Source organism: Staurois parvus, unplaced genomic scaffold (genome assembly GCF_062004578.1).
Source record: "Staurois parvus isolate SC_StPar_1 unplaced genomic scaffold, SC_StPar_1.0 ptg001100l, whole genome shotgun sequence".
Lineage (NCBI taxonomy): Eukaryota > Metazoa > Chordata > Amphibia > Anura > Ranidae > Staurois > Staurois parvus.
The window spans coordinates 1-59,530 of NW_028318896.1; the positions used below are offsets into that span (position 1 = coordinate 1).

At 42.2% G+C, this 59,530-nt stretch overlaps 1 protein-coding gene across 1 annotated transcript; it reads left to right on the forward strand.

Annotated features, from left to right (window-relative positions):
- Nucleotides 1–10,545: 10,545 nt before the first annotated feature.
- Nucleotides 10,546–51,573, forward strand: LOC149440260 (endosome/lysosome-associated apoptosis and autophagy regulator 1-like; the record flags this gene model as incomplete). The annotated part of the gene is made up of 6 exons (XM_089658847.1): nt 10,546–10,674; nt 31,413–31,503; nt 31,586–31,679; nt 32,178–32,318; nt 51,200–51,454; nt 51,538–51,573. Coding segments are annotated over 6 exons (746 nt in total), but the record flags the coding sequence as incomplete, so codon positions are not given.
- Nucleotides 51,574–59,530: the final 7,957 nt, after the last annotated feature.

A 59,530-nucleotide genomic window follows, 5' to 3' on the forward strand; every position in this document is an offset into this window, starting at 1 on the left:
AGCACTGTTGGAGGTGCTCCGATGGACTTAGAGGAGGTGCTTGCAGAATTCCAACTAAAATATTTCTGGTGGGCCAGAGTCCCATTTGTATTGGTCTGGGTAGGCACCACAGGACCCCAAACTTCACTGCCAAAGGATTGGGGTAATGACACTATCAGCAATTCTTAGCCAGACTTTTACTGGTGGTTTTAGGTGTGTAATGCAATGCTGGACACAATAACCAAAAGCAAGTCATATACACAGGTACGTTTAGCCAGCAATTACTCCATTATTCTAAGCATGTGAGAGACCCTCTACCAAATGAACACCTGCCCTAGCACATCATAGCATTCACTCAGCACTTCAAGAAATAACAAAATCCAACTACAGTATTCTTGCACTGTCAAAACCTCCACTTTTATTATCATACAACACACAGGAGGATATACCTTATAGTCATCACAATCTGCATAGTAACACACACCTATAATAATGTGAGCATTCCAGTATGAAATAAACACATCTTTTGACAGGATAGAATTAATACATTACCAAAGCTGTGGGAAGGCAGGAAGGAGACCCCATCGGAACCATAATGCAGAGAAGCCTTAAACATGATCAATCGATGAGCCCATATAGCCTTAGCAAAAGTCCCTGCATCACAGCATCCCCTTTCACATAGGAAGGTTTCTCCTTGACTACTTCCCGTTATATAGCCTGTTTCTGGCATCTTTCCTGAAATGGGCGGGCACCATGCACACTCCAGGAGGAGCCAGCAGAAAAGTCCCTTGAGGATAACAGACTCACGCCCAGCCACATTACTGAACAACAACGTTGTATCTCGTTATATCACACTTTTGCCACAAATTGGCTTCTTATCTACCCTTAACTTAAAGACTTCTAACTTCTCAAACAAGTAAGCATTCCTTAAATTAGATAAGAACTTGTTTGTGACATCTAGAAATGTTACAGTAGACTTTTTAAATGCACAAACACGTTCAATTCCACAAACACTTCTTATCTGCTTTAAGCAGTCTGTCTCGTGATTCTGTCCCTTTAGCCTAGAGAAATGACATCAATGTCATTTCTCATGCTTCTGGCATATGGGCAATGATGCTATGTTGTAAAAATTCCCCAAGAAACAAAGGGTGCAAGGCCAACACATTTCATAGGCATTACAAGATGGTACAGCTGTCTCCTGATGGCATAGAAGGCTCTGCATGCCTTGTCTTTCAGGGCCTCTCTGGCTGGTTTGAAACTTCCTGATTGGTTAATTCCTAGGCCAAGGTATGTGTAGCTGTGGGATTCATCAAGAGTGCATTTGTTTAATGTAAAGGAAGGGCTCTTAGTTTGTTTTGTGTTCTTCCTTTTTAATACTATGATTTTTGTTTTCTTTGATTGATAGGTAGTGCCCATGTTGCACTGTATTTCTCCTGCTCTTCCAGGCTTTCTTGTAGGCCATTCTCTGTTGGTGACAGTAGTAGGAGTACATCTGCATACAGCAGGAACTTCACCTCAGTGTTGTGTAGAGTCAGTCCAGGTGCTGGGGAGGATTCCAGAGCTGCAGCCAGTTAATTGATGTAAATGTTGAAAAGGCTGCAGCCCTGTCAAATTCCATGGGCCTGCCGGAAGTTCTCTGTTCTTTTCTTTCTTTCTCTCTCTCGATCTCTCGAAAAATAGTAAAGAGAAATTCTGCCAATAAGGACACCTACTGCAGTGACAACTGTCAGGGGTGAGATTTCCCTCATTTTTGGGGTGATTTCTGTTTACTTCCTGTTGTCTTGGAAATTCGCTTTAACGAATTTCTCCTTACCGTGAGTACTTGCAGTTGGATGCGCAGAAATCCCCCATAAAGCTGTGTGAATCTCGCTTACCACGACTGTAGCTAAACTACACGATTCCTGCCCATCCAACTACTTTTAGCTTCTGTTGAAGTGTGGGGATGATGGAGCTCCGTTACCCTAGAATGATCAAACGACACTCTCAGGATGATGGTTGAATTCACATAAGGGCTGGTTTCAGACTCAGCCCCTGGTTTTATTAAAAATACACACATGCCCCCCACATGAATAAAGTCAATCCCCTCCCACCGAACAATGCAATGGGGAGTGCCTATACACAGGATGTACATTCCGATTGGAGCATAGCCTTTCCTATTATCTATCACTGGTCCTCTCCCATGAGCCTTCTGAGGTCAGCAGACTTCCTCCCCTTCCTCCCATGAGCCTTCTGAGGTCATATTTCCTGTCCTACTAGCTCCCATTGGCATGCAAATCCTTTGTACAAGTATTCCCTAAGCTAAACACCAGTCTGTACCTGGATGGGCCCGGTACGATCTTTATTAAAACACATCCATCCAAGATACAGTTTCAAGTTGGTAATGGGTTGTAAGATATGCATAAGCCTACACGTGGAGTTCACACCGCTTGGCGCCTTGCGTTATGAAGCCCATGTGGTACTATGCTGCTGATATGTGGATACAGGCCCACGGTCTACTGCCAGCGGCATTCGCATCGAATGCCGTGGTGGCATACACGCCGGTCTATAAGCGCAGATCTGCCATCTCATCCATTACCAAGCTGAGTACTGTAATACATACATTGTACATGCGCATGGCCCAATTGCAGCCTTCAGAGCTTTAATTAAGCCACACGAGAGACATGAATAACACTCATATATGACACATTTAAAGTTCGACCAACAATACAAAATTTCCATGACATTCCCTCCTGTTTTATCATATTCTCCTCGTGTCCCTTCTTGATCTTCTTCAGCTTGATGGGTGTAGTCTCAAAACCTCAAAGAGTTCCTGTAGTTGTCCCTGAGAATAAAGCTCCACGGGGTACCTGAAACAACAAGACTCGACGCAAACAGGCTTGATGAAGCAATGATCCTCAAGAGCGTTGGAACCTTCACTACAGGAAGGCTCTTGCAAAAACCACAAACAGACTTGTGGTATGAATAAGGCTTGTGATCCCACGGTGGTCTGGGGAGATCCAGCAACAGATTCTCAAATTGCCCCTGCAGACGGGGCCACACAAGGCTGGTCTCGACCCAGACAGTTTTCCAAATCGCAGACACAAACCATGATGAGGCTTGAAGCTTGCTTGAAGGTCTTGGAGAATGTGGTCTTCAGAGAGATAAATTAGAGGGAAGCCAGGACGTAATCTGTAGAGAAGGTGGTTGGTTGGTGAGGTCTTCCTCCGATCAGTGGTTGGAGTGGGATCCCAGGAGCGGGCATGGAGATGTGGTCGTCTGCCCGAGCTTGGCTTACACGGTCGATGAGGCAACAGGAACATCTCACCGCGGCATATAAGAGGCAGAGGAAAAAGAGAAGCATCAGGACATACACTCCCACTTCCTTCAACCAAGATCCGATGGAGAACAGGAAATCTCCCAATCCTCCCAAACCCTTGAACGGATTCCAACCCTCTCTAGCTATAGCTCTAGCTTTTCCCTGTAGTTCACTAACTTTGTCCATATGGGCCTGGACCTTGTCATCGGTGTCTTCTATCCAAATACAACAATCCTCTCCGATGAACTCACAGAACCCCCCTTTGGCGGCTAAAAGGTAATCCAGGGCCATCTTCTCCTGAAGCACTAAAATTCCCATCTGCCGTTGTTCTTGGGCAATTTCTCTGACAGCCTCTACGGTCTCGTTAAACATACTATCCACGATGACAGAAAAATTGTTCAGGCGCTTCATAAGTTCTATTCCCCATCCTGTCCATGAGGGGAACCAAGCCCATGCCTGGTCGCCCTCAGAGAACAGCTCTCTGCGAACTCTCCCTGCCATCCTTACCTTCTTGTGGACCATCAACTCTTCATGATCCATCACTACATAGGATGCGGGGACTAGCTTTATGAGGGCACACGAACCTTTTGCGTTCTGGGGAAATGTTCTATAGGCTGCCGAACCACACAGAAAATAGTATGGACCTGTCATAGCAGAGCAGGAGGAGTTCCTCGTTCGGCCTCTGGCACTGAGCAACAGTTGCACAGACTGGGGGATTGCTCCCTCAGTCTGCACATCACATCCGTCCTTCCAACACACGTGGTCTGGTCGGTCAGTGTGGTTACTCAGAAGGGAAGTCTGGTTAGTCAGATTGACAGTTATACCTCCCTTGCAGGTGGTAGTCCCAACAAACTTGTTACCTGTGCCAAAGCTGATGTTAAAGCACACCTGAGGGCTGCCTAGCTGTCCAGTTACCCATAATGGACTGACGAGGGTCCTACAGGAGCTAGAGCTAATATTGGTGCTAAAACTGATGTTACCTGCTAAAAATGTGTCATTAAGTTCTACCGACAAATGTCTACGTGGGGACTGACCAGGGGTCCCTTGCTTTTTCATGCCGACGCGGATGTCATATAGGGCATGAACAGCGGCCATTGCGGACATGTGATGACTGGGTGGGGGCTTAGAGCATACCCAACAGTTGGTTTTGTTGGCGGTTCTGGCTAAACGCAGGTGCATTTTAAATAAAAGGTTGGGGTATCTGCCGTCTTTTCCTCCGTTCACACACATGTAAGACATACAAACAAAAAGAAAAAGGAAAATGACACCCCTCATTCTCTGGTGTAGCTGAAAAGCTTCTTGCAGTGGCTTGCTTGCACCCAGTTGTCTCGTCCCTCGAGCTTGAGTGAGGTAGGTGTCGTCAGCTGGACTTGGTATGGTCCGGTGAACCGTGGCTCGAGTCGGGTTCTTTGATGTTTCTTTAGGACGACCCAATCACCTGGCTCAATAGAAAGAACACCTGTTATTGCATTTGGATCGGGGAGCGATTCGCGAACCCGATTGTGTATCTTCTGCAGCTCCCGTTGCAGAGATTGCACATAACCTGTAAGCTGTGAATGCAAAGACGACAACTGTTGAGGAAAGTACAACCCTGTTTTGGGAGGTCCCCCAAACAACACCTCGTAGGGTGACAGCCCATGTGGTTGCCGAGGGGCATTCCGGATGGAATAGGGGGCAATGGGGAGACACTCAGGCCAAGGTTTTTGGGTATCAGCCATGATGTTGGAGATCCTGTTTTTAAGGATTCCGTTAAGACGTTCAACCTTACCGCTACTCTCGGGGTGATATAGGGTGTGTCGTCGCTGACTCCAGTTCCACCAAAGAAATGCAGTTGTGTCCTTTGGAAGAGAGGTTAGTAGTGGACAAAGAAGACATGTTAGCAGAAGAGGTGTTAGTATTGTTAGTCGTGTTGCAAAATTCAGCACTGTCATTGCTGTCCTCCCCCCCCCCCCCCCCCTTCTCATCTTCCAACACAGGAAGAAGAGAAGCTGGGTTAAGAATAGTGCATCGTTTGATAGTGAGGTTAGTAGGGGTTAGGAGGGCTTTCCCCTGAGAGGGGTACCTTGCCTTGGATGTCCTGTTTTCGCAAGACCATTCTTGCTGCACTGGTGTCGGTGAGGCAAGGGAGGGGATATTTTAATTCCTCTAGAAAAAGATGGATCTGGGCCGACACCGATTTGTCAACTTCCTATGAGAATTCATAGGAGTTACTTACCATGGTGGTCATAGGGGTGGAGGATTCATCAGGAATGAACTGCCACCGACCTTTAGGTAATTGGGGACAGCTCCTCCTCATGTGCCCCGTTTGGTGGCACTGGAAGCACCTGGGTGGGGGCCTATCCTTCCTGTGACCCAGATCCCTTGGTTTTTCGTGTGGGGTCTGGGACATAAGAACTTTGGACTTGTCCTGTTTTCTTCTATCCATTTCCCTCTCTATTGCCGCAAGAGTGGAAAGGATAGCAGGGATAGACATCTCATTATATTCGGGTCGGGCCAGAACCAGCCTTTCCCGAATTTTAGTATCGATGCCTTCCAAAAATTTGGCCCGCAACAGAATGTGCGTCGCGGTCACCTTTACCCCTTCAGTTGGAGCATCAGGTCCAACTTCCAGATCCGCATCCAGTGCCGTCTGCTTTAGACGGCGCCAGAAGCAGGCGCTTTCCTCATTAGGACCCTGGGTGAGCTTCATCATGTCCGTAGTAGAGGTAGCGCCATACATTTCTGGAAGCTTTGCCTTTAGCTGTGCACAAAACTCTTTGCCCCCTGAAGTCATCTCCTCATGAGTGGTTATAGAGCACCCTGCAATCACTGCACTGGCCACTTCCATGCCCACCTTTGCCCGCAGGATCTGCGCACAATCTGACCCGCTCATACCATAGCTGAACTGGTTTTGTCCAAACATTCGAGCAAATCCTCTCGGATTGACTCGATAGTCCGGGAGCTCAGCCAGAATAGTGCGGATCTCTGCCGGGGTGAAGGGGACATGCCAAACTACCCGTTCCCCTAAAGTCCGTTCCCCCTGTGCATTGGGAGGACCTTCAAATTGCTGCACTCTGACTGGATAGGCCTCGGTCCGGGAAGAGTACAAGGGCTGACCCAGCTTCATCGGTGGGCTTAGATTAACCACCTCGCTTACTGCACCTTCAGGTTTGAGGTCCCTCAGATCAGGGTATAGCTGGGGGGCAGGGGTCTGATCAGTGGTTCGTAGCGCTTTGATGCAATCCGCCCTGTTTCTTAACCGGGTGTCTATTCCCCTTGATTCACAGATAGTCTGCAAATCGGTTGTTGAGTAGGCTTCATAGTTGGAAACAGAAGGAGCTGGGGTGAAGCAGGGAGAAGGGAGAGGTAGAGGTAGAGGCTGAGGCATAGATACAGAAGACACAGAAGGTACATCAAGAGTGACGTCACTAACAGAAGAGACAGGTGCAGTTATACTTCTCTCAGCCACTGTTGGTTGTTCGGGAACCCCAGCAGACCCTGATCCTGCCTGCCTTAGTAGAGTCAGCCCTGAAAGAGCTTCCTCCACCTCTGACACTGGATCCTCCTGTTTTATTCCCTCTGGAGGCCAGGTATACATCACCTGGTTCTTCCGGACAGACACCAGTTTATGTATGCCCTGCTTCCCTAATCGGATTGACCTGTGAAGCCATAGCTGTGCGATCTCTAGTTCTGACGCCTGCATTCGTGGTCCAAATTCAGAGATGAATTTTTCCCACCTCCATGCGTCAAATGTACCTTCCCGGGGAATTTCCCATCTGGTACCCTTCGACCATTTATTCCACCTTTTGAGGGGTTCTGTAGACCTCCCCCTCAAACTCACCTTCATCAGTTGTGCAGCTGTCCTTACCCTGAAGAGGGCTGGCTCCCCCTCTCTCTTCATGGACTGACTACTGCCCATCGTGACTAGTCACTGGTATATATCCCGCGTCCGGGTACCTGTTTACCCCCTCGAGCACTCGGTGGGATCCTACCGAGAGGCCTGATTCCACCACTTTCCCAGCACAGCGTAATTTATGTGATACTGATCGATCACCCGAAGCGCATCAAGTGGCGGTCAGACTGAGAGCACACCTCCCACTCCCACAGCGCAATTTATGTGATCCTGACCACCCGAAGTGTTTGTGGTAACCAGGCTAAGTGTTATACTTCCCTGGACAGCCCACTCGCACAGCGCAATTTATGTGGTTCTCATCACCCACTGTGTTTGGCAGGCCACACCGCACAATGATGAAAGTGGCTTTTCTCTCCCTGCACACAGTAGCTAACACAAGTCAAAACAAAAAGAGGGGTTTTCGGATGTTACTTAGGGGTCACTGGTTGCCCGGAAAGCTGCTAACTGACCTTTAGGAAATTTGTGTAAAAAAAAACTTTCCTAATACACACAGAAAAACCCTTTTTCAACCTGAAAAACTGTTAAAAAGGACAAAGTGGATCCTTATGAAAAACACGGACGTGTCACAGTAAAACAATTACACAGAGATGAACCAAAAAACTGCGCCAAGAATAACCCGTTGCTGACGCGAAAATCAATCCTATCAGCGCCGCTAAACGATCTGCGCTACACACGCGATCTTCACTGCAACCACCTAAAACCGTTTACACAAAAAGTCTGCTGGACGCGAAACACGCAACGCAGCAGCTTTAAAACAAACCCGCTTTACAATAAGGAACTACTTTTAACAAGAAAAACACAAGAAAAACATAATCACTATACAAGAAATCTATGTGCAAAAACCCAGACTTCACTGCGCTCACTAAATGTGGAACACGTGAGGGAAAAACTCGCTTAACACACTTTAAATTGGCCGGCAATACGCAAATTTAAAGCTAAAAGCAAACAAATGAAACTGTAAAAAATTTGGATTAAAAACACAATATGGGTCAAATGCATATAGGAAACTTCATGCACATTGCATAGAGATTACTGCACATGTGGTAGTCAACAAAATGGCCACCAACAGGGAAAGCACATGGTCATTAACAAAATGGCCACCAAACAAAAGGAGTACATGTGGTTAGTCAAGAAAAATGACCCCCCACAGGGAAGCACATGGTAACACTAGAATGGCCCCCCACAGAGGAGCACACGGCAGACTCTAGCCTCAAAATTGCCTCTAACCTCTTACATAAAACAGACTTTTGGACAGAACATATACCAGACAATTGCACAACAATATGAAGTACACATACAACACAATTTGGCACAATCACAGAACAGATATAAAACACCAACATGTCACACTAACATGCACATGTAACAGAAAGGACCCCCTGCTGCATGCTTACTGGGAGCAGTAGTACCACAAAACATTGCACAGACTACATACACACAGAGATCTTACAGCAGTTAACAATTAACCTAAACCTTTCAGCACTGTAATAATTACCTCACGTGGAGGGGGGTAAAGCAATCACCACAGTACCTACAACCCGCAAATACTTACCTAAACATGCAACAACTTTTACCCACTAAAACATATACCCGTTTAATTTTTGGTTGGAAGATTTTTAAACTTGACCAAATCCAGCCAACCAAACCCACCCCTCTGCTGCTCTCAGCAGAGAAAACCCTCGTCTTTCACCCACAGATCAAGAGTTTAGGACAAAAAACTAGGTCCTTGCTAAGCGGTAATTCTTGTTCGCTAACAGAGAGCGAAATCAGCCACACGAACGCGCAAAAAGTGATCCTCTTAATGGCAGAGAGACCTGAAATGTGCCGGCATACTTTTTGCTAGTTCATGATGGCCCATTCCCCCCTCGTGCTTGGTTAGCTATGCAAGAATACGCGTTAGTATCCACCAGGCTCGCCAAACTGTCTTGGAAATTTGCTTTAACAAATTTCTCCTTACCGTGAGTACTCGCAGTTGGATGCGCAGAAATCCCCCATAAAGCTGTGTGAATCTCGCTTACCACGACTGTAGCTAAACTACACGATTCCTGCCCATCCAACTACTTTTAGCTTCTGTTGAAATGTGGGGATGATGGAGCTCCGTTACCCTAGAATGATCAAACGACACTCTCAGGATGATGGTTGAATTCACATAAGGGCTGGTTTCAGACTCAGCCCCTGGTTTTATTAAAAATACACACATGCCCCCCACATGAATAAAGTCAATCCCCTCCCACCGAACAATGCAATGGGGAGTGCCTATACACAGGATGTACATTCCGATTGGAGCATAGCCTTTCCTATTATCTATCACTGGTCCTCCCCCATGAGCCTTCTGAGGTCAGCAGACTTCCTCCCCTTCCTCCCATGAGCCTTCTGAGGTCATATTTCCTGTCCTACTAGCTCCCATTGGCATGCAAATCCTTTGTACAAGTATTCCCTAAGCTAAACACCAGTCTGTACCTGGATGGGCCCGGTACGATCTTTATTAAAACACATCCATCCAAGATACAGTTTCAAGTTGGTAATGGGTTGTAAGATATGCATAAGCCTACACGTGGAGTTCACACCGCTTGGCGCCTTGCGTTATGAAGCCCATGTGGTACTATGCTGCTGATATGTGGATACAGGCCCACGGTCTACTGCCAGCGGCATTCGCATCGAATGCCGTGGTGGCATACACGCCGGTCTATAAGCGCAGATCTGCCATCTCATCCATTACCAAGCTGAGTACTGTAATACATACATTGTACATGCGCATGGCCCAATTGCAGCCTTCAGAGCTTTAATTAAGCCACACGAGAGACATATGAATAACACTCATATATGACACATTTAAAGTTCGACCAACAATACAAAATTTCCATGACACTGTTGTGTCCTAAAGTGCAACTAAAGGTTAAAAAAACAATTGATAACAGGGAGGCAATGTCTCTTCTGCAATTAAATTCTTACCTGCCTGTTTGCAATCCTCTGCAAAATGCACAGCTCTATTTTCAACACAGTGCCAGTGCACCAGGATGAATGACTCCTGCACCTGTGCAGGAGTGACACCATCCTACACTGGCCAATCAAGATGGCTGAAGACCAGCACCGGTGAGAAGATGCAGGCACTGGCAAAGGACCTCACAGGCATTGGGCTGTTGGAGAATAGGTGAGTATTCCTGACTTTTTTTAGTTTTGCTTTAAGGGAAAAAAAGGAGGGGAAGTAATTTTTATTTACATTGGATAAGATGATTTCTCTGAAGAACTGTTTAAAATTTCATTAATGTATGATATATATTTTGATCGATAAATAGCAATATAACGTTGCTATCTTACTGTAACTTGAATGTTTGCCATTCCATTTTTCTTCCTCTAATTTTGTGGATCTTTCCCATAGCTTGCAGTCCCTGTCCAGCTGGTACAGAAGCAGTGCTTGGATATGAATATAAATGGTGGAATACACTACCTGACAACATGCAAAGTTTGGTCATGAGTGGGCTTACCTTTGAGTATCAGAATATGTCAGGTGAGTGAGGCTTCAATTACCAAAAAGGTTTGGTGTCTTTTTTTTTTTTTTTTTTTTTTTTTTAATGGAATATGTTTTATACATGCAGTAAAATAAAGTGCAAAGCCTTTTAATAATTTTTAGGTATATACAGTTGTGTTCAAAATAATAGCAGTCAGACATCACTAACCTGATCAATCACTGTTTTTGGTAGAAATGATATTTCTACATGGCAAATAATTTACTAGCAGGTGTAGTAGAGTAATAGAAATCCAACAGACATGCATGCTGCTGATTCTGTGTAATTGAATCACTAATTGAAAGGGGCATGTTTAAAATAATAGCAGTGTGGAGTTCTATTAGTGAGGTCATTCATTCTTTGAAAAACAGGTGGCAATTATTGCCCTTATTTAAGGAAGGAAGGCAGCAAATGTTGTTCATGCTGGTTACAGTGCATTTCTCTCTGAAATTCTGAGGAAAATGGGTTGTTCCATACATTGTTCAGAAGAACAGCGTACCTTGATTAAAAAGTTGATTGGAGAGGGGAAAACATATAAAGAAGTGCAGAAAATGATAGGCTGCTCAGCTAAAATAATCGCAAATGCTTTAAAATGGCAACCAAAACCTGAAAGACGTGGAAGAAAGCAAAAGCTTACCATTCGAATGGATAGAAGAATAGCCAAAATTGCAAGGACTCAGTTAACAATCAGCTACAGGAAGATCAAAAAAGGTCTAAAGTTACCTGTGAGTACTGTTACAATTAGAAGACGCCTATGTGAAGCCAAGCTATCTGCAAGAAGCCCCCGCAAAGTCCCACTGTTGAAAAAAAGACGTGCTGAAGAGGTTACAATTTGCCAAAGAGCACATTGACTGGCCTAAAGAGAAATGACGCAACATTTTGTGGACTGATGAAAGTAAGATTGTTCTTTTTGGGTCTAGTGGCCAGAGACAGTTTGTCAGATGACCCCCAAACACTGAATTCAAGCCACAGTACACTGTGAAGACAGTGAAGCATGATTGCGTTTCTCATACTACGGTGTTGGGCCTATTTATCGCATACCAGGGATCATGGATCAGTTTGAATACATCAGAATACTTGAAGAGGTCATGCTGCCTTATGCTAAAGAGGAAATGCCCTTGAAATGGGTATTCCAACAAGACAACGACCCCAAACACACCAGTAAACGTGCAACATCTTGGTTCCAGACCAACAAGATTGACGTTATGGAGTGGTCAGCTCAATCCCCGGATCTTAATCCAATAGAAAACTTGTGGGGTGACATAAAAAATGCAGTTTCTGAGGCAAAACCAAGAAATAGAGAAGAACTGTGGAATGTAGTCCAATCATCCAGGGCTGGAATACCTGTTCACAGGTGCCAGAAGTTGGTTGACTCCATGCAACACATATGTACAGCAGTTCTCAGAAACAGTGGTTATACAACTAAATATTAATTAAGTGATTCAAAGGAAAGCAAAATCTTCAAACATTTTTCAGTTTATATAGTGAATGTTTGAGTTTGTAAAGAAGAATGCAAACACTGCTATTTTTTTGAACAGTCTAATCACTTTTCTTCAATTTTTTTTTTTTTTGAGGAACACAAATTTGATATATTTTTCTTCGTGTTTTGATTTGGAATAGAATGTGTAGTGTTCCCAATGCATTTGTGTGTATATAGCGGACGTAGAGATCCGCACACGGCTGCCTCCCAAGGCCCAGGAACAGGTCCGCCAACTGCTCCAAGAGCGCCGAGGGCTGTTCTCATCCCTGCCTGGATACACCACCACAACTGCCCAGCAGGTACACACTCAGGGTCAGGCCCCCCTGAAGCAGGCAACCTACCCAGTGTCCGAGTCCGTCAGAGAAAGGATGAGGAGAGAGATTAAGAAAATGTTGGATTTAGGTGTGATAGAACCCTCTTACAGTCCCTGGGCCTCCCCGGTAGTCCTGGTACCCAAGAAGGACGGAACCGTCTGGTTCTGTGTGGACTATCGGAGGCTCAATGACCGAACTGTGACTGATGCATACCCCATGCCCTGGATAGACAAGCTTCAGGACCGGATGGGTTGTCCTGGCAAACCGAGTTGGTGAAGTAACCCTCTGAACTGACCAGCCCCAAGCGGACCCGTTTGAAGGTCTCGCCGGGTCTCGGGTGTTACGCAATGGGGGAGCCTTGTGACAAACCGTCCCTTTTGTGATAACATTTTTCTATTCCAGTTTTATCCCCTTGTTAAGTGGTCTTCCCGTTCTACCATTTTTAAAGCTGTACATGTTTAGCAGCTGTTATGTAGACAGACATTCTACACTGTTTGTTTAGGGTAATGTGAACTTGTATTCTTTCACTTCTCTAGATTTCATACTGTGCTGTAGAGTTTTGTTGTGGGTGGGGAAAACCAGGTGCCAGACTGTCTGGGGGTGAAGGGGGCAGGGATTACTGCCAGGAAGTGCTGTATAAACTGAGCTGTGTTCAATAAAGCATTCATTCATTCACCCTACATGAAGTTCCGACTCTGGAAGATTTGCCGGAAAGGGGACCATTGGCTGAGACGCATCGCTCCGCACGAGGAAGCCCAGGCAGAACGGTTCCGCTACACTTGCCACATTGCCACCCAACCAGGTTATGAACAGGACAGTCCTATAATAAGCTGGAATGAGTAAATAATTTTGTTCAAAAGCCTGAGGTTGAGCCAGAATTGAGGCATTTTTTTTTTTTTTGTCTTATGCTTGCAGTTTATTCCTGGAAGCTAGAACTAGGTGACAGCTGTAACTGTGTGCTCTCAACAAATCTGATTGCATGTCTGTGTGCAGGCTCTTGCTTTCCTAAGTTTACTATGACATAGCCTTCTTAGGGAAGAAGTAATCACCAACCATTAGAAATAAATAAATAATAATTAAAAAAAAAAAAATATATATATATATATATAGTGGGGCAAAAAAGTATTTAGTCAGCCACCACTTGTGCAAGTTCTCCCACTTAAAAAGGTGAGAGAGGCCTGTAATTGGCATCATAGGTGGACCTTAACTATGAGAAACAAAATGAGAAAAAAAATCCAGACAATCACATTGGCTGATTTGGAAAGAATTTATTTGCAAATTATGGTGGAAAATAAGTATTTGGTCAATATCAAAAGTTCATCTCAATACTTTGTTATATATCCTTTGCTGGCAATGACAGAGGTCAAATGTTTCCTGTAAGTCTTCACAAGGTTGGCACACACTGTTGCTGGTATGTTGGCCCAATCCTGCATGCAGATCTCCTCTAGAGCAGTGATGTTTTGGGGCTGTCGCTGGGCAACACGGACTTTCAATTCCCTCCAAAGGTTTTCTATGGGGTTGAGATCTGGAGACTGGGTAGGCCACTCCAGGACCTTGAAATGCTTATTACGAAGCCACTCCTTTGTTGCCCAGGTGGTATGTTTGGGATCATTGTGATGTTGGAAGACCCAGCCACGTTTCATCTTCAATGCCCTTGCTGATGGAAGGAGGTTTGCACTCAAAATCTCATGATACATGGCCCCATTCATTCTGTCCTGTACATGGATCAGTCGTCCTGGTCCCTTTGCGGAGAAACAGCCCCAAAGCATGATGTTGCCACCCCCATGCTTCACAGTAGGTATGTGGTCACAGCATTCTCTCTCCTCCAAGCACGATGAGTTGTGTTTCTACCAAACAGTTCTATTTTTGGTTTCATCTGACCATATGACATTCTCCCAATCCTCTTCTGGATCATCCAAATGCTCTCTAGCAAACATCAGACGGGCCCGGACATGTACTGGCTTAAGCAGGGGGACACGTCTGGCACTGCTGGATCTGAGTCCCTGGTGGCGTAGTGTGTTACTGATGGTAGCCTTTGTTACGTTTGTCCCAGCTCTCTGCAGGTCATTCACTAGGTCCCCCTGTGTGGTCCTGGGATTTTTGCTCACTGTTCTTGTGATCATTTTGACCCCACGGGGTGAGATCTTGCGCGGAGCCCCAGATCGAGGGAATTTACCAGTGGTCTTGTATGTCTTCCATTTTCTAATTATTGCTCCCACAGTTGATTTGTTCACACCAAGCTGCTTTTCTATTGCAGATTCAGTCTTCCCAGCCTGGTGCAGGTCTACAATTTTGTTTCTGGTGTCCTTCGACAGCTCTTTTGTCTTCACCATAGTGGAGTTTGGAGTGTGACTGTTTGAGGTTGTGGACAGGTGTCTTTTATACTGATAACAAGTTCAAACAGGTGCCATTGATACAGGTAATGAGTGCAGGACAGAGGAGCCTCCTAAAGAAGAAGGTACAGGTCTGTGAGAGCAAGAAATCTTGCTTGTTTGTAGGTGACCAAATACTTATTTTCCACCATAATTTGCAAATAAATTCTTTCCAAATCAGCCAATGTGATTGTCTGGATTTTTTTTCTCATTCCGTCTCTCATAGTTGAGGTCTACCCATGATGCCAATTACAGGCCTCTCTCATCTTTTTAAGTGGGAGAACTTGCACAATTGGTGGCTGACTAAATACTTTTTTGCCCCACTGTGTGTATATATATATATATATATATATATACGCACATACAGTGAAGGAAGTAGGCATTTGATCCTCTGCTGATTTTGTATGTTTGCCCACTCACAAAGAAATGATCAGTCTAAAAATCGAATGGTAGGTGTATTGTAACACTGAGAGACAGAATAGCAACAAAACAATTCTAAAGAGATGCATGTCTAACAAATTATGCACTAATTTGCATGTTCATGAGGGAAATTAATTATTTGATCCCCTTCACAAAACATGACTTAGTACGTGGTGGCAAATCCCTTGTTGGCAAAGGTCAGACGTTTCCTGTAGTTGGCCACCAGGTTTGCACACATCTCAGAAGAGATTTTGGCCCACTTCTCTTGGCAGATCCTCTCCAAGTCATTAAGGTTTGGTGGCTGACGTTTAGCAAGTCTCAGCTCCCTTCACAGATTTTCAATTGGATTAAGGTCTGGCTAGGCCACTCCAGGACGTTAATGTGCTTCTTCTTGAGTCACTCCTTTGTTGCCTTGGCCATGTGTTTTGGGTCATTGTCATGCTGGAACACCCATCCACGACCCATTTTCAATGCCCTGGCTGAGGGAAGAAGGTTCTCGCCCAAGATTCGACGATACGTTGCCCTGTCCATCGTCCCTTTGATGTGGTGCAGTTGTCCTGTCCCCTTAGCAGAAAAACATCCCCAAAGCAGAATGTTTCCACCACAAAGTTTGACAGTTGGGATGGTGTTCTTGGGGTCATAGGCAGCATTCCTCCTCCTCTAAACACAGCGAGTTGAGTTGATGCCAAAGCGCTCGATTTTGGTCTCATCTGACCACACTTTCAACCAGTCCTCCTCTGCATCATTCAGATGTTCAATGGCAAACTTCAGACGGGCCTGGACATGTGATTTCATGAGCAGAGGGACCTTGCGGACACTGCAGGATTTCAATCCTTGTCGGCGTAGTGTGTTACCAATTGTTTTCTTGGTGACTGTGGTCCCAGCTGCATGGAGATCATTGACAAGATCCTCACATGTAGTTCTTGGATGGTTCCTCACTGTTCTCATGATCATTGACACTACACGAGGTGAGATCTTGCATGGTGCACATGACCTAGGGAGACTGACAGTTGTTTTGTGTTTCTTCCATTTGCGAATGATTGCACCAACTGTTGTCACCTTCTCACCAAGCTGCTTGGCGATAGTTAGGTAGCCCAGTCCAGCCTTGTGTAGGTCTACAGTCTTGTCCCTGACATCCTTGGACAGCTCTTTGGTCTTTGCCATGGTGGAGAATTTGGAATCTGATTGTGTGATTGCTCCTGTGGACAGGTGTCTTTTTATACAGATAGCAAAATGAGATTAGCAGCACTCCCTTTAAGAGACTGCTTCTAATCTCAGCTTGTTACCTGTATGACAGACACCTGGTATCCAGAAATCCTGCTGAATGATAAGGGGAATCAAATACTTGTTTCCCTCATGAACATGCAAATCAGTGCATAATTTGTTAGACATGCATTTCTTTTAAATTTTTTGTTGCTATTCTGTCTCTGTGTTACAATACACCTACCATTCGATTTTAAGACTGATCACTTTTTTGTGAATATTCAAAATCAACAGGGGATCAAATACTTAATTCTTTCACTGTGTGTGTGTGTGTGTGTGTGTGTGTGTGTATGACCGATTAAAAATCTGTGTACAGGTGAGGGTATAAAATTCAACTGCCTCAGTCTGGCATGACCAAAAAAGTTTTAGAAGCTTTGAGACACACATTGCAACAATTACTCAAAATATTTGCTTACTGAAAAAATATTCGCCTGCGGTGACCGTATTGGACAGACGACTTTTCAACCATTACAGTGTATATGTGATAAAGAGAGTTTCCCCTTTCTCTGTACAAAAAGGGGTGGTGGCAGTTAAGGGTTAGTTGCGTAATTAACCCGACCCAGTAACAATTGCTCAGGCTGACGGCACATCGATCGGTTGACCATTAGCTGGAAAATCGCTGTGTAGGGTGCAGCTGGGTGTGGCATTGTTACACAGGTCACATTGCGGTTTTAGATCGGCCGGTCCTTCGGTCATGAGTTTGGTGAGAAGGTCTGGGGTCTGATGCCGCGATCGTGACACCTTCCCTTTGAATGTCTCGTTCACAAAGGCATACTTAAAGTGTTACTAAGCTCGGATCCCCAGTCGGCAACCTTGGCTCCTCCTCTTCCCGTGTCCCCATAGCAAGCTGTTTGCAATGGAGGCACATGGTGTCTGCGTGCTCCCAAGCTGTGTGTCTATGGAGAGGTGCTCCATAGACTTAAAAGAGAAATTAGGTTTGGCTGTACTTTTGTAGATCACAGGAGTAAAGTTCATTCTGCACTCCTGTGACCTGTTTTCAGCTGACAGCAGGCTGAAGCCCGTCGTCGTCTGACATCACTCATACAGTCCAGGGGAGCAGCACCTGGCCTGAGCCTCTCGGCGAGCTGCTGAGAGACTGAGCCAGCTGCTCCCCCACAGCCCAGCACTCCAGTGAGTGTAGGGGACAGAGCAGACAGTGGTGACTGACAGTCTCTGCTCATGCAGTGGTGAGAACTCAGTGTCATGTGATCGCTGAGTCGGCGAGGGACAGATGCAGCATCTACCACCTATGTAAGTATGGTTTTGGAAACAAATTCTCTTTAACCACTTGCCTACCGGGCACTTATACCGCCTTCCTGCCCAGGCAAATTTTCAGCTTTTAGTGCTGTCACATTTTGAATGACAATTACGCGGTAATGCAACACTGTACCAATATGACATTTTTATAATTTTTTTCATAGAAATAGAGCTTCCTTTTGGCGGTGTTTAATTGCCGCTGGGGTTTTTCTTTTTTGCGCTATAAACAAAAAAATAAAAGCAAAATAAAAGTTTTTTTCTTTGTTTCTATTATAAAATTTTGCAAACAGGTAATTTTTCTCCTTCACTGATGTGCGTTGATGAGGCTGCACTGACAGGCAGCACTGATGGGCACTGATGAGGTGGCACTGATGATGCTGCACTGATATCCAACACTGATGGGCAGCACTGGGCACTGACTGGCAGCACTGCTGGGCAAAGGTGGGTGGCACTACTAGGCACAGGTGGGTGACACTGCTTGGGCACAGGTGGGTGGCACTGCTGGGCACTGATCATCAGGGCACTGATCATCAGTGCTGATCCGTCCTCTGATAATTGACAGCGTGAGGAAAGTGCAGCTGATAACCGGCAACTACATTTACCAGAGATCTACTGTGTCATTGGACACAGCTGATCACGTGGTAAAAGGCTACTGTGATTGGCCTTATACCACATCACGTGATCGCCGAGGGCACGTTCTGGGAGGAAGTCATGGGACGCCCTTCCAGAACTTGACAACGGTGCTGTAGCCATCATTCGGCTATAGAGTGGTTGGCAAGTGGTTAAAAAGCGGGACTTGGCCCCTCCCCCTCCTTCCTCCTCACTGCACTTGATTGACAACAGCAAGAAACAATGGCTCCTCCTGCTGTTTGAGTCCTGTGTAAAGAAGAAGAGACGGAAGAATAAATGCAGCCATGCAAAAACCTGGAGGGGGGAACACACAGGGAAGGGGGGCAGAGAAATATAAAACATTTTTTACCTTAATGCAAGAAATGCATTAGGGTAAAAAAAATGTTTAGCTTCAGTATCACTTTAAGCATACAATCATGCAAAGGGCTGGGTTTTGCCTGCGTGGGATGCACAGGTGTTCTCTGCATCTGCGTGCAGGCAAACCCATTGATGTCAATTGGAATACAGAGGCTGCAGGGACAAAGCCTCTACTCCCAATTTTACATCCGTGTGGGTGCAGCTGCATGTCCCTTAATCCACATTCTGGAACATGCACCCACATCCATGTCTGGTCATAATGGCCTTTTTTTTTTTATAATACATGGTCATCAAGACTGAACATCACTTGTACTGTAAGACCATTTATACTAAAGTTGGCCATACACTAGTAAAGTTTTCATTTTGAAAATGTTTGTTTTAAGAATGTTTGTTTGATTTTCTAATCATTAGTGGGGTCAACTCAATGTGTTTTTTTTTTTTTTTTTACTTTAGTGACAGGAGCAGGATGGCAATGTTTCTCAAAGTTCTAACAGTGAATGTAGTTTTTGTTTGGGAAAGTTCATTCACTTCAAAACTGAATGTTGTAAGCAAACAATTTTAACAGTTTTACTGCTACAGGATTGACTCTCTGCACAAAATCACATACATACATGATCCGTGCTCCAGCTGTTTCCTCTAGCTGTGGGCGAGCGAACGCGCCCAGCGGTGCTGTGATTCGGTACAGCACTGATCACTCACCACCTCCAGGCCAATGATGTTCGCACTGGACCTGCTGATCAGTTTATAGAACACAGGCACAGGATATGATGCAATCTTCTCTCTCTGGAGCACATTCCATTACAGAGCGAAAATAAAGCAGATCCATATGAGTCAAAGCAGTACACTGACAAAGTAAAAGCACAGTTAGGTCACATTTAACTCCCTGATCACCCCCAGTTAAGCCTTTCACTGCCCTGTCACCAGTGACATTTAGTACAGTGTACATATTTTTTTTACTGATCAGTGTATTATTGTCACAGGTGACTTCAGATAGTCCAAAGACTTCAAAATGTCCAAAGAAAGGTACACTAGTGAAGATGCCTATGGGATTCTGAGTATGTCAGATGAAAGCGAAGGGGAAGCCTCACTGACATGGTCAGACTCAGGATACAAACCTGCAGCAGCACCCTGACAGCTCAGATGATGGAGTAGAGGTCCCTGCTAAGGTCAGGCGTACCCAACCCCATGCCCAGGTTGCTGAGATTTTAGAACTGCATGATGATTCTCATATTCAGCAGAGTGCCAGTACTAGTACTACACTACCTTTTGATGAAATGGCGAGCACCAGTGGCCTAGTACACCCTGGTCTTTTACATACCAGCACTGCAGTATCACTTGGTGATGTGGCGAGTCCCCTAAGTACAGTGCAAGCTGGTGCGGTGGCTAGCACAAGTAGTGTCTCACAGCCACCAAACATTCGACCATAGAGCTCATAGTGTCCTTCAGGATATGTGCTTGGAAATCCTGACAGGGAGCTGACATTCTGCAGCACCTTTACTTCCCCCATTCACTGCCAAACTCTGAATTCAGGTGCAAACAGCAACTTTAAATACTCCCCTTGATTTTTTGGGGCTGTTTTTCAAGAAAGATCTATATGGATAGATTGTGGATCAAATCAATTTATACACACAACAATGTATCGCTGCCAACCCAAATTCAAACCTTGCCTGACCATTTGCTTTGAAAACCTAATACGGTTTCCAAATTTAAAGGTTTTTTTGGGCCTAACCCTTGGTCATTATTAAAAAGAATGATTTGAGGTCATAGTGGTCCACAGACCCAATTCACCATATGCCCATGTTCTCTGCTGCCATGGCCAGTCATAGATATGAAAATATAATGCGACGTATGCATTTCAATGACAATACACTCTGTCATCCTTGAAGTGACCCTGAATATGATAGGCTCCGCAAAATTGGCCCCTCGTAAATCACCATAAAGTTCCAGTCATTTATGTGTTTATTAGAAGTTAGCAGCTACAAAAACTGTAGCTGCTGACTTCTAAAAAAACATACACTCTACATAATCATTTATATGTATGTGTGTATATATAGGTTTGTTTATTTTTTTATTGACAAATTGATGTATTAATAATTCATAAATATATATCATTTATTATCATGACAAGCACTTTGGATAAATTGCCCCCCCCCCCTCCCCCCCTTTTTAAAACATTTTTTAATTGATCATCTAATAATTAATATCTCATAACAATTTGTACCATCATCATCATGATTGCTGTCATTCTGTAGCTGATGTACTGTATCTATATTGAGTGGTTTTTTGTTCATGTTTATTTCTTTCTGTTGGCATTACAAATGGCTATTGTATTTTGATGACACCTTGGCCCCTCCTCCCAACCTGAGACTGCCCAACCCAGTGGGGAGGGCTTATTTCCAGTTCTTGGGTATATATGGGAGTGAGCACTCTCAGTTCAGTCAGCTCTGATGAAGAAGGGATGCCCTTCGAAACGCGTCAGCTGTACGGAGTATCTACCCCCATGATGGGATCCGCGCTGGCTTTCTACTTTTCAGGTCCCTTTGAGGACCTATATGCCTGATTATATTCGCTGTTTGTGAGTATTATTTTACAATTAAAAAACTTTGGTTACTGAGGTAATGCGCAAGGTTGGTGCGCTTCTCGTTTTTGTTTCGATTTGCAGTATTGGTCCGGTTTCCCCAGCCTTATTTGGAGCTGCACAACTCTACATGCATTGGTGGTCGATCTTTCCAGGTCTGGTTCCATCTATTCGCCACCCGCCTGAGTCCTTGAGCGCAGGAGATTTTGCTTATGATATACACTCGCCTATCCCAGGATCCAGCGATGTGCTCACTCATGCCATCCCTTCTCTCCCTCTTCTCTCCCCAGCATCTCAACTGTGGGCACCAGGCCGTGACAGTTTGCGGCTTCACAGCCGGGTGCCCACTGAGTATGTGCAAGTCACTCTGCACATCCTGATTGGTGCGGCAGTCTTTAAACTGAACTTTAGATTCTATGACCCAGACTTGTAAACCACTGGTAGTTTTGTTGTGTTGGGGACACTATGTTCGTTAATGCCACCCTCTATAAGACGGCGTCATTGCCTCTCATGCAGTGAGCTGGCTGTATGAGAGGCATTTTCCTGATGCCATTCCTGGTACCCCATCCCAAAAGACACTCTCAAAAAATGTTGTGTTTGTAGCAGACACGGAATTAGATGCGACACCCGCTTTTTTTTGTTACTCCTGTCCTGGCAAAGCTTGTCTCTGCCTCAAGGACTGCTTCTGTCGCTACCACACACTAGTGGAGTATTAGTATCAGATGCAGCATAGCACAATCTAGGGTATACATTTACACAGGGTCTTGAAAGATTTTAGGTAGTCAGGAAATGGCTATTGCATTTTGAGAGACCATACAATCAGTCTGGAAAGGTTACAGTTTAAGTTACAAAAAAAAGTTCCTATGGACACAGCTGATCACATGATGAGGTAAAAGGCCAATCACAATTTTTTTTCTTGGCAGAGATTTCTTCATCCACATCGATCGATGCGAATGGAGGAATCTGTTAGGTTCTTTTTGTTTTTTATTTTTTTTCTTCAGCCCACAGGCTGAGTGAAAAAGAACACTTCATGTATGTCCACGTTAGAAGTGGGTGGATGCAGGGTGCGATATTCTAATGGTGGGCATTGAAAGGATCGATTTTCTTTATCCCCTCAGAGACCACCGATCTGTGGAGAGATTCTTGGTTATCAGCAGAATTCTGGGAATACCCTATGAACACGGAATAACAGCAGACAGCTTATGTTCAAAGATGTTCAAAGTTTATTAAACATTACTTAGATTAGACAGAAGTAAAAAAGGAGAGGGGAGCGAGTTCCAAAACTGCAATTTGTAACTTTCCATCATGAGCTGACTACATGAAACATGGCATATACATTTCCTAGTCTAAACTGTTTCTGCAAGCTTTCTGAGAATCGGCTGAACACAGAAAGCTCAGGGACACCTTATCTTTGTTTATACATCCTTGAGCAAGCTGAAACAGTTTCATTAAATTTCTAATATATCTGCAAAAACCTAACTTAATACTTAAAATGGTGTACATCAACAAAATGGAGGTTATCTAGATCTTTTCAATTCCTTCTTAGATCATGAACATGATCTCAATTCTTTACCTCATTCATCTTTTTGTACGTAGCCAAATAACCTTCATTTATATTTTGCGGCTTAGTAGCTCTAGCAATGCAAGATAATAAACATTTAAAACATAGGTATAAAAATAAAACAAAAAGCAATATCATGACTATGCTTACAGTGATACCTTTTATCCATGAAAAGACGGAACCAAATCCTGATCCCAACCAACCAAAAGGGCTCCATCCATCTTTTCCTATAGCTCTAGCTTTTTCCATTAAACCGTTTTACCTGTTCCCTGTGTTGCTTTATTATTTCATAATAATCTGGAACAGTCATTGTGGTATTGTATATCCAAGTACAGCATTCATAATCCTCTGTCATCTCGCACAAACCTGTCAGAGCAGCACTCATGCTTTCAATAGCTAATTCTTGCATCTCCAGCTGTTTTTGTAATAGCTCTGGTCTCCAGTATTTAGCAACCCTATGTCCTTAGAGTTCCTTTCCAATATATCATCGATAATGTTTGTGTAATTATTTATTTTGTTCATGAGTGTTATTCCACATCCTGTATAGGTAGGGAACCATGACCAAACCTTATCACCTGTAGAGAATAGATCTACCTTTTCTTGTTTGGTTTCCCTTCTCTGTCTCAGAGTTAGTTGGTGTTTTGGGTATATACTGGTTTTTACCTGGTGTTCCTTCTGGTCTATAGCTGCCATAATTGGCACTAATTGGGCTACATAGCACCAGCCGTGGACATTACTCGGTATCCAAGGGTAACAGATCTTACCACAACAAATATAGGTATTGTTTCCCAAGGAGACCGGCAATTTTTCTATTGCAGAGCGAAATTCAGAGGTGACAACAAGTGTGAGGTGCCAAAAAAGTTTTCCAAACATAGTTTTTCCCACATTATCCCACTTTTTTCTCCTCTAAACTTTCTTTCAGGGCTCTATCATTTACTTGCAAGAGTTTCACAGAAGAAGTTCCATCCCGCCTTCTAGGATCAGATATGTTTAATTTGGACTGAGAGCACATTCCCTTTCCCTTGTGGGAATTCTTCCCCAGTCTAAAACCTCAATCAGGGAGTTGAATGACTCCCAAAGTTGGAAAAAATATGGTGGCATTACAAGTAATATTGGTCAAACTAGTACTTACATTCCCTTTTATTACCAAAAATATCTTGACTGGGGCGGCCAAAAGAGGAATTTTATATGTGCTAGGACAGAGGTCTGCAACCTTTAAGACATAAAGAGCCACTTGGACCCGTTTCCGAAGGCAAAAAAAAAAGACTGGGAGCCGCAAAACCATTGCAACATTTAAAACAAATCCGACACTGCATATATTGTTTCTTACCTTAATGCAGTGGTGGGCAACCTTTTTTTTCAACTGAGCCAAATCTCGCCAAAACCACGATTGAAATTTATTTTGAGAGACACATTTTTAAAACTGAAAATACATCCCCCATATAGTAATTCATCCCCCATATAGTAATTCATCCCCCATATAGTAATTCATCCCCCCTATAGTAATCCTGACAGCCAATGTTTGCCACGCTCCGCGGGCCGGATTAAAAGGTCCGCCGGGCCGTAGTTTGCCCATTGCTGGGCTAGCTGCAGAGTCCTGACTTTTGGGGCGGCCGCCCGAGAGGAGGGAGGGGAGCGGGCGCCCGGCACACAGAAGAGCCGCATTGAAGTGTGTAAAGAGGCCGCATGTGGCTCGCGAGCCACGGCGGCCTGTCACCTGGTGGGCAGTGTGCTCCGGAGCCGCAGCAAAGGTGAAAAAGAGCCGCATGCGGCTCTGGAGCCGCAGGTTGCCGACACCCATGCTAGGATATAACTTACTACATATCCAACATTTATTATAACCTGACTGTTGAGAATAAGCATATTTAAACTGTATCAACATTTTTCCTGTGAAAGGCTTGTTTTCTTCAAAACTTCATTTTGACTTTCTTTCACCTCCGGTTATCTGGGTCTCATTTTAAATCTAGTCCTTGACCACAGATACCTTTTTATTAGGCCCAAGTCCTCAGGGTGATAAATACAGTTGTTATTATTATTATACAGTATTTATAAAGTGCCAACAGTTCGCTCAGCGCTGTACATTACAATGTGAGACAATACATGAGACAGTACAATAACAATACAATGCGATACACGAGGGGTTCGAGGGCCCTGCTCCTTGGAGCTTACAATCTAGGAGGGAGGGGATAGTGGTACAGGAGGAAATGGCTGTGGGAGATGGAGTGGTAGGAAGAGTGGAGGAGGTCGGCAATTAGCAGGGGGTGGGGTAGGCTTCCCTGAAGAGGTGGGTTTTCAGGGTGCGCCTAAAGGAGAGGAGAGTAGATGATAGTCTGATGGATTGGGGTAGGGAGTTCCAGAGGATGGGTGATGCCCTGGAGAAGTCCTGGAGGCGGGCATGGGAGGAGGAGACCAGGGAACTAGAGAGTAGGAGGTCTTGTGAGGAGCGGAGAGTGCGTGTTGGGTGGTACTTGGATATTAGGTCGGTGATGTAGTTTGGGGCAGTATGATGGACAGCTTTGTACGTCAGTGTTAGGATTTTGAATTTGATCCATTGGGCAATCGGAAGCCAGTGGAGGGATTGGCAGAGGGGGGTGGCGGAAACAGAGTGGTTGGTAAGGTGGATGAGTCTGGCTGCCGTATTCAGGATCAACTGAAGCGGGGATAGCCTGTGGCGGGGCAGGCCAGTGAGGAGGGAGTTGCAGTTAGTTATGATCCATACTGGCAGGAAAAAGAGCTTCTTCACCTGACTTGCATGGATCCAGGACTGGGAATTCTCCTTCAGAACAGCCGTTCTGGTAACCGCTATCACCGTAGTGAGTGGTCCAAAGAGGTAGCCTTGCTTCTTGTCTTTAGCGAGTTGGCAGACCAGTGCGACAACTCCCACTTGGAAAGGGTGTGTTGGTTCCTGAAAAATTAAAGGAGAGGTGCGAGCAACATTTCTTTCAACCTGATCTAAAGTTTGAATCCATTTTCTCACATACTCATGTTGGAAAGAAGGGGACCTTGACCTGGTACAACAAAAGTGGTTGTCTAGCCCAAGGAGTGGGGAACGGTCTTCCCATTAATATCTCAAAAGGGGATAACCATGTAGTTAGGTGTCATTCTTACCTCTGCTAGAATTGCAGGTAACATCATCTTCCAGTGGGTATAGGTTCATCCAATGGCCTTCCTCAACTTATCCTTAATGGTCTTATTTTTGGCATGTGGGTAAAATCTATTTGTAAATGGGTGAAAGGTGTAGTTTGGTACACTAGATGCTGGTGTTGTGGTTTTTTTGGGTTTTGTGGATTGTTCCTTATACATGTAATGCACCTGGAAACACATTCTTTCACCAACCTAGGTAAACCTGTAATGTAAAAATCTTGCAATAATGTTTCACATGTCGTTTTCCATCTTCTATGTCCTAGACTGTGGTACTGTGAAATGAACAGTGCGGCACTTGACAAGGGAATGCATGGTTTCCCCTCTAAGCACACTAGACCAGAAGCTGGATCTAGTTGTGCTCCAGACCCAGTCCGCTAGATCGACTGTTGTAGCAAACTTTTGTAAATCTGCATACATCTCGTCATGTGGTGTGGTGGTGACGCCTGAAGTGAGCATAGGCATTTGTTCACTGGCCACTTGTTGTAATGCAGCTTCCTTTGCTACCTTATCTGCTAATGCATTTCCTTTGGCAATATGATCTCTGTGCTTTGTATGTGCCCTGCAATGAAGAATGGCTAATTTTTTCTGTAACTGTATGGCTTTGAGTAGGCCAGATATCAAGGAAGAGTGGGATATGGTTTTGCCATCAGCAGCAATGAATCCTCTTCTCTCCCAAATGACCCCAAAATCATGTACAGCACCATGAGCGTACTTGGAGTCTGTGTAAATGTTGACATCCTGCCCTGCAAATAATTGACATGCTCTTGTAAGGGAAATTCGTTCAGCAGCCTGGGCTGACTGATATGGGATTGGCCTAGCCTCAGGTATTTTGTCAGGAAGTTGCACAATGGCATATCCTGCATAGTAAGTATTGTCATTTGGTCTAGAGCATGAGCCATCTACAAACACATCTGAGGCTCCATCAAGAGCCACAGCTGACATGTCGGGCCTAGGGGAAGTGTCTTGCTGTATGTGGGCTATACAATTGTGTTCTGGTGCCACTTCATCCTGTTCTCCCTTGAGCTCCAACAGGGCATTCCGAATTGGAGCAGCGCCTGAATGTGCTGAAGAATATTTAATAATAAGTTGTGATCAGATAGAAGAATAACCTCATATCCACTTATCCTTTGTGCCGACGTGTTGTTTTTCAGTAGTAAGAACACTTGATGTGTGGTGTGTAGGGTAGTTTCATGTCCCAATGTGAAAGAAGTAGCCATTTCCACCACCATTGCATAGGATGAAAGAGCTCTCCGACAAGCAGGCATGCCCTGAACCTGAGTTGGCACTACTTTGGAAAAAAAAGCTACAGGGCGGAGCTTGCCTCCATGTTCCTGAGTCAGGATCCCCACCATGGTTGTACAATTTTCCCTAACATACAGATGAAACATTTTCTTATAGCCAGGTAGTCAAAGACCAGGGGCCGTTACCATAGCATTCTTCAGGTACACAAAGGCATCAACCATTTAATTTGACCATGTGAGAATATCAGGTGATTCTGAAAGTGTTCATTCTATGATCACACACTGAGGTCTGCCACAATCAGGTATCCATTTTGTTTGTGGGTGGGGCAGACCCACGAGAGCCGCAGCTCTTTTGTGACTGACATTCCTCTCACCGTGACTCCAAGTGAAACCTAGGTATTCAACCTGTTTTTGACACCCTTGAAATTTCTTTTTAGATGCTTTGTGACCATTCCCTGACAACCATTCTAACAGAGACCAACTATCTTCCTGACTGGCCGCCTGACTTGGACTACAAATCAATAGGTCCCAGTGGTGCCTACACATATTGTAGGAGGACCGAACCATTGGGAGGGGTCCAGGACCTCAGTGTGGTCTGGAGGGCAAGCCAGTCTGCAGACAAATCTACATAACCCTGGGGCATTCTACACCAGGTCATCTGGCGATTTCGGAATATAAATACAAATAGCGCCCTCGTCTGGTGATCCACAGGAACCGAAAAAAATGCATTTGTTAAATCAATCACTGTAAAATATTCTGCAACGAATGGAATGGAGGTGAGGAGTGATGGCACATCAGACACTATTGGGGCTATTGGAACTACCAAATTATTTATGGCCTTCAAATCTTGTACAAACCTGTAAGAGCCATCTGGTTTCTTGACAGGATTGATAGGTGTGTTGTAAGGAGAAACAGTCTCTTCTAAAATACCTGTTTCTAAAAATCTTTCTACTAGAGGAGCAATACCTTCCTCCTTTTCTGGCGTTAATTTGTATTGCCTCTGTTTGTAGGGCAATGCCCCTTCCTTGAGTGTGACTCTGTATGGTGTACATGAAATTAGTCCTACATCTATGGAGTTTGTGGCCCAGACTAGATGTGTATCAGGAGGGGGTGTAATGTGTGAGGGATGGCTCTCATCATTGAAATAGGCGGGTATAATGGGTACTTTGAAGGATCTGGCAACAATTCCTCCTTCTGTTGTTACTCTCAGAAAAATCCCTAAGATTCCCATAAGATCTCTCCCTCTCTCTCGAGAATGGGTCTGTACTTCCCATGGCCTCTGTCCAACCAGCCATACAATCCACCCACCCAGGGATTTATTAAGTAATAATCTGTCCCACATACTCTGGCCACATAATCCTTACAATTTTATCTCTTTTCCGTGGGACCTGGTGGGTAACTACCTCCTTGACCCATATTGATACAGTGGATAAGATTATCTTACCTTATAATCTTATTTTGTTCCACACAACAAATTATCTTCAATGTGACAGAAAAGCAAAAAATAGATAAACCAGAATCTGCTCCACAAACTTATTAACCTTTTGATAACTTCCCAAAAGTTATCTCTTCACTGTTCTCCCTAAGAACAGTTTCTTTTATGTTCTACCCACCCTCTGCCCTCCACAGCTTTTTTGGGCTGTCCTGTACAATCAGCATTTTCACCAGCTGACCATGTTGCTGATCAGAGACCGCTTTGGCTCTAATCAATTCTATAGTTTAAGAAACCGGAAGTTATGAGCATTTCATCACTTGCATCCGGTGAAATCACTTGGTTTCACCGGATATAAACCACGCCATTTTTAAATTGGGAAAGCATCTGATCACACTGATCTTGGTGAAAAAAAAATTAAAGCACCTCTGTCCCCCCATGTTTGTGCACAAAGGTGAACACAAGTATCGGTCCCGTGTTGGTATGTAAACGGTGCCATGCATATGAGGTATTGGCACAAATGTCAGATCGAGGGCATTCATTCTAGCACTAGACCTCCTGTGTAAAACTAAAGTGGTAACCTGTAAAGGCTTTTAAACATCACCTATGGATATTAAAAATGTATGTAGCAGTCATATCTTGTAAAAATGTATGTCGCCCTTGCACGGGACATGCGCAGTTTTAAAGCATGTCATACTTGGTATCTATTTACTCACCGTAACATCATCTTTTATATTTTACCAAACAATTACCCAACATATTGCGTTTTTTGTGCATTAAAATTCCAAAAAGTGTATTATCTCCAAAAATATTTGTGTTAGAAAAATCGCTGCAAAAAGTACTGTGTTGCATAAAAAATTGCAACACCCACCATTTTATTCTCTAGGGCTTCTGCTTTAAAAAAATGTATAATGTCTGGGGGTTTAAAGTAATTTTCTAGCAAAAAATAATTTTTTTTTTTTATGTGAACAAAAAGTGTCAGAAAAGGCTTGGTCTTCAAGTGGTTAGAAGAGTGGGTGATGCGTGGCAGAAGCTTTTAATGTTAGGCATAAAATGCCTGGATAGCACAACCCTCCCCCTCCGAATGACCCTTTTTAAAAAGTAGACACAAAAAGAAAACTTTACTTTTTTCTTTTTTTTTTTTTTTTTTTTTTTATACACAAAGTTGTTGCCTAAATAATATTTTGCTCACATGCCATGGGTATTTGTGGAATTACTTCCCAAATTACTTTCTACCTCTACTGAGTATATGTGAGACTTTTTAGCAGTCTAGCCACGTACAGGACCTCAAAATCCAATCAGCACCTGCAGGCTTTTAAAGGGCTTTATTTCTGCATTACACTTCCCGACTACCTATCACAGAAATGCCAGAATAGTAGAACACCCCCCCTTCCCCCAAATGCCTGCTTTTTGGAAGGTAGACACTCCACAGTATTTCCTGAGAGGCATGATGTTTATTTTGAAATGTCATTTGTTGCCACAAGTGTTTGGAAAATGAAGAAAGAAAACGAAAATTTCTTTTTTCTTTTTTTTTTTTCTTTTTTTCTTTTTCAAAACCTTGTGACAAAAAATTAGCTCTGAAAAATACTTTGGGGTGTCTACTTTTCCAAAAAGGGGTTTGGGGGGGGTTGCTATCCTGGCATTTCAGAGCCTCTGAAACTGTGACAAGCGGTGAGGAAGTGAAATGAGGAAAATGGCGCACCTCAAAAGGTCATTGGATTTTGGGCTCTTGTATGTAAGTTCCCAAAAAGTCTCCATGTGGTATCCTCATACTTAGGAGAAGTAGCAGAATGTGTTTTGGGGTGTAATTCCACATATACCCATGGCCTGTGTGGATAGTATATATTTTTGTGACAACTTTGTGTAAAATACAAAATACTTTTTTTTTTTTAATTGTAATTTTCAAAAACATTCAATCTCCCATTTATTTAACATGCCTCTCAGCATACAGTTTAAGGTGTATAGTTTCTGAAAATTGGTTATTTGAGGGTTGTTTGTACTGCCCTGGCATTTTGGCACCTCAAGAAATGTGATGGGCAATCAAAGTAAAAGCTGCGTAAATTCCAGTATTCCAGTTATAGACGCTATAACTTTCACACAAACCAGTTAATATACACTTATTGGGATTTTTTTTTTTTTTACTAATGACATGTAGCAGAATACATTTTGGCCAACATTCATGGCAAAATTTTAGTTTATTGGATATTTTTGATAAAGTAGAATATATTGGGTTTTTTTTTTTTCAAACTTTTTGGAATTTTTTCATATATATTGCAAAAAAAATTAAAAAACCCAGTGGTGATCAAATACCACCAAAAGAAATCTGTTTCTGTGAAAATTATATACATTTTGTTTGGGTGCAGTGTTGCATGACCATGCAATTACCAGTTAAGGAAGCTCCGTGCCGAATAGCAAAAATATGCCCTGGTCAGGAACTGGGTAAAACCTTCCAGAGTGGTTAAAGTACTTTCAAACAACATTCCTCATATCATCGAATGTACTGATGAAAATATTTGTATGAATGTTCTAGGGTATGGCCAGCCTTTACCCTTTTTTGTAACCACTTATTGCTGAGGCTTTTTCTAATTTTAATTTAAACTTCTCATAAAATAAGAGTGCCTTTCTACAAGATTATTGTGCTAAAAAAACACTTTAAAAGTCTGTTTTCTATTTTCATTAACTGTTTTGCAGGGTGGGAAGTTGCTGGAGATTATATTTACACTTCTGCTGCATCTTCAGATAATGATTACATGGTACTTAGATTGAACATACCTGGCTTCAGGTAATAATCCAAGCAATTTGTGAACATAGCAGCTTAATATTTAATTGTCTAAATGTCTAATTGCTTTCCCTTTTTGTCCCAGCAGTGTAACAGATGACGGCAATAACAAAGTGGCTCATATTACATTTGTGTTTGATCTTAAATGTGCTGTCAGATGCCAGCTCTTTTTCATGGTGGTAAGTAGGAGTGTATTTAGTCACAAGCTAAGAATACATTATTGCTTTCTTTTTCATCTGTATATAAACTTTGGTCTGGTTTTTTCCTAATTTTAAAAAAATCTTTGATTCATTAATTAAGCATGTAATACACCCATGACACAGAATACACTGAGCATTATGCATTTACAGTCAGACTGCAGCTAAAGCTGTTTACTTTCAGACTGTTTCTCTTTGGAGGTGGCTATCTGAGTTAGACTTCAAAATCTAGCAGCTCATGTTGAGCTGGGGTGACTTCCTTCAGTCTCCTCCTCATTCAATACAAAACAGCCAAAGGAAAGTCTGGGAGGGCTTGTGAATAAAGAAGGTTATGTTTTACGCAAGATAAACCTCAATAAAATCTGAAATAATTCAGTCCTGATTACGTGCATGTTCAAATTGGTCATTTACTAAATGTTAAATTTCTAATATTTACCTATACAGTTGTCTTAATTGAACTTTTTGTGTGATTATTTTCAGGCTGTAAATTCAGACATGAGCTCATTGGTAGAAAGCTGGACAGGTTCTAGAGAAAAACAGTCCTATTCATATCGTGTAGAGAGGAATGTTAATACCACTTTTACGTGGGCATTCCAAAGGACAAGTGATCAGTCAGATGGGGTAAGTAATAATAAACAGTAATTCATCTGCATGTCTTTTTTTGTATATTATGCTGTCTTGCATTGTTACCACATTATATTTTATAATGCTGTCAGATTTGTTTAACTTGGTATACATTTAATTAGCCTTACGTATGCAATGGTGGGCACCTCCAGGGGTCTGCATGACAGCGCTGATCTGCTCTGGGCACCCAAAACACTGTATACTCTGCAATAAACGGGTTTCTTGGTTGCTACTGTGTTCCTGACATCCACCAGCTCATATACAGTTAGGTCCATATATTCCTGAACACAGGCACAATTTTCATACTTTTGGATCTGTATGCCACCAGAATAAAGTAAAATGAATAGGCATACCCCTGAAGACGTGCATGTGCACGAAACACGTTGGTGGAGCCTACGTGCTGATGTCACGCCGCCGTGTCTGCAATCTGGAATGGTGGCCATTTTGATAAGTGATTATATGCATGTTTACATTTCTTCCACGTGGAATGTTTTTATTTGCCTTTTAATAAATACTACACTATGAATCGCTTTCTGGGCTCTGTGTGGTGAGCTTCTTCTCTAGGAAGTCTTTCGGGCTAAGGTCTCTGAATAGTGAATTTGATTGACTGTCGATTACTGCTACTATACCAGTAGTGTTCTGGTGAGTATGTAGTGGTGGCGGAGTGTTTACTGGATCCTCAAGCACTGTGTGGAATTGGACACTTTGCTGTTGTGTCTTGCAGTATCACTGATACAGTTTTCACACTGGACGGACTACATTTATTCGTCATTTCACCGGATTATATGTTTGCATTTGTTTTGCACTAATTTGTAATATAATTTTTTAGCACTGCACTTTATGCACATATGTCATTTTGCGATTTATTGTCACTATCTCTTGTGCTAGCTGCTTCTTGATACATATAGCACTTGCCATTTACTATTTAGACATTTATATAATTGCATTGTTTTAAAAACCCATATTTTATTCATTTTCATGAACTTACAAAAATGCATTCTACATTTACCTCCACTGCAAATCCACCCAATTAAAATCCAGTGTTAGAAGTTAGGTGCCAATGACTAAAACTTCCTTATGGAATATGCAGGTGGAACCCTTCTTATTTAAAACTCCGATTATATAGAGTCTGGTGTTCCCTGTGCTCTTTACATATGTGAGATGTACATGTGTGTGGTATCATACTACTAAGATACAGAGCTCTCTTAGGCCCTCAGAAAGAAAGTTGTGGGTGCCTATGAGCTTGGCAAGGGATTTAAAAAGATTAATTTGAAATCAATTGTTCCACTGTATGGGAAATAGTCTACAAATGGTGTAGATTTTAAACTGCTAATTCATCCAGGAATGGCCAGCCCAGCAAATTCAGCCCAAGAGCTGACCAATTTGATGCTAAAGGAATTCTCTAAACACACCAACATTTCAACACGAAGTGTTCAGATAACCCTTGCAAAAGTTGGGATTAAAGTGCATGCGTCTATATTTAGAAAGAGATGGCACCAATTCAACCTGCATGAAAGCTGTTAAGAAAAAGCATTTGCTGTCCAAAAAAAAGTTAGAGCAAGATTACAGTTTGTAATTTAACATATAGACAAAGACCATGCTTTTTGGAGTAGTGTGCTGAAGACTAATGAATCAAAGATAGAGTTGTTTGGTCACAGTAATTGTATACATGTTTGACCGAAGACAGAATTTGAAGAGAAGATCTTCATAACAACTGGGAAGCATAGTGGTGGAAATGTTATGGTTTGGGGTTGCGTTACTTCCCCAGAGCCTGGGCAGCTCACAGTCATTCAGGTTAATTTACTAAAATCAAATAGGCTGTTCATTTTGCAAGGGAATTTTCCTTATGCAAATAATGTGTACTGCCCAGGCTAGAGGTACTTGTCCGTGAACCAACCGCTGAGTGCTGACCAGGAATGGAGCGCGTCTACGCTCCAAACTTAGTGTAGCAAAGGAAGTGTCCCTGAGGCTGCACATGAACAGACCTGTGTAGAATGGTGAAGGTGAATGACAGCCCCAGCCTGGGTTCCAGCCAGGTCACACCCCCAACACATTTTTGCTCCACCCCTCAGAGCTTATTCATAGGGATGAGAGTTCGAAGCAGTAGGGAGGAGAGATTTTATAGAATCGTCATTAGGAACTAAACAAGAAGATCACAAGGAGAAGAGAGAAGACCGTGACTAATGTTTAATCTGCTGGATAAGTAATTTTGAGTGTGTTGTAAGGGTTTTCCATCATTCTGTAAGACATTCGATGTGCCCGGCAGGACTTCATCTGCCGCAGGAGCTCTTCTTCGGCTTTGTCAAGGTAGCAGGACTGTTGGACAATATGCAGTTCTGTTTTGCACCTTAGCCTCGGAATTGGCATGGAATAATGAGGCCCTCTCTGCAACCTTCTGGCAGGGTCTAGCAGACCGTATTAAGGACGAACTAGCTGGAAGAATCATACCCACCTCCCTGGATGACTTGATTGCTCTTAGCATCCAGATCGAAATCCGCTTCCAAGAGTAAGATTTGGAAATGGTTCATACACGTCGCCCTCCAGTGGGTTCTTTTGCTCCTGTTTTCCAGAAAGTCCCTGATCAACTTACCTCTGCAACTGTACCGATGTCTGAAGAGCCCATGCAGTTAGGCCGAACACACCTTACTCCACAAGAGCGATCGCGTCACCTAAGATTTGGTCTATGCCTTTACTGTGGGGCTGAAGGTCATCTAATTAAGTCTTGTTCTGTCCGCCCACCTCACACTGTACCCGTGGCTGAGGCCACCACCTCTCCGATGCAACCTCAACATTGCCAGACTTTACAAGATGTTTCTTGTAGTAAGGCCTACTTCTATTGCGGGCCCCCTTCTGGTGCTGTCCACCTCTAGTTCCTTACCCTCTTTGCTGCCCAAACCTTCGGTCCCTTTACATATGTTGCAGCTCAGAGCTCCTATGTCGCTACCTTCTGGGTGGGTGGAGGTCCCAACATCTGTGACCTCTGTACCATCTGAGTTCCCAGATTCATGTGCCCTGCATGCTGAGACCCCAAAACTCCCTTCATCTGCTTTGGACCCAGCTGTGGTTTCCACATTAGTAGCTACTGTACCCTCTGTCCCCTGTCCTGCACCCCTACACCCTACAGTGCCTTCTGTCCCCTGTCCTGCCCCCATACACCCTACTGGGCCCTGGTTATTGGTGTCTGCTCTAGCCCAGTTTCCTATCATATGTTCTCCTATTCTTACTCCTTCTGAGGCAAATTTTTCCTAGAGCTTACATCTGTCAGCTTCTAAATACAAAGTAGCTGCAGATTGTCATCACCGGGTGAGTCCCAAATATTTCCCGGGTGACAAGGTTTGGCTCTCTACCAAGAGTGTCAGTCTTCGGGTACCCTTTATGAAATTTGTTCCTCCGTTCATTGGTCCCCTTACCATCCTTTGCCAGTTCAATCCTGTTGCTTTAAAACTCTGCCTTCCTTCACATCTGAGAATCCCTAATGTTTTCCATGTTTCTCTCCTGAGACCGTATATCATCAACAGATTTTCCCGTCCTCATCATCATTCTTCCCCAATAGCAAGTACTTCGGATCAGTGTGAAGACAAACAAATCTTGGATTCTAAATTCATCAGAGGGAAGCTCTTGTATCTAATTGACTGGAAGGGATATGGTCCTGAGGAGAGGTGTTGGATTCCTTCTACTGATGTTTCCGCACCCCGTCTGGTGGAATTTTTTAATCAGAAGTTTCCCCTTAAGCCTGGCCCTAAAAAAGTGGGGAGACCTCGTGGGGGGGGGGGGGTACTGTCACAAGTTAGCTTGCAGCCTCTTGTGTGTTTTTTCTTACCTTCTTGCTGCTCTTGATTCCTTCACATGTGTGTTTGTCTGTGCTAACCTGTGGGCGTCGTCTGCTATTCCCTGGGTTTTATGTCCTTCCCTTTCATCACTTCCTTGGCCTCCTCCTAGCTGGCTTGTCTATTTAAGACATGCTCAGTCTGTCCCATTCTGCCTGAGCATCTTCATGTTGTTGGAGCTCCCGTGTGGTCTCTCTGTGAATCCTGTATTGTCTATCTGTGTACCAACCCCAGCTTCGTTCCTGACCTTGCTAGTTTTCCGCCTGTCCTGATCTCGGATTGCCCATTGGATTCCCTGTGTCTTCTCCCTTTCACCCTGCTCCCACTAGCGGTCTCCTCCACCTCAGCTGGGTGTACCTGGGGGCCACGACCTGGTCCCAGCCTGCTGCAAGTCCATCCCCACCATCAGGGGCCCTGGTGAACAAGCAGGCTGGGGCTTAGATTCCATGCCCTGGGGAACCCCAAGCTGTGGATCTATAGAGCTCACTACCTTGACACAGATCAGTGTGCTTGGCCTTGGTCCTACGCCATGGTGCGGAGACCTTAGGTGGTGGGGCTCAGGAGGGTATCCCTACAGGCTAAGACCTGCAGGAGTGCCCAGCAAAGTCTAGGGTATAGGGCTGCTCTGACAGTCCAGTTAGTGAATTCAAGTCATCTGTGGGGCCCCCCAGTCCCATTCTTCCTTTGTTTCCTCTGAAGACCATCACTCTTGCACAATCTCTAAAGGCCCGAACTCTGCCAATAGCCTGGGTGACTCCCAATCTATTCCCCCACCACTGACACTGTCCGCTGGCTCACCTGAGGACTGGGCATCCTTGCAGCTAGGCTCCTTCCAAATAGAACAGTCAGGGCTGGTGGGCAAGGCCGGCTGATCCAGGGTATTGGCTGGTTCTATCAGGGCAGCACTTGTGGGCACTGGCCCTCCATCAACCCTCCTCCGCTGCAAGGGTCTGCCATAGGTGCAGGGGAGTCCCGGGACTCAAACCTGTTCTGTAGCCCAGGCACCGAACTACCTCCAGCTTTCTGATTTTGATGCTCTGGCTTATCCGTACATAGCCCCATCAGCAGATACACAACGTATGTGCAAGGCACCAGATCTCCGGGCATGAGCTGATTGAGCGGGATTTCATAGTGCCCGCACATGACCAAGGCTTTGACCAGGGAGGTGGGTCTCCTGCACTCAGGGCAAATCAAGCAAAGGCCCTCTGACCAGTCCCAGGTCAAACCATCCACAATTTCCCAGGCGGATGCCCCTGTCCACCAGAATGATCTCCGGCATGAAGACTTTCAGGAACACTTGTAATAGGCCCTCCATCTTTCTCCTCTCTTGCTCTCTCTCCACATGTTGGGTGTAGAGGGAAGTTTTTAGGGCAGGCGTATGGGAGTGAATGTGGCAGTGGCCACGACCCTCCTCGTGACTCCTTGGCACCAGCCAGTCTGCCGGGCGGGAATCTTCCCACGCTTGCGTTAACCCCTGATGTTCCAGGCAGGAGCAAACTGACTGCGCTAGCAGGAACTGTAGTGATGATCTGCAGTGGTTATTAAGAGCACCCCCCCCCCCCTGGTGAACAAATAAAGTCTCTGGACCCAGCTAGATTAAAGTGGCCAGGCATTTGTAAGCCACTGGGTAGCAGGCCATTCCGGTTGCCCTGGACAACAAGAAGCATGGACATGTAGTAAATACTGATATTTGCAGGCAATAATGAGCTTGGCAGAACAAAGTCTTGTTGTAGCTACCTGTTGAGCAGCAAAAAGACTTGAGAACACTGATGGGCTGTTCTGGTTGCTCCGTACAATGGCAAGCAGAATGGCCGTAGTGGCAGGCACTTTGCTGATTATAGCAGGTACATTTAGGGCATAATCTTTTGTTATGGCCACCTGTAGAGCAGCAAAAAGACATTTGCAACTTGATGGGCTGTTCTGGTTCCTCCGGGCAAGGGTGATAGCTACAGCAAAGCATATTGTTCTGACAGGAACAGTTGAATAGAAAATAGTCCTTTTCACCAGTCACCTATAGAGCAGCACTGAGACCTTTAAATAAGCCTGCATGGCTGCAATGTATGACAGCACTAGTCAATATTACTTTCTATGCTTGTTAGTTGCTAGGATTAATGGCAGGCAGGTTGCTATAGGAAAATCCCGGACAAACCCCCACATGTAGCACTACCCCCTTAGGAGTCGCTATAGTCCAGCACATCCAGGCAACACGCATCTTCACAAAGACTTGCATCCAGAGTCAGAAATCAGTCCTTGAGCTTTTGGTTTTGTAATTTTATTTAGAGGATTTGAACTGGGATAGGGTTAGGGGTGTACAGGAAGGGAAACTGATGAACTGAGGATAACTGCATGGAACTATTCACAAGCATTCACTGCAACACAGTCTCTGTTGGAGAGCTAGTCAGCGTCCATAATCTACCATCCCAGACCCTAGATGAACTCTTCTTCTTCACCCAGCAATTTGGAGGTATCCCTGAACAGGGAATCCAGTTCCTGTCACTTTAAGAGATGGACAGTCACTGGCAGGTGCCAAATTGGGGGGGGGGGGGGATCTTTCAAAAACTCTGATAGCTTTAAGGGAAAAATGGCCTGGCCACCTGAGTTTAAATGTGGAAATCTGGGAAAGGATGAAACATTAGTGACCAGCTTCTTCTTGTGATCTTCTTGCTTAGTTCCTAATTGCATAACAGCCGATGATGCTATAAAATCTCTCCTGCTTGGAACTCCCATCTGTAGCAAACTTGCTCATCAGAGTTGGATGCGGCGTTCCCCTTTTTTTGTTAGACGTATGCCTCAATCCTTTATTCTCCTTCCCCCTCCCTTCCTGAGAGGCACAGGGACAGATGTGTAAGTGTTAAAAGTTGCCCACAGGCTGGAGCAGCAGGGGGCCCAGCGCTACAAAGCCCCCCCATGGAGGCAGAGCCTCTCCATCTAAGTTCTTTTCCCGGACTTGAAAGAAGTTGGAACCTCATAAACCCTACCAGCCAGGTGACAGAAAGTAAATGAACATTCCTCAGGTCAGCTGTCACCTATGTTTCATATCATGGATTATGAAGCTGTCAGTTTTAATGCAGAGCCCACCCGAGGATCCCGCCCAAAACAGGGTATTGGCCAGTATTCAGAGCCACCCCCCCCCCCAAGGGGGACTTTAAAAGACAGGCTGGCAAGCCTAAAAAGTGAAGCTAAAGAGACCTTCTAATTTTAACATCGTAACAGCAGGAGATCAAAGACCCTTTCCGCTCTGAAACTTGGATCTGCTTACCTTAAGGCTTAACATGGCAAGTAACTTAACCTTTTAACTACTTCCTGTTATCTCTTTGCTGTGCTGGGGCTGTTTCCTATTTTTTATATATAAATATATATCTTAGTTTCCTTTTTTTTGTAAATATTTTATTGCACCTGTTTGACTCTTTTAGTAATAAATCTTTCTTTCTGAAAGTGTTAAACTGTTTCTAAGCGCTTACTTGCAATTCACGAATTCCTGCCTTTTGAAGAAACGCTACTGTGTTTGTTTAATCCTCTGCCCAATCGGCCTGCGGTGACCATATTGGACAGGCGACTTTTCAACCATTACAGTGTATATTGGATAAAGAGATTTTCCCCTTTCTCTGTACAAAAAGGGGTGGTGGCAGTAAAGGGTTAGTTGCGTAATTAACCCGACCCAGTAACAAGCGCATTCAGGCTGCCGGTGCGTCGATTGCGTTCCATTAGCTGGACAATCGTTGTGCAGGGCGCAGCTGGGTGTGGCATTGTTACGCACGTCACATCGCAGTTTTAGATCGGCCGGTCCTTTGGTCACGAGTTTGGTGAGAAGGTCTGGGGTCTGACGCCTCGGGCGTGACGTATTATTGTTGGTCACGGTCGTGCGATTGTCGCATGTTGAGGGTGGCGATCGGGCGACCATGACACCATCCCCATGACTAGCCTCCAAGGGGCAGAGGGAAACATGTCTGGGGCGTGGCCTGACTGGAACCTAGGGTTAGGCTGCCATTTACCTCCTCTACATGGGTCTGTGTGGCATAGAGACATTTCCTTTACTACAGGAATTTTCCTTTAGCTTAAGAGGTAAAGACTTAATGACTTCCATCACCCAATTACGTGCAAGAAAAACTGCTATTTGTTTCACTGCATTCACTAAGCTAAGTGAAAATTCCCTTGCAAAGTGAACAACCTATTTGCCTTTAGTAAATCAACCTCGTTAAGTCAACTGCTTCTACATTCTGCATCATATCAAAGTGTGCTTGATGATGATTTGAGGCCAGCAGTACAAAAGTTGAACCAGAAATGAGTCTTTCAAGAAGATAATGATCTTAAACACTCTAGAAAATCCACCAAATAATGGCTCAAAAGGAAGAAGAAGCTTACGGACTGCTCCAGAACTGAAGACCTGATTTGTTTCCCATTTTGCAGGTGATTAAAGTGTGTAGTGTTCCTGTTCCATCACTGCTGCTGGTTTCGTTCCAGCATCCTGGTTTTAGCTATGATGCATTCTCCTTGTCTGTCTACCTGCAAGGTGATTGATGTAGCCAGTCTCTGGATGGAGACCAAACCTGATTTAAGCCAGCCAACCCTGCAGTCTCATGCTGCTTATAGAGTGTGTAATAGTGCTCAAGCTCCCTGTCTGTCTGTCCTGCTCTGCTGTTTGGATTCCCCTGTTTATGACCTTTGATCAGATATTGACTATTCTCTGAACTCCGACTGCCTTTTGACTACGTATTGGACCCGGACTACTCTGAACCTTGCCTACCTTGTACCTGGACTTTCATTGAACCATGCTGCCTGTCTGTCAACCACAAGTACCTGTTTGCTGTGCTCAGTTCGTGCCTACCCCAGCATGGTTGCCAAGCAGTATAGCATTGTGTACAAGTCCTGGGAGCCAATAAGTACCTATAGGCCTGCTTGCCTTATGGGAAAGGGGGCTGCTATAGGTGAAGAACACAGAAGCTAGTTATAGTGTCTGACCACCTGTGTTAGGGCTATGCGTGACAGTAGAGAATTTTGAAACAGGCAGTTCCTTCATTTGTTTATTTAAAAACACAAACCTCTTGCAACTGAAGGAATTTTGAGTAGATGTCAGGTACTAATGGGCAGTTATACAAAACTCCTACAAGAAATAAATTCTGCTACAGAGGGCAATGTCATTTTTGAGTGTACCCAGTATAGAAAAATGTCAATTGATATTTTTGTTGAAATGTTTGAAAAGTCAAATTGTTATTCAAGAATATCAACTTTATCTGTAGGCACGGCCGGTGCTAGACTATATTGCGCCCTAGGCAAGACCAGCTACTTGTGCCCCTTCTCCCCCCCATACATTTTTTTTTTTAAACCGTAGAAAATGTTAAATCAACAAAACATGAAACTGCTAAATTTCTTTTAATTTGCAAAAATAAGTACTATAAGATGCCACCAGCACCAAAATCGGTGTCATGGATGGACTGTGGCTGGCAGTGGCAGGGTGACAGTTGCAGTGAGTGGAGGATGATGGTGTAGCAATTGTACGTACAGAGATGGATGCGAACCTCCATTTTGCCAAAGGCCCTCCATCTTGTATCATTTCTACTCCAAATCAGCTTTCCCCCTCCCTCTCTGTTGAGTGACTGAGTGACACGAGGTCCCTGCGTGCTGGGTTCAGAAGTGCACAGGCAATCAGGCACAGCGGGGCAGCTTCATGGTTATAAATTCCAAATTAGCTGGTGCCCGGGTGTCAATCTGAGATAATCGTAAAGCCATAAACCAGTCCTTCACTGGGCTTCAAACGCATTCCAGATAGCCATAAAACAGACATCACATTTAAAACCCACTTTCCCATATAATATCATATCTTGAGATAGGAAATAATTACCAGGAAACCAAGCATATATTTAGATAGCTCAGTTTAATGCGATAAATTAGAAATATCCTATGAGCCACTATAAATATTTGTTCTAGAATAAGTTCGCTAGCACCTAGCTATATTCTCATTAAATATACAAACGTTCGCAAAAAAATTGAAAAGTAGTGCCGCGCCCTTATGTAAACACCGTGAATAAATAAATAAAATCAATTTATAATAAATAATATTCAATGATCTATAAATAATTTCCCCTTAGTTACTCCAGATTAAAAAATTTTTTTTTTAAATAATCTAAAAAATAGTTGATATTAATTAATAAAATAAATAAATAAGTAAATAAATTTAGAAAGAATAATTCATAAATATTCAATAAAATTGAAAGAATAATTAAATAAATAAATTTAGAAAAAGTAATTCATAAATGTCCAATAAAAATTGAAAATCCCTTCATATATCAAATCCCATCTAAGTAGACTGCAAATGGACTGTTCACATGGTTTCCAAAATGACACCTCTCAAGATGAAATGAGTTACTTGGTGTTCTTCTATTAGTAGAAGACTGAATGTTTCTCCTCTTTTGCTCCTACTGATCTGCCGTGAATAGATCCTGGACTAGATCTTCCCTCCAAGGGTTGTTATTTATTTTCTCCCTGTTGCTCAGCGTATTGCCAGAAAAAAACAAGAAAGAAATAGTGCCTTATCCTTGATAAGCATAGAAATTTATTAGTGCCAATTGCGCACTTACTAAATAAAAGCCAACAAAGCGCTTTTGATATAAAATCTGTATCCAGCCTGAGTGGCGTGTGGGCTCACACTGCCTATACTCGCCGTGCATCGGAGCCCGGGTACGTGGGGACGTTGGTGCCCCTTCCCAACGCGTTGCGCCACAGGGTCACGTGGCTTCGTCCGGGGGATATAATTGGATGAACACCATGTATTGACTCCCTTTATAGTCGTCGGCGCCATTTTCTTGTAGCCCTTATGTGTAATACTAATAGATATTGGTAGTTTACTATTGACAATTTAATGAGGATAATCAACTATTATTCCTTATTTCTAATTTATATATTCATACCCGCACTCTACGGCTTTTAAGGCAGTGTGTGTTTACACCTCGCTATATAATCTTTAAAAATTATAAATATACAATACCTGCACTTTTTCTATAAATAATTATATAAAATGCAGTTTATATATTAGATTAATATGATCAAATAATATAATCAAATTAATTATACAAATAAATAAATACTAATACAAATGAAAAAATTATACATACTAATAAAATTTAAATAAAGTTAAAATAAGATATAAAAATAAAATCAAAATAAAATAAAATTAGAAAATAAAATAAAATAAAATTAGAAAATAAAAAATAAGAATAATAATTAAAATAAAATTAAAAATAAGACTAGAAATAAAATAAAATAGAAATAAAAATAAAATAGAAATAATAATAAATTTTAAAAATAAATATTTATTATGGGAAAAAAAATTATTAAAAATTTTAAAATTTCATATAATCTCCACACACATCTAATTCAATATTTACCCCTGATATCTTAGTGTTAAATGTAAGTAGACTATTATCTCACTGATATTCCTACAATAATGTAGTATTGGTCACTAATGAAACAAGAGAGATCAAATTCTTTATTTAGGCCTGTAGGGGCCAAACTATTCATCTCATATATCCAATATGATTCTTTTTTACTAATCTCTCTAACTGTGTTATCTCCTCTCCAGTACTTAATATGTTTTTGTATACCCAAAATTCCAATCCTATAGCTTGTTGCTGATGAAATTGTCGAAAATGTATTGGAACATTGTTGAATTTATACCCCTTATTAATGTTAGCAACATGTTCTTTTATACGTTCTTTTAATGTTCTTTTTGTTCTGCCAATGTAGATTTTGTTACAAGGACACTTAAGAGCGTAAATCACTCCTTTCGTATCGCAGGAAATAAATTGTTTAATTTTATATATATTTCCATTGGTAGGATTTTGAAATTCTGACCTACATTTTGGGTTATTTTTGGTTCTTAGGCAGCTATAGCATCTGCCACATTTATAAAAACCTATTCCTTGAAAGAAAGTGACATTAGTTTTATTGCTAGGCAGATTTATAATGTTCTTAACCACTTTATCCCTTATGTTAGGGGCTTTCTTATATATAAATTGCGGTTTAGTAGGAATAATATCTATTAGATCTGTCTAATTTTAGTACATCCCAATGTTTCATGATGATCTGCTGAATATCTCTATATTGCCTACTATATGGCATAATCATAGCTACATTATTGTTATCCTCTTTACTTAATTTATTTTTTGTCGTGGATTCTAGTAGATGTTTCTATCGAGTATTTCTATCTGTTTTCTGGTTTGTTCTATATTCTTTTTCTTGTACCCTTTATCTATGAATCTTTTTACTAAAATATTGCTTTGTTCTATATAGTCTTCCGTGTGTGTGCAATTTTGTCTTAGTATTGGAAATTGGCCCTTAGGGATATTTCTGATCCAAGGTTTATGATGACAGCTTTTAGTTGATATATACGCATTCCTATCTGTTTTTTTGAAATATTTTTTAGTAAATATATTCGTCCCATCTTTGATTAACCATAGGTCCAAAAAATTTACTTCTGTATTGCTAATATTCCAACTAAGCATGATATTTCTGTCATTGGTATTTAAATCTATATAGAAGTCTATTAGAGATTTTTCTTCACCGTTCCTTATCACTACTATATCATCTATGAACCTCTGGTATAATATCAACTCTTGTCTCTGGTTCTGATATATGGCTGACTCCTCCCATTGTGCCATATATAAATTTGCTACACTGGGAGCAAAGCGAGCTCCCATAGCAACTCCCCTTATTTGTAGGTAATGGGTATTCTGGTACCAGAAGTAATTGTGGTCTAAGCAAAACGTGACACATTTTAATAGGAATTTCTGTTGTTTTTTATACAAAGTAGAATATTTCTTCAAAGCCCATTTAACTGATTGTATCGCACCTTCATGGTCTATGATTTTATACAGTGATGATACGTCAGCTGCGCTTAATAATGTATCTTCTTTAATGTGAAAATCTTGTGTTCGTTTAATAATATGCCTTGTGTCTTTCAAATACGCCTTGGTTTGTATCACTAAGGGTTGGAGATATTGGTCAATATACTCCCCTAATCTAGATGTAAGCGAGTCTATACCATTGACTATGGGACGTATAGGGGGATTCATAGGATTTTTATGTAATTTGGGTACTGCATATATAACTGGTAACTTGCATGTAGACGGTACTAGATATTTTGCCTCTTTGTCATTCAAAATGTTTTTATGATTGCCATAATTAATTAACTTGATCAATTCTTTTTTATATCTCTGTGTGGGATCACTTGTTAATGCTTGATATGTGTTGGTATCTTGTAACATATTATTCATGGAATTGTCATAAAATTCTTTTGAAAGGATTGCTGTACCTCCTCCCTTATCCGCAGGTCTAATTACAATATTTTTTCTCTCATTTAGACTTTTGATCCCTTTTTTTAAAAACGGGTCTTCTTTGTATTGTCGTATATGTAATTCTTCCAAATCTTTAGTTACTAATTTTTTTAAAGTATTAATATATGTATTGTCTACATTTTTGGGGTAGAATGTTGATTTATTATAGAGATTACTATGTTGTATTGTGGTGGAATGAATCTTGGTTACACTAGAAGTTTTAGCAAAATACTTTTTGAAAGTTTAATTTTCTAACTAGCTTGTGTAGACTTACATAGGTTTCAAATTTATTTAACCCTTTATTTGGAGCAAATTTGAGTCCATGGTCAAGTGCATGTATTTCTTCTGGCTTCAAGGGAATCTCACTTAAAGATTCCTTCTCCTTTTAATTTCTTCTTTTTTTGTTTGCGTTTTCTTCCTCCTCTGTTCCCTCTCTTTCTTCGTTCTCTCTGTTGTGTAAATTGTCTGCTATGGGATTCTGATTCCATTCTAAAAAAGGATTGGGTAATGGTGTATATGAATCTTCTGATTCTAAAGGTGAATATTGATTGTGTGTAGGTATCTGGTACACTTGGGGTGAATTCCTTTTTGTGTACGTACTCGTGTATTGATATTCATTGGTGAATTCCGGTGTGTAATGATTTCTATACTCATTTCCATACTGATTTCTGTAATCGTTGTACTGTGGTATTTATGGTCTACCTTGTGTAGGATGGTATTGAGATCCTCTATTATGATTACCTCTATTTCTATTTTTGTAATATGGCCTACCTCTAAATTGCATATATGGAGGTGGATTTCTATTGTGATAAGAGTGACTGTTAAAATCATTCCATCTATGGTCCTCTCTGTTGATATGGAGATTTGGTTTTGTTATAGTGATGATATGGTGGGGGTGGGTGATCATTGTGTTGTGTGGATGTTTTATTAGAAAATCCTTTGTGTGAATGATTGTTCTGTGCTTTAGGTGTAGTTTTTTTTAAAAACTATAGATTTTTTCATTAGAGGGGGTTTAGTTGTTTCTACTTGTTTGATCGGAGTGTTCTCTGTAGATTTTAATTCATTACTGTTGGTATTTTGCCATTTATAAATTTGTTTTAGATTGAATTCTTGTACCACTTTCTCATATTTTTTCTTTTTCTTATTTTTAATTTCTAAATCCTTGTTTTTAACAATTTTATTCAATTCGGTCATACATTTAATGAATTCTGGATGATCTTTGTGTAGTTCCACTTTCTCTTTGAGATCTTTCAGGGCTACTTCAATTTTCCTCATCTTTCTTTGTTTCCTTTTTATTAAAAATATTAGCAGTTCCATACTTTTTTCACTAAAAACGTTGAACCATTCTGAAATATCCTCCTCTTCAAGTAGTCCATCTGCTATGGGTAAATCCCATCGAAGTTTTTTTAGGGATAATTCTCTCTTTGAGATATTTTTCTAAGGTGGTTAAATCCCACCATGTATTCAACTTTTTTTCCATGATGTGAGTAGTTTTTCTAAATAAATTGTGTATGTTAGTATCTATTTTTTCCTCTTTAGAAAAAATATTATCCAAATCGATATTTCTATCTTCCAGAAAGGAAAAAACCTCCATAGAGTCTTCTAATAGGTGAATGAGTGTACAAGAGATAAATTAGAAATATCCTATGAGCCCCTATAAATATTTGTTCTAGAATAAGTTTGCTAGCACCTAGCTATATTCTCATTAAATATACAAACGTTAGCAAAAAAAATTGAAAAGTAGTGCCGCGCCCTTATGTAAACACCGTGAATAAATAAATAAAATCAATTTATAATAAATAATATTCAATGATCTATAAATAATTTCCCCTTAGTTACTCCAGATAAAAAAAAAAAAAATGTTAAATAAATAATCTAAAAAATAGTTGATATTAATTAATAAAATAAATAAATAAATAAATTTAGAAAGAATAATTCATAAATATTCAATAAAATTGAAAGAATAAATAAATAAATTTAGATCCTGGACTAGATCTTCCCTCAAAGGGTTGTTATTTATTTTCTCCCTGTTGCTCAGCGTATTGCCAGAAAAAAACAAGAAAGAAATAGTGCCTTATCCTTGATAAGCATAGAAATTTATTAGTGCCAATTGCGCACTTACTAAATAAAAGCTAACAAAGCGTTTTTGATATAAAATCTGTATCCAGCCTGAGCGGCGTGTGGGCTATACTCGCCGTGCATCGGAGTCCGGGTACGTGGTGACGTCGGTGCCCCTCCCCAACGCGTTGCGCCACAGGGTCACGTGGCTTCGTTCGGGGATATAATTGGATGAACACCATGTATTGACTCCCTTTATAGTCGCCGGCGCCATTTTCTTGTAGCCCTTATGTGTAATACTAATAGATAATGGTAGTTTACTATTGACAATTTAATGAGGATAATCAACTATTAATACCTTATTTCTAATTTGTATATTCATACCCGCACTCTACGGCTTTTAAGGCAGTGTGTGTTTACACCTCGCTATATAATCTTTAAAAATTTAAAATATATACAACACCTGGACTTTTTCTATAAATAATTATATAAAATGCAGTTTATATATTAGATTAATATGATCAAATAATATAATCAAATTAATTATACAAATAAATAAATACTAATACAAATGAAAAAATTATAAATACTAATAAAATTAAAATAAAGTTAAAAATAAGATATAAAAATAAAATCAAAATAAAATAAAATTCGAAAATAAAAAATAAAAATAATGAAAATAAAATTAAAAATAAGACTAGAAATAAAATAAAATAGAAATAAAATTGAAATAATAATAAATTTTAAAAATAAATATTTATTATGGGAAAAAAAAAAAATATTTACCAGGAAACCAAGCATATATTTAGATAGCTCAGTTTAATGCGAGTTGTGTGATATCTTACACCCCTGGATTACATATACCCGAGAGCAGAAAACGTTATCTCCTTAACCGTCCCAAACAGATATGTCAAATCTGGTATCTGGACATTCAGAATATCATTCTGCAGATTATCCTACCCGTGGATAGAATGTTACATGTACCTAGGGAAGGTTATTGCCCATGGTATAACTTGCGAGGGATTTCATCATAGCCGGAGTTCCCCGCCTACAGCACCCCTCCCCAAATGAGGCAATTGGTTCTCTGCTGTAAGGAGACACCCTGCTGAGTTCCTAGAAAAAGGCTGTTATGCTTGGAGCAGTAAGTTGAAGAATTCTCCCTTCTAACATTGGAACCAATTTGGGAGACAGTACCATTTTGCTCTGAAACTAGATCTGCTTAACCCAGGACTTTTGGCAAGTACTCTACCTCTCTAAACTTCTTTCTGTTATCTCTTTGCTGTGTTATTGCTCTTTGTATGTATGTATGTATGTATATATATATATATATATATATATATATATATATATATATATATATATTTATATTGGCTACATCTTTTTCTGTAAATTATTGTTATTGCACCCTTTTGACCTTTTTAGTAATAAATCCTATTATCTGAAAAGAGTTGAACGGTTTCTAAAGCTCTTTAAGGCAAATTAAGAATCCCTGTCTCTGAAGAGCACTACTGTGTGTTTTTAACCCTCTGTATATCTCTGCCTGCGGTGACAGTGTGTATACAGACGATTATTCAAACATCTTAGTGTTATTGCTAATATTGGTGAATTTCCTCCTTTTCTCTACAAAAAGGCAGTGGTGGCAGTGTGAAGGATTAATTGCAAAATTAACCTGAGCCAGTAACAATCGCTCTCAGGCTGCAGGTACATAGATTGTGGTCCATTAGCTGGAAAATCTGTGTGCAGAGTGCAGCTGAGCGTGGTATTGTTGCACACGTGACAGCGCTGTTTTAGATTGGCTAGTTCTTCGGTCACGAGTTGGTGAGAAGGGCTGGGGGTCTGACGCCACGACCGTCACAGATGGATCGACGCTGACAGATCCCAGACTGGAATTCCCCAGGTAATGAGGGTAGATAAAACACTGTGACAGTAGGCAGCCCTAGCCCCCCTACACACAGAGAGAACACCTTAACTGAGTGATCCCACAGAGATCTGACCCAATACAACACACCACCAACAATACTGACACAGATCAGCAGGCACTAGAAGAGCAGGCTGTGGAATCATGATGATGTCATCACTCACTGAGACATTGCACATGTGGTGGATGGTTGGCTGGGTCACACTCACACAGACACGAGACATCAGAGTCAGACATTACCTTCCTCTGCAAGCAAAGCTCTGCCTCCACTGATGAATGAGAAGAGAAGGGCTGGAACTCCACAGTGATCAGCAGCCGCCAGTCAGCATGCAGTCAGGGACGGAGTCTAAGAGGAACACTGGAAGGAGTGACAGCTCAGCTGCTACACTACCCCAGACACCCGGCATCATCTTCTGTCCTTTCTGCCTGTCCTCTGCCACCCCTCCTCTCAGCTGAAGGATCATTCATGACGTGGCTGTGTCCCACAGAGAGACAGAACTGGCCTGTGCTGTGCTGTGGCCAGGCACCTCTAGGTGGCAGTGCTCCCTAGGCAGCTGCCTAGTTTGCCTAGTGGAAGCACCGTCTGTAGTCTGTAGGCATTGTTTGAATAAAGATCCAATATTTGCCTGTTAAAATACCTAGTTGTTCACATGCCTGTACATAAGGGCAGCCAAATTTACCAACTGCATGAGAAGTCTCTGCCTCCTAATGATCCTCTTACCGAACTGTTAGTTCAGTATGTAATAAGGTAAAACTCCTACAATGCCCTTAGTGGTTGGCTTTGCCTAAACTGTGAGATTCACGAGAAGTGTGATATTTGATGATAGATCCACTTTGAGTCATCAGGAAAAAAAGACTATTGATGCTATAAGGCTTATTGGCTACAATACCCAAATGTGGGTAAGCTTAATGCTTTATTCAAAAACTTCTGAATAGTAACTCTAGTAGATAACTATGTAATAATAGCACCTAAGTTACTCTTCCTAAGCCAAAGAATACGTCAGTAACTACGTGTTAAAGATACAGGGAAAATGCATGATTTAAAAGGGGTTAAAAGGGGTTAATTATATCTAGGTGTAGTTAAGTATATCCACATGGTCTAAGGAGTCATTTGCATCACACACTACAAAACTACATACAGTACTAGTACTTCCAGAGGAAAGGGCAGATCCAGGGGCGGACTGACAACTCATGGGGCCCCCAGGCAATAGGGGATCATGGGGCCCCTGTGTCCTTGCCCAAACTCAAAAAAGCCTATGAAAAAGGTACCAGGGGCATCTCATGGGCCCCCCTACTGACCCCGGGCCCTCGGGCAGTGCCCGAGCTTCCAAATGGTCAGTCTGCCCCTGGGCAGATCAGTGAGTGGAATAGCTAATAGTGACAGGCACCAGCTTGTAAGTATGGATCTCTAGAATGTCTCTAATTTCACCAGCTAATTATCATAGGCCATTTTTCTGTCATCAGTAAGAATGATTTTCATCAAGAATTTGATGTAATATTAACAACCATAGTAACAGATATAATGAAAATGTGATTGATGTTCGATGGTGTTGTAGTATATTGACATTTTCCTACCCAGTATGAAGCTTTTTAATATTGTATATCCAGCCGTTGTCCAGTCCACAGTACCCGAAATAGAGTGCACAATTTGAAAGCAATCACAGTACATATATGTAAGCATCCAGCATCACATTTTAAAACCATTTGTAGTAATAATTGACTAGTAACATTTTTGTGTTTATTTAGGGTCGGAAATATACTGCAGATATTGGAAAAATATATTCCATCAATGTTACTTATGCTAAGGATGGCGTTGCATCTTGGTGTCGGCCATGTGCCCAGAACAAGGATTCCCAATGCATCTCCTGTCCCCCTGGGCATTACATTGACAAGAGGACCAGCAACTGCATCTCATGCCCAACTAACACTTATCAGCAATCAAATTTGCCTTTTGGAGAGGAAACGTGTACACAATGTGGACCTGGAACAAAAAGCAATGATGTAAGGGAAAATACATACATTATGAAACTGTTTGCCAGTGGAATGTAAAATTTGTAAATACTTATTATGTTCTTATTCAACAGGGAAACATTTTGAGAGAGATTTCTACAGATCTGTGAAATCTCAGATACAGTATACATTTTTATTATACACCGCTCAAAAAATTAAAGGAACACTTTGAAAACACAACAGATCTCAATGGGGAAAAAATATCATGCTGGATATCTATACTGATATGGACTGGGTAATGTGGTAGGAACGTAAAGGATGCCCCATGGTTGGATGGAAATGAAAATTATCAACCTAGAGAGGACAGAAATCCGACACCCAGAAAATCAAAGTGAAAAAATGATACATCAGGCTTGTCCATTTTGCTGAAATTTCATTGCAGAAACTCAAAATGGTACTTAATAGTATTACTTGTATGACCCCCATGTGCTTGTATGCAGGCCTGACAATGTCAGGGCATACTCCTAATGAGATGATGGATGGTGTCCTGGGGCATCACTGAGCTCCTGGACAGTCTGAGCTGCAACCTGGTGGCATTGGGTGGACCGAAATATGATATCCCAGAGGTGTTCTGTTGGATTTAGGTCAAGCGAGCGTGGGGGCCATTCAATAGTATCAATTCCTTCATCTGCATGTATACTCTCGCCACATGAGGCCAGGCATTGTTGTGCACTAGGAGCAACCCAGGACACACTGCACCAGCATAGGGTCTGACAATGGGTCCAAGGATTTCAACCCAATACCTAATGGCAGTCAGGGTGCCATTGTCTAGCCCAGGGGTGGGCAAACTTTTTGACTTGAGGGCCGCAATGGGTTCATATTTTGGACCCGGGGGCCGGACCAAGAGTAGATGAATGATGTGTATGTGTCATCCATAGTAAGTATTAGAGATGAGCGAATCGAACCTGGCGAAGTGGAATTCGTTTCGAATATCAGGAAAAATTTGATTCGCATCGAATCCGAATTTTAGCAAACTTCGGGTGCACGAATCGAATTTTTCCCGATCAGCCGGCAAAAGTGTCACTGCAGAGAGCTCCGCTATTTCTGACAGTTCTGACAGTTCATTTACAGCGGTTGAAACATTGTATCTATTTGTTTCCATTTAGGATACAGATGTTTTTATTCGGAAATAAATAGATACAATGCTTCAACCGCTGTAAATGTGAAGGAACTGTCAGAGAACTGTCAGAAATAGCGGAGCTCTCTGCAGATACACTTTTTGCTGTACTTTAATTCTTCTTCTTTTCATTCTTCTTCTTCTTCTTTTCATTCTTCTTTTCATTCTTCTTCTTCTTCTTTTCATTCTTCTTCTTCTTTTCATTCTTCTTCTTCTTCTTTTCATTCTTCTTTTCATTCTTCTTCTTTTCATTCTTCTTCTTTTCATTCTTCTTCTTTTCATTCTTCTTCTTCTTCTTTTCATTCTTCTTTTCATTCTTCTTTTCATTCTTCTTCTTCTTCTTTTCATTCTTCTTCTTCTTTTCATTCTTCTTTTCATTCTTCTTCTTCTTCTTTTCATTCTTCTTCTTCTTCTTTTCATTCTTCTTCTTCTTCCTTTCATTCTTCTTCTTCTTCTTTTCATCTTTTCATTCTTCTTCTTCTTCTTTTCATTCTTTTCATTCTTCTTCTTCTTCTTCTTTTCATTCTTCTTCTTCTTTTCATTCTTCTTTTCATTCTTCTTTTCATTCTTCTTCTTCTTTTCATTCTTCTTTTCATTCTTCTTCTTCTTCTTTTCATTCTTCTTTTCATACTTCTTCTTCTTCTTTTCATTCTTCTTCTTCTTTTCATTCTTCTTCTTCTTCTTTTCATTCTTCTTCTTCTTCTTTTCATTCTTCTTCTTCTTTTCATTCTTCTTCTTCTTTTCATTCTTCTTTTCATTCTTCTTCTTCTTTTCATTCTTCTTTTCATTCTTCTTTTCATTCTTCTTCTTCTTCTTTTCATTCTTCTTCTTCTTCTTCTTCTTTTCATTCTTTTCATTCTTCTTCTTCTTTTCATTCTTCTTCTCCTTCTTCTTTTCATTCTTCTTTTCATTCTTCCTCTTCTTTTCATTCTTCTTCTTCTTCTTTTCATTCTTCTTTTCATTCTTCTTTTCATTCTTCTTTTCATTCTTCTTCTTCTTCTTTTCATTCCTCTTCTTTTCATTCTTCTTCTTTTCATTCTTCTTCTTCTTTTCATTCTTCTTCTTCTTCTTTTCATTCTTCTTCTTCTTCTTTTCATTCTTCTTCTTCTTTTCATTCTTCTTCTTCTTCTTTTCATTCTTCTTCTTCTTCTTTTCATTCTTCTTCTTCTTCTTCTTTTCATTCTTCTTTTCATTCTTCCTCTTCTTTTCATTCTTCTTCTTCTTTTCATTCTTCTTTTCATTCTTCTTCTTCTTTTCATTCTTCTTCTTCTTCTTTTCATTCTTCTTTTCATTCTTCCTCTTCTTTTCATTCTTCTTTTCATTCTTCTCATTCTTCTTTTCATTCTTCTCATTCTTCTTTTCATTCTTCTTCTTCTTTTCATTCTTCTCATTCTTCTTTTCATTCTTCTTTTCATTCTTCTCATTCTTCTTTTCATTCTTCTCGTTCTTCTTTTCATTCTTCTCGTTCTTCTTTTCATTCTTCTTCTTCTTCTTTTCGTTCTTCTTTTCATTCTTCTTCTCGTTCTTCTTTTCATTCTTCTTCTTCTTTTCATTCTTCTTCTCCTTCTTCTTTTCATTCTTCTTCTTCTTTTCATTCTTCTTCTTCTTTTCATTCTTCTTCTTCTTCTTCTTTTCATTCTTCTTTTCATTCTTCTTCTTCTTCTTTTCATTCTTCTTTTCATTCTTCTTCTTCTTCTTCTTCTTCATCGTGCCCCGTGACTGCCCAAATGAGTGAAGTGTGAAGTGATTCTAAGATCGACGGCACTCATCTGCATGTCATACTGACTGACAGTATTATTTCTCTTCCCCAGCAGACTCCAAGGGCATTTAAATTAAAGGTACAGTGTTCTGCACTAATATAAAGGCTCTCTGAAGCCTAGAAACCCTTTTAATAAGTTAAATTCACGGCGAATAAATTCGCATCGAATCAAATTTCTCCCGCAAATTCGGCGAATCAGCCGAATCGAATTTTTGAATAATTCGCTCATCTCTAGTAAGTATAGTAATATTCCCCCATAGTAAGCATAGTAATTCATCCCCCATATAGTAATTCATCCCCCATAGTAATTCGTCCCCCATATAGTAATTCATCCCCCATATAGTAATTCATCCCCCATATAGTAATTCATCCCCCCTATAGTAATTCATTCCCCATATTAATTCATCCCCCATATTAAGTCTCCAAGTCCCCCCTGTGTCAATTCACTTATTTTTGCTCCGCGCGTTCCTATCGCCGTGTTCCCGCGCCGTCCCGGTGTAGCATGAAAATCTGTCTCCTATGAGGATCTGTCCCCCTCGACGTATCTGCGCATGTGCCAGTTTCAGGCATTAGCAGCCGATCGGCGATCTCCGGCACATGCGCAGATACGTCGAGGGGGACAGATCCTCATAGGAGACAGATTTTCATGCTACACCGGTCTTCAGGGCGGACTGTGAGAGGAGCCTAGCGGGAGCCTAGCTCCGTGGGCCGGATTAAAAGGTCCGCCGGGCCGTAGTTTGCCCATTGCTGGTCTAGCCTGTAGAGGTCTGTGCAACCCTCCATGGATATGCCTCCCCAGACCATCACTTACCCACCACTAAAACGGTAATGCTGAATGATGTTACAGGCAGCATAACATTCTCTATGGCTTCTCCAGACCCTTTCATGTCTGTCACATGTGCTCAGAGTGAACCTGCTTTCATCTCTGAAAATCACAGGGCACCAGTGGCGGACCTGCCAATTCTGGTGTTCAATGGCAAATGCTAATCAAACTCTGTGGTGCTGGGCAGTGAGCACAGGATCCACTAGAGCAGTGTTTTTCAACCTTTTTTGTGCAAAGGCACACTTTTTTCATGAAAAAAATCACGAGGCACACCACCATTAGAAAATGTTAAAAAAATTTACCTATAGTATATAGTATAGTAATTCATCCCCCCTATAGTAATTCATCCCCCCTATAGTAATTCATCCCCCCTATAGTAATTCATCCCCTATAGTAAGTCATCCCCCATATAGTAAGTCATCCCCCATATAGTAATTCATCCCCCATAGTAATTCATCCCCCATATTAATTCATCCCCCATATTAAGTCCCCAAGCCCCCCCTGTGTCAATTCACTTACCTTTGCTCCGCGCGTTCCTCTCGCCGTTCCGGTGTAGCATGAAAATCTGTCTCCTATGAGGATCTGTCCCCCTCGACGTATCTGCGCATGTGCCAGTTTCAGGCATTAGCAGCCGATCGGCGATCTCCGGCACATGCGCAGATACGTCGAGGGGGACAGATCATCCTGACAGTATCACGCTCCGGATTAAAAGGTCCGCCGGGCCGTAGTTTGCCCATTGCTGTTCTAATGATTGGTCTATTTGTGAGCCGAGGCCACATGTTATGGATGAAATTGCAATTTTTCCCACGGCACACCAGACAATATCTCACGGCACACTAGTGTGCCGCGGCACAGTGGTTGAAAAACGCTGCACTAGAGGAGAGGACGTCAGGTCCTCAGGCCACCCTCATGAAGTCTGTTTCTGATTGGTCAGAGACATTCACACCAATGGCCTGCTGGAGGTCATTTTGTAGGGCTCTGGCACTGCTCATCCTGTTCCTCCTTGCACAAAAGAGCAGATACCGTTCCTACTGATGGGTTAAGGACCTTATACGGCCCTGTCAAGCTCTCCATGAGACTTTGCTGGGAGACGCAGCAAACCTTCTGACCCTAGCCAAATGCAAAACTAGTGAAAAACAGCCAGAAAAGATGAGTAAGTAAAAAAAGGTCAGTGGACTCCACCTGTAAAACCATACCTGTTTTGGGGGTCGTCTCATTGTTGCCCATCTAGTGCACCTGTTAATTTCATTAACACCAAAGCAGCTGAAACTGATTAACAACCCCCTCTGCTACCTAACTGATCAGATCAATATCCCAGGAGTGTAATTGACTTGCTGTTATACTCCTAAAGTGTTCCTTTCATTTTTTTGAGCAGTGTATATGCCTGAAGAATCTTTACCTGTACTGATTTAGGCTAGGTTCAAATCTGTGCGGGTGGTGCCACTGTGGGACCCACAAAAATACTGGCAGTGGCAACCACCCACGCAGAGAAATGTGGGATTTGCGGGCGGGAACCATTAATCCTAATGGCACGCTGCCTGCACTGGAAACCTCAGTTCCCATGTGGGCTGCGATTTCAAAAATAGTGCAGAGACTTCTTTCTTGTGTGTCCCAGGGAATGACAGCCCATTCAAATTCAAGTTCCAGGTGTGGACCTAGCCTTATGTATTAAGGCTGACACTGATTCATGACTTCAATGCCTTACATGTTTCTAGCTTAGAACTAATATGAAGATCAAGAGCTTTAGTGACTTTAAGTATTGAGGCCAGAGGCAGTCAGAAAACTAGCATTTTCAGAAGGTCTGTAATCGCAGCTTATGTATCTTTCTTATTACTGTTTGCCTTTAAATATTTTGCCGCCGCCTTATAGCACAGGGCTATAGTGGCGATCAGCGACTTATCGTGGAATTGCAGCAGGCATTTTGTCACTGTGGGGAACTGACTACTGTAATTGCCACTGACATCCAGTTGATACTAATACAGTGATCAGTGCTAATAAAAAGCACTGACACTGTACTAATGACACTGGGCAGAAAGGGGTTAACATCTGGGAAAAATCAAAAGGCTAACTGTGTGCTGTTTTACTGTGTGTGTTTTACTAGGGAAACATGCTGCTATGCAGATCAATATAAAGCAGAATGTAGGGGCTGACAGGGGAGAGATCTATGTTGTTTACACACAGATCTCTACCATTTCACTGTTCCTCAGTGTTCACTGGGTGCTGGCAGGGAATTTCTGACCAGTACCATGTGATCGACAGCTGTAGCTGGCAATGGATGGCAGCGCACATGCCCCCTACCCGGAAATTTAAAATCACAGATCAGAAATCTCGCGATAGTGCTGAGCAATTCTGTGAGTGCTAATGATGGCATGGCAGGAGGAAGTATTGACTGACCTCATACTGAGCATGTGATGCTTGGGGGGACAAAGAGCACATGCACCGATGATCCATACGAAGGATCACTACACTGAGGATCAGGCTTTATCTCCTGAAAGGCACATTTCTGAGCAATATCAAAGACAGCGACATGCAAGTAAGAACAAACTAGATAACCTGGGTGTAACAGACCCAAGACACCCACGACTGTGTATCTCCATCAAGAAGCTGCTTCTCAGACTCTGGAACACGAGACCAGTGAATCTGGCTATTGTTTCCCCAAGATCTGGACGATACCAGATTTGAAGTAAACCAGAGGTAGACTACTTTATTTGAACACAGATACAAGATATATTCACTCAGGGGACAATCCCCCCTCCCTGCATAATGACACAGGGCGGGGCAATCTATATTTAGTAACAAGAGAGACACAGGTATTCAAACTTCACACCAGCAGACAGTCCCATCAGGAGGGAGGGCTGCTGGAGACACCCCCCCCCACTAAGCTAGTACACATAAACACATACATCCCATAATAGTTTGCTCCCAAGCCAGACAAACAATAGAACAATGGTATGCAGCCACATAACATTTACACAATCAACAACCCCCACCCCACCTATCTCCTAAACATGTCTACACAGTCTGAGACAAAGCCCACACAATATTAGCACAGATCACTCTGTACTCCTAACAGGCACAGGGTGATATACACATAAGAGGGATATGGGGAGCTGAGAAAGGGTTCTCCCCACCTCTCCAAAGTGAGCTGGGTTCCATGGGCCCCCCACCCAAAGTGACTCCTGTCACACTGGGGAAAACTTAGGAATGAAGGTTTACTACCACTTTAAGAAGATTTTTAAAAAAATAAAACCCAGATCCATCTCTCCTTCCTTATCTTTTATTTTTGGTGCAAATATACATTAAGGCTGAGTTTGCAACCACCATGAAAAGCAATCTGTGCTAGATTGGTTTTCAGAGGTGTCTGACATGCGATGTGTCGCCTCCTTAGCGCCTGCTTTAACCTTGAAAAGCCAACATTATCACTCTGCATCCATATGTATTGCACATGGTTGCGGCACACCCCACATGGGTGGGTCCTGTTTGGTAACAGTGCGCTCCATTCACTAAAGTAGATCACATGAGGTATTTAAGTGTGTGGACACATTTTTCCCCTAAATATCTCATACGATCCTAAAACTCCGCTCACTGTGCCTCTTTGCGGTAAACACTTGATAAGTACTGCATGTAAAGGCAATAAACTCAAGTCACTTAAGGAAAGAAATATTTAACCAATTCAAGTCCGGACACTTTCACCCCCTTTCTGTCTAGGCCAATTTTCAGCTTTTAGTGATATCACACTTTGAATGACAATTGCGCGGTCATGCAACACTGTACCCATATGCATTTTTTAGCATTTTTTTGAGACAGATAGAAACAATGAGTACTGTCCGTGATACTTTTTTTTTATGTGCACTAACATACAATTTAGAGGACAAACTTTCGGGGAATGTCCCCTTCTTCAGGTCCAAGCAGTACTGATCACAAAGTTGTAGCAGAATGTTAGAACAGATGTAGGGGATGGGAAGAAAAAGAGAACAGAGATAAGACGCAGCAAAAGCAAATTCTGGGGGGGGGGGGGTGGAGACAACACTCAGAGAGGCAGTCATGCTTGAGGTGATAGTCCTACAACTGTTGGATAATGATTGAGGAATCCCATGTCCAAATTCAGGCCGTTATCTCTTGTGTCAAATAGAATTATCATTCTTAGTTCAAAAGTTAAATTTCCTTTAAGAACTAAAATGTTGAGGTCTCCCAAAGTGTGGTCTGGTTGTGCGAAATGGTGTCCCACAGGTGTGCAAAAGTCATCTTCTTTATGTTCCTTGATGGAATGTCTGTGCAAATTCATCCTTGTTTGCAACTTCTGTCCTGTTTCGCCAACATAAGATCCTTTGCTACATTTTCTGCACTGGATAAGGTACACAACATTAC